This window comes from Delphinapterus leucas, chromosome 17 (assembly GCF_059928025.1).
Source record: "Delphinapterus leucas isolate spDelLeu-1000000601 "Yukka" chromosome 17, BTC_Dleu_Yukka2, whole genome shotgun sequence".
NCBI lineage: Eukaryota > Metazoa > Chordata > Mammalia > Artiodactyla > Monodontidae > Delphinapterus > Delphinapterus leucas.
In genome coordinates this window covers 19482348-19554436 of record NC_143145.1, presented here as the reverse complement: position 1 = coordinate 19554436, position 72089 = coordinate 19482348, and the positions used below count along the sequence as shown (strand labels likewise).

At 38.7% G+C, this 72089-nt stretch overlaps 1 protein-coding gene across 1 annotated transcript; it reads left to right on the top strand.

Annotated features, from left to right (window-relative positions):
- The first annotated feature begins 16364 nt into the window (after nucleotides 1–16364).
- On the top strand, nucleotides 16365–66308 carry COLEC10 (collectin subfamily member 10). Its single transcript, XM_022555621.2, has 6 exons — nucleotides 16365–30066; nucleotides 52882–52953; nucleotides 54310–54381; nucleotides 58778–58831; nucleotides 60435–60530; nucleotides 62401–66308. The coding sequence occupies exons 1-6, from the start codon at nucleotides 29919–29921 to the stop codon at nucleotides 62790–62792; spliced, it is 834 nt and encodes a 277-aa protein (XP_022411329.1). The 5' UTR covers nucleotides 16365–29918; the 3' UTR covers nucleotides 62793–66308.
- Nucleotides 66309–72089: the final 5781 nt, after the last annotated feature.

The window sequence follows — 72089 nt, the reverse complement described above, 5'->3', positions numbered from 1 at the left end:
AGAGATGGTAAATTAGATGAAGGGCCAGACCATACAGAGGGCCTCCCCATTCCCCTGTGTCTTACTGAAAACACTTATCCTCTTATTCAGAGTTCTTTCTCTTGATCACGTTAGAAGTTAATCCAGAAGAAGGGTAAATAGGAGGAAGAATTACGTATTATGTATATATTATGCTACACTTGACCTTAATTCAACTTACAATGACAATTGAGCATTCATAGAGGGTAAATGTAATTTTAAAATCTGTTTATCTATTTATTTATGGCTGTGTTGGGTCTTCGTTTCTGTGCGAGGGCTTTCTCTAGTTGTGGCAAGCGGGGGCCACTCTTCATCGCGGTGCGCGGACCTCTCACTGTCGCGGCCTCTCTTGTTGCGGAGCACAGGCTCCAGACGCGCAGGCTCAGTAATTGTGGCTCACGGGCCCAGTTGCTCCGCGGCACATGGGATCTTCCCAGACCAGGGCTCGAACCCGTGTCCCCTGCATAGGCAGGCAGATTCTCAACCTCTGCGCCACCAAGGAAGCTCTAAATGTAATTTTTAAAGCCCATATATATGACGTCTTAGGGAATAAGACTTTGATTTGGAAAACACTGTATTAATAATGATGATGATGATGGTGATAACATATTAACTTGGCACTTACTGTGTATCAAGCACAGCATTAACCTGCAAGTACCATTAATCTTCCCATTTTACAGATGGGGAAATTTGAGACTTAGAGAGTTTGGTCACCCACTGTTAAGAAGTTAACGAGGATTCAAAGTGAAGTCCTCCCATGTTGTGGAATGAGCAGAGTGTTGGAAATTCAGAAATTTGGTTTAGACTCCTAGTTTAGCTATCTATTGGCAAGGCAACCATCATGTCACCCTTCGTCTGTAAAATATGCGTTGAGGCATGGGTTGCTAGGGTAGGGAGGAATTGGAAAAGTTGACATTTTTGAAGGCTCTGTAGCCCCCTTCAACCTTTGCATTCTGTGGTTTTGACTGTATAACGGAGTATTCACTCTGATGGTGACTCTGAGCTCAAAGGGATATGGTGACTGAGCCACACAATCTACTGAGAGGACAGGCACATCACCAAAAGGAAGGCATGCCATTGTCCAGTCGGTGTGGCTGTTGGTTTAGTTCATGCATTTTTTCAAGCTCTTCTCCAAGATCCTCATGGCTATGGATTTTTTTGTTTGTTTTTTGCGGTACGCGGGCCTCTCACTGTTGTGGCCCGTCCTGCCGCGGAGCACAGGCTCCGGACGCGCAGGCTCAGCGGCCATGGCTCACGGGCCTAGACGCTCCGCGGCATGTGAGGTCTTCCCGGACCGGGGCACGAACCCGCGTCCCCTGCATCGGCAGGCGGACTCTCAACCACTGCGCCACCAGGGAAGCCCATGGCTATGGTTTTGCACTCATCCTAAGTATTGCCCTTTTCTTAATAGAGAAAGTAATAAGAGCGGTTTCTCTGGAAAAGGAAAACCTTGTTCTTTAATAAAAAAGGTCTTCTTGGCCATTGTCTGTGTTTTAAAACAATTCAGAAAGGGACTTTTTGTGATGTGTTCTCTTGAATTTTGTCATCTCTCTTTCACCTTGTAGTTCTGCTGCCCAAATATGGTAGACTAGAAGCCCTTCTAAGTAGAGATTTGGAGAGTCTGAGTATTTCCAGGAAAACCCACAGAAGGGTCTTTTCAGGCTGCAGATGGGGACAGAAAAATATCAGGGGGTAAAAATCTCAGAAATGTCTAACTCTGGTTTTTTACATTGGGATATTACCTGCTGGTTCATTTTGGCTGCAGGGGAGTTATTGGGGCTTTGGGGTAATTCACTCTCTTTAGAGATAAAATAGTGGCCACTCTGGTCATTTAAAGCTCTGTGATGTGAGTCCCACTCTTGGGCTTTAGAAGAAAAGACACGTATATTGAAGACAAACACCGGCTCTGCCATTTATTAGCTGTGTGGAGCCCAGATACTATTCCTGAACTTCCATTTCTCATCTGTAAAACAGGAATCGAATCTTTATTTCAGAGTTTATCGTGCAGCTGAAATGCAATAATACATGGAATATGCTTAGTCCAGGGCCTGCCTGTGGTTCAATAGATGAGAACTAATCACATCATTCAAAAATAGCAGAGACTAATACTTTGAGTTAGCAGAAGCAATACAAATAACATAGTATTCCCTGTTCATTGAGCAAGACCACCTACGAAATGTTTTCTTCCACCTTTTTGCCTATTTAGCCTCTTTATAGCATATGAGTAACAATCACAATAGATGCTGTGTCAATAAGCAAGAAGAATGGAAAATATTTAATGCAATACGCTTGTGTGCATGGAAGTTTCTATCAGAAATTACAATGCTTATGATCTGAATTCTTCTAAAAGGAAATTTAAGCTCAGAATGCTTTGTATGTGCATTAGCTATTATTTGGTACTTCTGGGAATATCCGCTATCTATGGTTGGTTGTGATTATTTGTGAAAAGCAGAAACAGGAAGAAGAGATGTGAAACTGTGCTGGATTAAAAAGAGTGCCTGAGGCATGGACAGAATATTAATATCGTTTGCACAAAAATGGGCTGACCCAGTTGAGCTCAGATATCAAACCTATCTGTATACAGGAGGATGTTAACTTTCAGTGAAAAACCTTGGATAGATGCCAGTAAATTCCAGGAAAAGGAAATAATATTATACAGATTTCTTCCTGCGATCTTTGATGTCCACAGAGAAACGCTTTCCGAAAAGACAACTATTTTCTTCTTTGGCTCATCTTTGAGAATTGCTGCAGCTAGGTCATTTTGTACCCAAAGACCACCACGAAGTTCAGAGAGGGTGGGAGGGGCCTTCCCATTTAATCCTTGGTCAGCCATTTGCATTTTCCAAAAGTTGGTTGACAATTACAAGGTTTGGGGACTTTCAGTTATAATTGCATTGCAAAAATAATAAGAGGAAACAGGCAGAGGTTATGTTCACAGGCCCCCGGTGGCTGTCGAGGACATGTGGTTCAGCCTTTGAAGTCAGTTTCAGTAGATTTTCATGTGATATAAGCGGAGTAAAATGCTCCCATTTCAGGTTTCACAAGTGATATTGTTTAATGTCCTGATATTGTTTCTTGTACATTTGTTTTAGGGAGTTATTTCCTCTATTATTTCAGAACTCCTCTATTAAGCTAAGCAAAACAGGGGGTTGAAATTACATCTCTATTTCTATTTTTATGTTATTTAAAAAAATTAATTGAAGCACATGTTATTTTTTTTAAAAAAAGTAAAACAGACACAGAAAGCTAAAAGAATGTGAAGTAACAATCTCCCTTCCCTAGTCTCTCGTCATATCCCTTTCAAAATCTCTTTTTTTTAATATGTCCAAAAAATACGAAAACAAACACAAATTTTATGTGTAGACCCAGTCATATAGCAGACCCACTATATTGTATATTTTACCCAAATAGGTATATAAAATACTATTGAGTACTTTGATTTCTCACTTAACATATCTTGGAGACTTTTCAATATTATTGCATACAGATCTATTGTATTCTTTTTAACATCTGCACATCATCCTGTTGTTTGGATATACCATAATGTATACAACCAGTGATTTCTGTATCTTGTTACTACAAATAACACTGTAATGAACAGGATAAATTCCTTACATGGTATTTCTGGGTCAGAAGATAAGTGCATTTAAAATTTTGACATATATATAAATTAAGTTCCTACTAAGAGTATGTGCGAGTGCTTATTTTAGGCAGGTATTCTATTGTCGCTATCTGAGTGTTGTCCTCTACACCAGGTTGAAGGTGTGGTGTCAGTCGATGTAAGCAGAATAAGTAAATAAAGGATAGAAACTTGGGTACAACAAAGGTGTTAGTCAGGGTCCCAAAGGGGAACAGAAGACACACTCAAATTGAAATAATTTAAGGATGAGTCATTTACAAAGAGACTATTTACAATGATGCAAGTGGATAGAGGGGAAACCCATGGAATCATGCAATAATCTGCAGGTGGTAAATAGCAGCTGAGCTGTTACCACCTCTGAGCCATAATGGAGAGAGGAAGGAGAAGATATTGGACCTCAAGGGGAGTCACGTGGAGAAGTTCACTTTGAGAGGAGCAGTAGCCTTACATTGAAGGTCAAGGTATCATGAGAGTTCCCATCCCTGCAGTGTCACGGGGGCTTCCCATTGACTTAGCCAAGCAGAAGCCAAAATATATTCCCCTTCAATGGGGTCCATATGGGTCAACTTCACACAGCAAATAGGGCAGTTGAAAAGGGTGAAGAGTAGATCTGAAGGGGAAAAAAAATTCACATCACCCCAACACAAAGATGATTTCTATCATTATTGATTTCCAGAATCACCCATTCCAAACCAGATAAGGACCCATACAACCTTTATACCTATCTAGGAGAAAAGTCTGTATTTTTTTCTGGTAAAGTGTATCTTTTCCATTATCTAATTATTTTATTTTGTGAGTTGTCTGAGGGGAGGGACCATATCTAACTTATTCATCACACTTTTAGCAGAACCCAGAACAGTGCCTGAGACAGATGAAGCACTTAATAACTAGTTGTTGGATAAATAAATGCCAGAAAAAATTTCTTGTTTCTGAATTTGACATTTTATAATGTTACTTAAGCCAAGTTCTTCATTATTAATGAATTATTCACTGCTGGTTGTGGGAAATTATCTTCTGGAGGATGGCTGGGCTCTAGTGCTTTCGTGAGACCCCAGCCCTAGAGGTGAAATCATACTTAACTTGGTTCTTCCCAGGTGTATGGGATTTTACTCATATACAAAGCATAGTTGATGGGAATAATTACAGACATATAAATGGCATTCGAGGTGATGGGATGTTTCCATTCCCGCTCTCTCCAAAATGTTTTTTTTTTCCCCTTCAGGTTTATTGAGATTAAACTGACAAATAAAATTGTATGTATTTAAAGTGTACAATGTGACGATTTGATACATCATTACCACAAATTAATTAACACTTAATTCATCGCCTCCCATGGTTACTATAATTACCATGCTCTACATTAGATCCTCAGTCCCCAAAGTTTTCTGAATCCTAAATTGATCATCTCAAGCATCTATACACAGTATGAACTTCCTTGGTAGAAAGTTCTCTTCTTTTGCCCGTGTACACCTAGATTATCATTCTTGGAAGCCTTCTCTGATTGATACTCATTCCAAAAAAGCAATGATCACATTGGACTGTATTTTTTTTCTCTCAAGTGACTGTATTAAATACAAAATTTTGTTGTCTAGCTGTCTGAAGGTTTGGGCCCTGTCTTTTTCATCATGAAATCCGCAACATGAATCTCGGCACTTAACAGAAGCTCAATAAATAGAAGCTGAATTTATTCAGGAGTTCAACATTCTTCTTCCCTTTTCTAGGCTCTTCTGGACATCCCTAGACTTTGGAGATGCAGCAAGAAAGCTGATTCTCACTCTCTTCTGCTGCTGAATAGAGAGCCTGAAAACGAACACGGTAATGCAGAATAAACTTGGGTTTTAATATGAGACCAAGCGGGGCTCACATCTCAGTTTTGCCATTTCTAGATTGATATCCTTGAGTATTGTTCAGTTTCTCTAAAGTTACTGAGAGAATGTAATAGGATTACGTACACAGTAAATTCACTGACATGATAAAATACCAGCTTTCCTTCTTCTATCACCTTCTTTCCCCTTAAGGGTATCAAAAATTGTGCTCTGGTTAAAGTCAAAGGATGGGGCAGTGGACTTAAATGGGGGATTTAAGAAGCTTCTTGTAATTTTAGAAAATGGGCATGGCATAATGGGAATCAACATTCTTCCATTAAACTTCCCTTTCCAGGAGATGTGAAGACTTAATCTTAGTACTACTTTAACTAAATGAACAACTGAACAAAATACCACAGGGGTTTATGTACATTCACTCCCCCTTTTTCTATGCAACCTGGTATTTAGACTTGTTTTAAGAACGTATTTCAATGAATGGATGTTGGTGTTGAAATGGTAACGTTATACCCTCATTCTCATTCATTCGTGAATCTTGTGATCCACCTTTGTGAATCTTTAGATCAATCATGGATATCTTATTCTTGAGCTAACCTGTCCACACGACTTAATAAACATGCCTGAATTGTTTCCCAACCTTACCAGACCCTGCCCCTCAAATGCTGCTCTCCCTCTCTTGCTTATCTCCAGCCACATTAGCTTTCTTTGAGTTCTTTGCAATTTTGCACGACCGTCTAAGTATTATACATAAAAGTACAATACATATAAAATTATAATATACATTAAACTTATATAGAAAATTACAATATACATAAAATTAAATATACTCAAGAGTAGCCGTCTTACTAATAGCATTAAATTTTATCACCCAAATTCTGTTTCTGAAGGCTCGGGATTCACAGTCTGTGGCACGTATAGCATTGTCCCTTTGCCCCTGCTGACGTCAGCAGCCCCCTCTCCCACCATGCTGTCTCTTAAGCCTTTATGCCAGTCAGGCAGAACCTTCTCTTGGCTTCACCAAGACCTTCTTTTTTATTCTGGAACACGCTCTTACTTCTGTTTATATCTATTGTGCCCCAGCTCAACGCCCAATTCCACTTACATCCCCAGGGTCAGTTGCCTCTGCTCACCCTTCAGTTTTCAACTTGAAACAGCCGCTTCTACAGAAGGCTTTCCTGACCCCTCCTAGGGTCACACCCCCTTCTGGGTCATCCATAGCACACTGCCCTTCTCTGGATAGCACTTCCCCTATGTCAATGTTAAAGCTGATTTTAATTTCTTTTTTTAATTTAATTTTTATTTTATACTGAAGTACAGTTGATTTACAATGTTGTGCTGGTTTCAGGTGTACAGCAAAGTGATTCAGTTATACATATACATGTGATTTAACTTTCTGACTCTTTCTCCAGTCTATAAGACCTAAGAGGAGAGAACCTATGGCTGTCTTATTTCTTGTTATATATCCAGTGTCTGGCATAGTGCATGATCCATAGAAGATGCTAAGTAAATAATTACCAATTAAAACTCTAAGCTAAAGACTTAAGGGAATTTGGTTTAGAATGATATTAGTTTCCTTCTGCTGCTATAACAAATTGCCATAAATTTAATAGTTTAAGATGATGTAAATTTATTATCTCACAGTTCTGGAGGTCAGAAGCCCCAAAATGGGTCTCACCACACTAAAATCAAGGTGTTGGTGGAGTTATTTAACTTTGGACACTCTGAGGGAGATTTTGTTTTCTTGCCTTTTCCACCTCCTAGAAGCTTTGGCTTGTGGCCCTTTCCTCCATCTTCAAATCCAGCAACATTGGACCAAGTCCTCTCATGCTGCCATTTCTTTACCTCTCTCTTCTTCCTCTCTCCTCTACTTTTAATGACCCTTGCGATTACATCTGAACTATCCAGATAATCCAAGATGAAGTCTTTATTTTAAGTTCAGCTAACCTAAACTCCATCTGCCACCTTCATTCCCCTTTGCCGTGTAACCTAAAGTATTCATAGATTCTAAAAGATTAGAGCATGGGCATCTTTGGGGGCCGACATTCTGCCTATCGTAAGAATGGTACTATTTTATTCACCTTCGTATCTTTAAAATGAGAGGTGAGGTTAGTGGACCTCAAAGGAATTATCTATCTCTGGCCCAAGCAGTAGAGATAATATTAAATTATTAAATGGATGTATTCTACTCCTTTCTTCCTGTAAATTATGTTTGGCTATAACAACTCCAAGTCATGAGACATAAAACACCAGAAAGAAGAAAGTAGATGCCAACCAACCAACAATGGCATCATTAGTTGGGCTTGACTCTTAAATGAGTTATTATTTTGTTTTTCTTTTGGGGGGGCCTAGCATGGCTATAGTCTTAAAAGCAGACATTCTTTTTTTTTTTTTTTAAACATCTTTACTGGAGTATAATTGCTCTACAATGGTGTGTTAGTTTCTGCTTTATAACAAGTGAATCAGCTATACATATACATATATCCCCATATCTCCTCCCTCTTGAGTCTCCCTCCCACCCTCCCTATCCCACCCCTCTAGGTGGTCACAAAGCACCGAGCTGATCTCCCTGTGCTATGCGGCTGCTTCCCACTAGCTATCTATTTTACATTTGGTAGAGTATATATGTCCATGCCTCTCTCACTTCTCCCAGCTTACCCTTACCGCTCCCCGTATCCTCAAGTCCATTCTCTAGTAGGTCTGTGTCTTTATTTCTGTCTTACCCCTAGGTTCTTCATGACATTTTTTTTTTCTTACATCCCATATATATGTGTTAGCATACGGTATTTGCCTTTCTCTAAAAGCAGACATCCTTTAAAGAGAAAAAGTTGTTCTCAATTCTTTAATATCTCATTGGCACATCAAGGTGGAAGGTTGAAAATTGTGCTTTATTCTAAACCATTTGAAATGAAATTCAGGATATGATGTAAGGGATGTAGTTATCACAAAGAGAAGAGCAAAAGCCCATCCCTCCTAGTCCAGTGGCATGTAGGGAGAAAGAGGAAGGTCAATGGGAAACATGTAGTAAAACAGGTATTCTGTGACTTTCTGCTTTGTTTAAATCCATAACGAGAATACCCATACAGATATGAGATTGACTAGTCAAGTCCTTAGTGGCAAGATGTATATTCAAGGCTTTGAGCAAAGAAAATTTGATGAAAGGACCACTTACAGGGAGGTGTGGGCAGGATTAAAGGAACCAGTAATAGATGGAGAATCACCAAGAACTATCAACAGAGGCGGAGGACCAGAAGGGGGAGATGGGTTTTGGGATCCACAAGAGTAAGAGTTTTAACTGTACACAAGAGGGTCATTCAACATGAGTTGTGGCCATTGATAGAAGAAAGAGCCACTGTCAAACCATGCCCCTGCAGGGGGAGTGTGGAGGGAACACCTCCACTTTTCTCTCTCCCCACCTCCTGATCTCCGCTCTCTAATTTGGCAAATTCAAACCTGGAAGCCATAAGGCAAGTGAGACTGTGATCTGGTCTATAAAGGACAGTCCCCCAGGAAAAAATAACAGGAGCAAATGGAGAATAACTCACATAGAATAGAACTAACATCTGAACATATGGGGTTATGCCTGGGCATAACCCGGGTGAAACTTCACCTTTAGTTTGGCACCATGCCAAAGGGGTACACAAATCCTTGTCTAAGAGTGGACTTCTGGGGAACTTAGCCCCAAACACGGATGGAGCTGGGTTTCAAACCTATTTGCCTTCCTCCAAAACCCATGTTATTATCTACCACCACCTAATGCTGGCTCTTGTTGTCAGATCCTCAGGAGAGAACCTGCTGAAGCAGCATTTCTTTTTTCCAGTCTGATCTCCAAATGATGGAGTACCATTTAATTCTTGCAGGAGAATCTGAAGGTTTTTTTTTTTTTAATTGCATTTCCTCCATACATCAATTCAGTAGAAAAACACTATAGGAATGCAGTTTCAATATTTTTATGAAATGGATCCAAGACTAAAAGAATACCACCTAACAGAATTGCTGAGTGCTAATGAGTTTGAAATCTTAATTTTCCTAAACTGTACTAACTGGGTTCAAATTTTTACCTTGCCTCTTACTGTATTATGACTCTGGAAAACTGTTTGAATTGATTGTACCTCATTTTCTGTACCTGTGAGATTGAGGTAAAATAAGATAGTTTTTAGGATTAAATATTTTAATACAGCTAAAGTCTTTACAAGAGTGGTTGGTATGTATTAAACAAGACTCAGTAAATGTTATTATTACATGTCTTAACAACAACACCTTCTGCTTTTATTCAAGAAACTTTTAGTGAGCAACCACTCTATGGGAAGACCTATAAGAAATGGTTTCTATACTTAACGTCAGAATTTGGCAGGAAAAACAGACTGTCAATATAAGGTGGTTCATGACAAGACAGAGGGAGTCATAGAGGTCTGGGTTCTATTAACTACCATCATTTATTAGTGTTGTCACAAATTCAGACTGGCCAGACATTGGTTGAGATAGGCAAGAAGGAAAAACCAAATTTTGTTAAATGTTACCTGTAGCATTTATGATTAATAAGGCAGTGTTCCTTATTTATGATTGATTAATTCTGCTTTTGAATTTTTGTTTCTTTAAGGTTTTATCTTACTTTTTAAAAAGTCTTTCAAGAAATAACTCTGGTTTTATGGACTTTTCTCTAGGGCAGCAGCCCAAAGACACAGGTTCATTTGCTGGCACTACAAATTACTAGCTTTGTGATGCTGGACCATCCTCTCTGAGCATCCTCATCTATAAAATGAACCTAACATCCACCCTTTCTGCTGCCCTAGTAGAACATTATGAGGACCAATAAGCTAAATGGATGTGCTAGTAAGAGTGTTAAAAACATAAGACTTTGTGCAAATGTAGAGAAGGAAGTTGTCAACCCATGATATACCCTGAGATAAGACTATAGTTGTTCAGGACACAGGGTTTGGATTTCAGATATACTTGGGTTTGAATCCTGGCTTTGCCACTTATCAGCTGTGCAAACTTGGTTGAGTAAATGATCTTTTTGAACCTTATTTTATGTAATGGATCATTTTGAGGATTGGTTGAGGTTGTATGTAGAAAATGCTTAGCACATTGTTAAGCTCATAGCTCAATAAGCTGTTGTTTTTTTAGTTTTTTTAAACTATTCCTTATACTGCAGCTTGGGTAGGAACATATTGTAGTAATCAAATGAAGAAGCAATCTTGCACCTAAAATTTACAACCAAGAGTCATATCAGAGGAGAGAAACCACCCATATTTGTATTTGTCTCCCTGGCTCAGCAAGATGACTTAAGGAAGTTTTGAAATGTTAGAATTCAGACAAGCATTATGGAAAGACAAAACACTGTCCCAAATTGTGCCTGTAGTATATGCAGAAAGTAGATAAGGCTTATCACTTATAATTTAAATGGGGGATTTATTAAACTAGATAAGGATCTAGAATTTCTGATAAATTCTGTTTCTGCTTCTTATCCAACCACTTTTATGCTTTTAATCATTAACACCTCTGAAGTTACACGGGGCATGTAACACTTTTATCACCCAGACTTTCCTCTCAAAAGGCACATAAAAGATTGCAAGGACTTGCAGACACCAGAAACAATAGCAGGAAGCCAGAGAATTTGCCTAAAAATTGAAGGTGAGTCAAATAGGAAAAGTCTTCGTAACCAGGAGCAACCAGACAGCGTCTAATGTGACTTTGCCACATAAAAGACTCTGTTATAACAAAAAAACCCACCAGTACCCTAAGCTGTAGAGTTTTGCCAAAAACACACATGAAAAAACATTTCCTGTCTGTACTGAACTACCAAGTTGCTGTGACATTATGTGTCTGGGTGTGACTTTCAATATAGGTAAACAATTTTGCTTTTTTTTTCAAAGATAACATTACCAACAGTGTATTCCAGACTCAAATTCTGGTTGTTTTCTTATTCAATTGTTTATTGAAACTTCATATTCTTTTCATAACTGACCTCTATTTTTATATATGTATATAGACATATATATATATGTGTGTATACACACACACACACACACACACACACATTAAATGGAAATCTGGGGGGCAAAGAAATCCTAGACCATTAGGGCTAGAAGAAAACTTAATAGTGACTTAGCCCAACTCTATCTTTTAATAGATGCAAATACTAAATCCAAGAAAGGACAATGATTTTTTTGTCTCACAGAAGTAGGACTCAGACCCCCAGATGTTCTTCTTTGTATTTTTTTCTACCTTTCCACTATATAATGCTGCCTTTCAAAGTAAGAAAACAAAAACAAACCTTAAAAAAAAACTGCACAATAGAACAAATACCTGTGCAGGGGAATTTTTACTATTGTGGATATTGGAAACACTAAAGCTAGGGAGATCCCATATCCTAGTTTGCCAAGAGTAGTTCAGTGTGCACCTGTTGTCCTGTTGTAATAATCAGTACTACCCCATCTGCTCTCACAATTGTGTGATTTGGAAGATAATTTATACGGTCACCTTAATGAAAGCACAAGTTTCTTGTTGAAGGTAAAGAGCCACATTTTACTTGCAAAGAATCTGAAGGTCCATTCTAAAACTTGGCCTCCCATAAGGAAATCCACACAACCTATTACAAGAGCTTGGGATTAAAAAGGTGGCGTGGGTGGGAGATGCTGTGTACTTGAAAATGATCAAGGTCACACACCATGGCCATAGTAGAGCTAACCGTTGCCACAAAGACCCAAGCACGTATGTGTGGCTTTGCAAGATGTCTTCAATGAGAATTTTCGTTCTGCTTTTATTTTTGTTTGTTTTTAACAAACAACATGAAAGTACATGAAAGAGTAGTCAGGCTATGCTGTGACTGTAAAAACTCAGCTGGGAGTTGAAACCCATATTCATGTCTCAGCAAAGTGTGACTTGAGGCTGGTTGCTCTAAATCTCTGGATCTTATTATCTATAAGATAAAAGGATTGAATGAGACTATCTCTGTTTCTTTCCAGCTCCAGTTTTAGACTCCCATGGATTTGTTAATTAACTTCCATGATTTTATCCTTTCCCAGGAAAATGTATTACCCTTACCCACACCCTCACCTCCACCATCACCAATTTGTCCCAAGCTCTCAATGAAATGTCCTCAGAAATTTCAGAAAGCGGGGTGAATGAGAACCACAAAGAATTTCTCCTCCTGGAATTTGCCTTAGACTTTAATACAATTTAACGCAACCTAACAACATAAAGTTGAAACAATGAGAGCCCATCTCTCCATCCCAGGGTCCTGACTGGGACAGATGTCACTTGCATGTCTCATGTTTTTATTTTATTAGCTCAGTGGCAAACTAAGGCTCTGCCTGTACGTGTGGAATGGATAAAATATGCCATGGCCAATCGGCTCAACTCTGCTTTTACCCCCAATTGGTTCAGACCACAGCCCAGCAACTCATGATGACGATAGACAAAACTGAAACGATGGGATTAGATATGCTATAACCTCATTTGATGGCATGAATAGACCTAGCCTCATTTTTTCCAGACTCCATTGCTGAGTTTTAATGAGAAGTCCAAAAGGTCAATTACTTTTTGACTGACTGTATGAAGAGAAAATTGATAGCTGGGGAAAGTTGATTGTATTATTCACTCTGCATACACAGCAAATTGGTTTTCTATTTATGGAGAATGTTTTTAATTAGTGCTTGAATTGTGCATTAAAATTGGGCAACTATAAATAGTTAACAGCTGTGATATTTTATACCTTAAAATTCAAAACTTTTTCCCCCCTCATTTGATGAATTCTAACCCATAGCTCTCTGTTTACATGTTTGCTATTTTGGTTCTGTGTAATTCTAGAAATAACTAGTTTCAGACAGTTATGGTTTAGTGAACGCAGGGAATTGCTTTTGCTAAAATTATTGTTGCTTGTTTCTAAAACTCCTACAGAATAAATCTACGGTCTTCAGAAAAGCAGAAGTTATTTCCAATGACACACACTATTTGCTGAAAATTTACGGTAGATTGACTCATGCATCTTTGCATTGTACTTAAATTAAAATACTATAGCTTTGGTTGAAGGGTAGATGTGTCAGTGGCCTCTCTGCGGCTTAACGGTTTGTTTTGATAGGACAGAGAAAGTTTACCTAATTATAGGAGGCTCATTATTGGTTCTGAAGGAGGAAAAAAGTCATCTCAACATTGATTTCTTCTGGAAATGAATCATGCAGTCGTATAACTTTTAGCACCACTGTCTGTCTCCATCTATGATCTTTTTTTTTTCTTTTAGTTAATGTGAAGTTTGTCATTTCAAATAATGTCTGATGTCTGGCCCCAGGCTATTTGTAGATTTATCCTAGCCAACATGTGTCACTCATCTTTGTTTAGAATCTGCAACCTTCATCCTAGCAACCTCTTTTTATTTTATCCTTGCTTTTGCTTCCTTGGTGGCTCTGTACAGATTATAATGGGCTCTCTCAGAAAAAGTATGATTAACGGTGGGTATCATAAGTCCATAGATGTATAGTAAATTGGAATTCTTGACATGAATTTATCATTCAGGTAAATATTAGCTGCATCTTATTTCAACAGTTGCTTTGCCCATATTTTATAGTGGCCGACCCGTCCGTTTAATGGTGCCACTTAAAGAAACAATAGACAGTTCAAACTATTCACTCAACACATCCAATCTCTAAACTGAAGCTGGAGATGTCAGAATTCTCCAAATATGAAAAAAAGATGCCTTGATTTTCAAACAATTGTAATTTTTAAATTAGACTTTCATGATTTTTATGTGGTATTTGCTTTGTTTACCTGCTTACTAAACACACAAATAAAAAATGGATTCCAGCATGTTGTTGCCTATTTAGGAATCAATTTCTTTTCATTTAACCCTGATCCTGAGCCATTGACTGTCTTCCTATGGCCTTATGGGTTAGTCAATGACTTCGCCACACATTGAACCATAGAATTTTCTACCTCACCTTTAGCTTGTGTATGAAGTAACCAACATGAACTTGCATGTCAAGAATTCAGCTAAGAACATGATGAGGTCTTGGGAAGAGCATTCCCTTAGGAAACTCCTAAATGCTGATTTAGCTCTCCTAAGTAATCTGGCTCTCCTACTTTGGACTCTATTCCAAAATGTTTTTTTTTGGGGGGGGGAATATATACCAACATGTATTAATGGGTGCTTTCTCAAAAGAGACAGTACGTCATTATCACAAAGGAGCAGCCACTTTCAAATAAAAGAGTATATGGATTAGTGTACAAGGTAAACATTTTGGGTACATCCGAGCCTTGGTGAAACTGGTTTACCACTTTGGCTCTGTTGCCACATGGGTAGCGGATCAGGCAGCCAGAAAAGCATGGACTCATTTCAGCTGTGGAAGTTCAGGGCGTGACTCCAAGCCAGAAGCGTGGCCATGGCCAGCTGTCTCAAGCCTCTGTGTGTACTCAGTAATCAAGAGTATGTTACAGCATATGCTGTGTCAGATCCAGCCATTAGCCTTCCAGATCAGGTTAGGGGAGTCTTTCTTGCATTTGGTGCACTAGCAAGAAAGCTTCAGTTGAATTATAGGGATCAGCAAGCAGAAAGGTAGAGAGACTAAAGCTCAAAATACAATTTGGACTTTCACTAGCCAGCTCTTAATAGTAGCGTATCTACTTTTGTCTCCTTATAGAACTAACATATACATAATATGTAGATGCAGGTTTTTCAACACTCCACACATCAGCTGGAATGGAGAAGTTTCCTCTCTGAAAAATGTGCAATAAAGGATATATTTACTCTTTTAAACATAAACCCCCAAGTGGTGGTGTTTTTTCTGTACTAAGCCTTTCCAGTTTTCTACATTTTTTTCTATAGGAATGTGATTACGTAGTATAAAGAAAAACAAAAAACTAATAGGAGAAAACAAATGACTTTGAGAGTCTAATGTCAAAGGTGTCATGCCAATTACTGTAAAAATTCAATTAATAAAAACACAGCTCTCAGCAATCATGCAAATAAGTAGAAAGTCTGAATTGCCCTCTTTTATGTAAAAAACAAAAAATGTCAGAAAAACAAGCTTATCTCGTAGATGTTAGGAAAGTATGATTTTCAAGGTAAATTCTAGAGTTTGAACAAATTAAATCTATCTCCTTACATAAACCCATCTACTATAGAATGAGTCATCATTCCACATGGTAGCTCCAAATCCTTGATGCTCAATCATCAAAGAAAGAGATGATTTTTTTAACGTCCTTATTTACTAAGCCACAAGAATAGCATAATAGAATTTTTAAAGTTTGGTTTCTTTTTTTTTTAATTGGCTTTTTAACAAAGAGGAATTCTCAAGTTCAAAGACTAAGTTGTATTCATTGTACTGCCTCCACCTTAGGCAAGTACATGGTACAGAGTTGGTACTCATAAATTCTTGATGAATCAAAGGAATTTTAACACCAATTGTAGGAGCTGTATAATTGCCCTGAAGAAGAAACAAAAAGTCATCTCAGCATTGATTGCATCTGGAAAAGAACCACGCTATAACTTCTATCACTACTGTGTCTCCATCAATGATCCGAGAAGTCAATTATCTAAAAATTCAGTTTCCCCCATTTTTCAGGAATACATTGTTGGTATGGTTGAATTAGCTTTTGCTAGGAGAGACAGACTGGCTTTCGGGCTGAAGTTGCGACCCTGAAGCTGATTGCCCGTACCCATGGTCCAGATGGTCATTACTAGCCGTGAAACCTTGGGCAAGCCACTTCACTTCTAAATACCTGTTTCCTAGTAAGAATAGTGCCTACCTACTCGGCTTTTTGTGAGAATCTAGTTCATAGATGTAAAACACTTGTAAAACGAATGTTCCCTAGCACTTCATAAGTCTTACTATTTTATTTTTTAATGAGATTCATAAAAGGAAAGCATTATATCTCAAATGTCTTATCACTTATAATTTCTAAGAATTTCTAGAGTAACCAGAGAATAACTGATTTGCTTTTTAATATATTCCTGGCTGTCAAAAAAAAAATAATTAAGAAAGTTCATTTGGCCTCTAAAGTTTTGGTTTAAATATAAACCCACGATTATCTCTTGAAATCATCTTATGGCAGCCTTAAAGTGATACGATTTATTCAGAAGTTAGTAAAGAGATTTTCTATCCAAGAGAAGCTTATAAATCATTAGCCAGAGGCTGCAAGAAACATTATATACGCATTGAGAGTCTGATTAAATGTCTGGTTGGCTATTTTTTCTGAGGAAAAAATTTTTCTATTTTTTGGCTTGGTAATTTATTTTACTTTAATAAAGCCAGTACTTTTTAAGACAATGAAAAATTCAATAAAATGACTATGATTCTAAGACCCACATGAAAAACATTCTTTTTTTTTTTGGAGATAAAAATATGAAAAAAATTCTGATAAATCATTTCACATCTAGGTCACTGATATACCAAGCAATTCTCTGCTACTATGGAAGCATGTCTGAGTGGTTCTGTCCTGAGATTACTGACTTGTTTATAGAAAGGGAACAACAGGACCAAAGTTATATTCTTGCTGCCTCTGTTGGTCAGGCAGCCGTGATCTTTCCATCACTCTTACAGTGCTCCTTATTCAGTAAAGCAAATTAATTTTTCACACATCTAGATATTCTAAGAGTCTCACCACCAACAAGAAAGGTTAAAGTATCAATAAATACTTGGATTAAGGGTGAAATAGAGAAAAGTGAAAGCTATTTGCTTTTTAAAAATGAATAAATCCTTACTTCAATCCTTTTCCCAAAGCTAAGTGCTTAAGAGAAACATACGTGTCTTTCAGAGCTATGGACTGAAACCAGTTTCCAAGTTGGAGGGATAAGAGCTGCAAAATTCAAAAAAATGCTTTCATTTACTTATGGATAATAAGAGTCTGTAACAAAATCTAAAACGTAATTAATCAATTATAAAAATTCAAATAGAAATACACTGTAAGAGCACGAATTATAAGTAATGTACCCATTTGTTGCTCTTTCCAGATTACTATTTTAGGTGGCTCTTGGATTACTGAAACGTCTTCCTTTTTAGTGATGCAGTGAGAAAAGCATCAAGATAGCAAATCAGAAGATCTGAATTCAAATCCCTGTTATTTCCCATCCATCTGGCAGAAGGCAAGTCTCTTGACCTTCCTGAGCCTTAGTTAATATACCGATAAAATCAGAATTTTATGAGGAAGATAGAGATCATGAACCTAATGGAAATGTTATCAGTGTTTTAAAACAGCAACAAAAGTACCTGACTCAGGAAGTCTGGGCCTTGATCACAAACAAGAGTGCCTGGCACAGAGATGGAGTGAAATATATGTTCATTTGAATGTTCGTCAATGCATGAATAAACAGATGAATGTATAGAAGATAAAAGACTGTGACATTTATTTCCCAGCCTGAGCAGAAAAAAAAAAAAATAATAATAATAGAAGCAGGAACATCACCCTCATTTGAGATAGCGATTATACTATTTAAGTTGTCAGTTTCTCCGATGCATAAGATGCACATTGCTCAATATATGGCAAGCTACAAAGGTAAAGATTCTGAATCCAGGGGCAGAGAGTGGAGATGCTTAGGCTCAGCCTAAGTATAGCTTTTGGAGCTTGAATCCTACCTCTGCACCTCAACTGCTGTGTTTCTAAAGCTCCAAGGCTATCACTACTGACCTTAATTTCTGAGATCTGGACTTTAGTTCTGGTTGTGACACTTCTTAGTTAGACAAATTTATTATGTCACTTAAAGTCTCTGAGTTTCTGTTTCCTCGCGGAGTTAATGAGATTCTCAGATTAATATAATATCTGTGGAACAAATTACAAATAGCAAACCAAGCCAGTGCTGTCTCCCAAGGTCAGTTGATGATGTCGTTTTCGTGCCCATTCCATTTTCAGAGGAGAGAAAACTAAGTATTTTTACATTTTAATTTAATTGAAAGAAATGTTGCTGGTGACGGTATGTTATCTTAAAGAAAAAAGGGTGTTTTGTCTTAGAGGTTATTGGGCAAATTTAGTGGAAGGCACACAGTGAGAAAGCAAAATTATCTGCAAAACGCCACAAAAAAAGATTTTGGAGCAATCTTGGCAACCCAACAAGGAGGAAGAGTGAGGTTACATGAAACCAAGAAGAGAGGATTGGAGGTAAAGTCCTAGAGAAAAATGTTGAGAAGGAAAGGCCTGAGAGAAGATGGCAAAGGGGAAATTCCTAGTGTATTATTGGCTAGGGAATTTTGAAGAAGAGGAATGCCGAATACTCAATTTTAAGTTGTTTGATCTGCTCTTGAAATAATCATCCTCTGTTTATCCTCAGCACTTCGGTAGAAAGACACCGCGTATAACTGTCTTGCACCGGTGATGCTTCAGGCTCAGGAAATAAAGTTCCCTTGTGTGATGGATTGCACACACTTGAACTTACAAAATGGGATTTAGTCTCTCCTTCAGTCTTAATTTAGTTGATCAACTTGAAATAATTTACCTTAAGGCTACAACTTGTGAATGTGATTATTCATCAGGGAAATTCTCCCATAGCAACAGATTGCCGACAGGTCATGTGACCAATGTTTGTATCCTAAAATACATGTATGAAACATATTCATAGAGGAAGCATGTGACAGACAAGGAGCCACTTAACAGAGACACCATGGACCTGGGGTTGAAGAATAGAACACAAAGCCAAGATTGAGTTGAGCTCAATGGTGTGGCCAAGATATCCTAAAACATTAACCCTGTACATATCCCCATGGTGCCCCAGAACACACACAGCATTACTTCTAGGAGTCCCTAAATTCTGGCTTCCGTTTTCCGTGATGTATTCTTGCCTCTGAAATTAATGTGTTTAAAAAATATTTTTTAGCAACTAAATGCTCATTTTTAAGCAAAATTGTTCCCCCATGTTGTATCCATTGTGACATGTCCTTGTAAGCTTTTGGATCCTTTGAGAGAAAGAGAAATAGGAGTAAAAGACTTCAGTATCTATGCCTGTTATGAAGGAGGAGTTTTGGAGTCGTTTATCAGAACTTAGAAAATATATTTGCTTGACAAGTTTAGATCTTCTCAGAAGTATTTCATGAAAAGATGTGCTGAAAATTATATAAGTAAGCAGCCAAATTTCATAATATGAAATCTCTGAAATATAAACAGACCATTAAAAAACGAACATATCATTTATTAGGCACATGCTTCCCAGCAGAGCTGAAATAAATATTTATCTCTATAATGCAGGAAATATTTTCCCAGAAATGGGTTATATTCTGTGTTTCATCAGCTCAACAAATGCCTGATGATCTCTTTTAACTTCTCTGTGTTGAATGTCAACCAAATACATCGGGTCAAAAGTCAACCACACACTCTTCAATCTTTATGGAGACCTTGTTGCTAAGGATTCTCAGAAGCAAGGGGTAAAAGAAGTGGTCAACAGCAATTGTTCTGAAGAACGTTCATTCCTGACCTCCGTATACAGTGAGGAGAGAGGCAAAGATGCCCTTTAGTAATTCAACCTGTACCTGTTTAGTGCCTATCTCCAGGGAACTCAGGTACCACGAAAATTTGTTTGACCCATTCCATAAGCAGAGCATGGATCTGGTCTCCACACTTGCAAAAATAGAGAACTAAGATGTAGCAGAAGTAAATAGTCTTCCCCAAGGCAAAAATCTGTAATGGTATTGAAAGTTGGGCCCAGGCTTCTTAAATGTCGAGTCACCGCTATTGTTTAGCATAGTTTCTATTAAAAATATTCAGTTTAGTCATCTTTTTTTCCTAGAGAGCATAAAGCAATTTAAAAGAGATCATGTATTTGAGCTGACTACAAAGAATAAAGATGCCTTGTCAAAAAGGAAAAAAAAGTGCATAAAGTATTAATTTCCCTTTCACACTGCCGAAAGCATTAAAGAATCTCTCAGTTATAAAATGGGAACTTTCTTCCTCTATATGGATTTGGCAAGTTACCAAACTCTATTGACTCTTCCTTTATAATACATTGGCTATCTTTTCGTCTCACTTTCTATTCTTTCAAGATCTCATCCACTCTGATGGCTTTAATTACAACCTATATGTGGATGACTCTCTAATCTGTACCTCTGGCTGAGATTTTGTTGGAGCCATCGGATGCCTCCCCTTGAATATTCCAGAAGGATGTTGAACTCAACATACCCCAAATTTAATTTATCATCTTTTCTCTGAAATTTGCATTTCTTGTCTCAGTAAATGGCATCACATCCAATTGTTCAAGCCAGGAACCTGGGAATTTCCCTGACCCCTTCCTCTCCCTGACCCTCCATTTCCAAGCAATCAGTAAGTCTTGTTACTTCCACATTCTTTTTTTAATCCATTTGCTTCACTTGATACTCACCCTTGCTTCCAAAGCCCTGATTTACCTAATTGAACTATTTGATCTTTCAGCCTCCCTTGCTGCTAGCATAATTCTAGCCAATGAGATGTAAATGGATTTCACCCCATAAGTTTTCCAGGATGGTTCTTTGAAAAGATGACTAACTAGCTGTCCCGTTGTCTCGGCCCTTGGTCTACAATTTTCCCCTTCATCCTGCGTAGAATGTAGGTACAATGTTTGAAGTTATAGCAGCCCTTTTGTGGCTATGAGGAGAAAAGCCACATGTAAAATATGGTAAAGGCAGAAAATAGAAGTCTTGGTGCCTGATGACAACATAGTACTACTGTGTTAGGATTCTCTGCCTTCAGATTTCTTATTATTTGAAAAAACAAACCAATAAACCACAAAATCCATCTCTTATCTCACTGAGCAAGTTACTTGCTGCGTTTCTATTACATGAAGCCAAGAAGGCCTACCTCTGACACACCTCTCATATTCTGATTTTCAGATCCAGCAGCAACATTCCCTTTTTTTTTTTTTTGGCCACACCCGCATTGCTTACGGGATCTTAGTTCCCTGACCAGGGATTGAACCCATGTTCCCTGCAGTGGAAGCGCTGTCTTAACCACTGGACCGTCAGGGAAGTCCCAACATGCCCTCTCTTAAAATCTTTCATGCGCTCCCACTGCCCTTGGTATCTTTTTCAAACTCCTAAGCAGCACCTACAGTGTCCTTCAGAGCTACTCCTTACCTTCAGCTGAGCCTTATCTGCCCCATCAAGTTCCAAACGCTAGCCTCAATGAACTACTTTCAGTTCCCCACACATATCATTCTATCTCTCAACCAAGACTTTGCATATGGTACTCCTTCTATGCAGAATGTCTTCCTTTTATAACTTCTCAACTTTATTTGGCTAATTCCAATAGTTTTCCAAAACCTGCTTAGGAAACATCCCCTAAAGGAAACCCTTCCTAATCCGCCAAGCCTAAATCAAGTTCCTCTCATCTAGGTCTCCATGACAACTGGATGCCCGGTATTTATCCCTATCAGAATGGGAAAAAGATTTAAAAAGTAATGGCAACTGTTTTTAAACTTCTCTCTCTTCCCCAAAAGACAATAAATTCCCTAAGAAAAAGACTGTGTCTTAAGGACTATTGTAACTCCAGATATTGTACTGCAGTATCTGATAAATCATTCATAGTTGTTGAATGAGTAGATGAATGAATGCATTTACATCACACATATCTATCATTCAAACTCAAACCCCTCTCATTATGTGCCCATGTAATTATTCATTCTAATTCATCCACTATTATTCAAGAAATTGCTGTGTATAAGTAAACACAGAACAAAAATAATGAAAGTCAGGAGCTTGCCTTGAGCCACATTTTAACCAGAAGAAGGTATTGATCCCTGAGTACGTAAATGGGGATACCCGTGCTCTTTAGTGTAATTAAGCTTATACTTAGATGTATTTAAATAATAGAATTTAGTAATTTATATATATTAATATCTTTTCTTTTCTCTGGTTTTTTTTTTTTTATTGATTGCTTTGATTGAAAAAGCCTCACATAAAGACACTCTTTAGGTGCACTGAATCAGTACTACATACTGACCTGGAAACAATCTTAAGATTGATGACTTACTGAATCTATAAGAACTGATTTCCAAAGTGGAGGCAAAACCAAATTTTTCTAATTGATGATTTCCAGGCTTACAAACACTTCTTGAGAATTAAAACATTCCAAGAGTTTGGAATGTAATGTTGATGTTATTTTTTTTGTACAGTTTTATGAAGGTATAAATTATATACCATACAATTAACCAGTTGTAAGTGAAGAGTTGGAATTTTTAGTGTATTTATATAGCCGTGCAGCCATCACTGTAAAACAAATTTATAACACAGCTATCACTTCCCGGAGTTCCACTGTGCCCATATGAAGTCAATTCCTGCTTCCGCCCCCAGCCTCAGGCAGCTACTCATCTGCTTTCTATCTTGAGAGTCTTGCCTATCCCAGAAATTTCATATGAAAGGAATAATATAATACTTAGTCGTTTTTGTCTGGTTTCCTCTACTTTGAATAATTTGGAGAGAAGCCATCATCTATATTGTTCCATTGTATCAGTAGTTTGTTCCTTACAGTATTGATCCATTGTGTGGACACAGTACTTGATGGACAAAATCCATCCACTGCTTGATGGACATTTGTGTTGTTTCCAGTTTTTGACTATTATGAATAATACTGTTATGAAAATTCATGTACAAGAATTTGTGTGGACATATGTTGTAATTTCTCTTGGATAGCTCTCAAAGAGTTGAATTGATGGCTTATATTTTAAGTTTATATTTAACCTTTAAAGGCAGTGCCAAACTATTTTCCAAAGTGACTGTTTACATCCTTACCAATAAAGAATGAGGGAGCCAGTTTATCACATCCTAGCCAACACTTAGTACTATCACTTTAAAAAAATTATTATGGCTAGTCTAATCTGTGTATAATGGTATCTCATTGGAATTTAGTGAGTAATGGCATTGGGCTTCTTTCCATACATATATTAGCTATTTGTTGTCTTTGTAGAAATGTCTGTTCAGTTATTTAGCTCATGTTTTTTTATTTAGTCAGTTGCATTTTATTACTCAGTTTTTTACAAGTCCTTTATGGAATATATGATTTGCACATATTTTCTTCCAATCTGTGACTTGTCTATTTATTCTTAATGAGGTGTATGTGTGCTTAAGCACAAATGTTTTAAATTTGGAAGTAGTATAATTTATCAATTTCTTTTATGGACCGTGGTTTTGGTGTAATATCTAAGAAATTTTTGCCTAACTCAAGGTCACAAAGTTCTTCTTCTATGTTTTCTTCTGTAAGTTTTATAGTTTTGTCTCTTATATTTCAGTTTTTTATCCATTTTGAGTTAATTTTTGAGTACGGTGTGAGATGTGGTTCTAAGTTCATTTCTTTTCATGTTGCAATTCAATTTTCCATGTGGCATCATTTGTTAAAAAGACTATCATTTTCCCCACTGAATTGCCTTGGTACCTTGGCCAACAATCAGTGTGAGGATTTATTTCCATTTGATTTTTTTTAAATGTGTTTTTATAAATATGAGGTTTAAAATGTAAAAATAAAATAATTTTGAGTGTTAGCATGTTGCTTTCTAAATATGTGTCATTTTAAAAGCCATTCTATTAATTTCCATTTTTTACAAACTGCATGCAATTAAATTAACTTAAGAGAGAGAACTTTAATTGAATAAGATGCTTACATGTGAATGGACAAAGATAAAACCAAGTCCAGAGTTGAGTTATATCACCTTGCTAGGAAATCCCTTCAGGAGATGAGGTTGTCATTTTGCTGTTATCCTGTTTTAACTAGTAGAACACTTCAGCCTTGGGATATGCTTGTTTCATATTCTGTTCGTCATTTCCCTCCAGATACCACCTAAGCTGGATGAATAATAATTAAAATGCACAAGAACAGATGTTATTTGGTCTCTGTCAGGCACTGAATAAATGTCTGATGTGTCATTCCTTCCCATTAACTGTGGATGAATATCACAAGAATGGTATCTTAGTTTCCTAGGGCTGCCATAAAAGAATACCACAAATTCGGTGGCTTAAAATAACAGAAACTTATTATCTCACAGTTCTGAAGGCCAGAAGTACGAAATCGAGGTGTTGGCAGGGGTGGGTGATTCCTTGCTTCTTCTAGTTTCTGGTTGCTCCAGGTGTGCCTTAGCTAAAGGCTGCATAACCTCGACCTCAGCCTGTGTCCTCGCATGGCCTTCTCATTTTGTCCCTGTGTCTCTTTTGAGTGTCTCATATAAGGACACTTGTCATTGGATTTAAGGACCACCCAGATAACCCAGATAATTCATCTTGAGATCCTTAGCTTAATTACATCTGCAAAGACCCTTTAGCTGAATAAGATCACATTCACAGGTTCCAGGCATTGGAATATGGACGTATCTCTTATGGGGCCACCATTCAACCTATGAAAAAATGGGCAGAAGACTGGGGAAGGAGGCAGAATATCACTTGTTATTCATTTCAGTGGCATGTCATTTTTGGACAAGCACAAATCTCAAACCTGGGATTTCAATGCCTTGGGAAGTGGAAGATGAAAAATTCAGGAAAATGTGGAATCACAGAGACAATTTCATAAATGAGCCACTAATTCTTATCTTTTTAGATTTACTTTTTTTTTTGAGGTTTTTTTTTTAACATCTTTATTGGAGTATAATTGCTTTACAGTGTTGTGTTAGTTTCTGCTGTATAACAAAGTGAATCAGCTATACGTATACGTATGTCCCTGTATCTCCTCCCTCTTGCGTCTCCCTCCCACCCTCCCTATCCCACCCCTCTAGGTGGTCACAAAGCACTGAGCTGATCTCCCTGTGCTTTGCGGCTGCTTCCCACTAGCTATCTATTTTACATTAACCTCTTCTAATCTTATACCAGCTAAAAACTTGATTGGTTTATTGTTTATGTCAGAATTATGTTTTAAAGAGAAAGCATAGTTGACTTGTATTTCAACATCTGACTTAATTTTCTAGATAACTGAGAGTTAAGTCTTTAAAGTTTCAGTAGAAATCTTTCTAGTGGGCATTAGATATTTTTCACACACTAAAAAGGATACATTTAACATCATTTGACAACTTCCTTTCATTTACTCAATCCTCTCTTCCCTTTTAAAATTTATGTCATTCATTTATTCCGTATTTACTGGGTTAACAAGGAACTTGTACAAAGTTTTTAAACAATAGCAACAGTCTCACAACTTTCAACATTTCACAGACCAGGTTCCATTAATACTTTCTTTACAACATTTTTTTTCTTCATCAACAAATTTCATAGTAAATTATGCTAGATTCCACTGTCTCGTTTACCACACCATTCAGTTTTAACTGCACTCTGGTTTGAACACTGTTTAGAACCCTTAAGAAGAAATACAGTATATTCTTAGATGCTGAGAGCAAGTAAGCAGGAGAGATATGGGTCAATAAAGGTAAGTGATATTATTAGTTTTCATAGTATTGTGACTGTTCAATAATGACTTTTCCAGTGGTTATGAGACTCCTTGTCACTCCTTTCCTCTCATCTTGATGAAATCTCTTCACTGAGTGATCTCTTTCATTCATAAGGTGGTATTTATAAATTATTGACTTCTAAATCCCATGGCTTATTCTCAACCTTCATCTTATGCTTCCATGCATTAATTGGAACCAATTATACATTTAGACTTTCTTGTTCTTTGGCTTCCATGACATTTTGCTCCCTCTGTGATCTGTTTGCTAGCCCTTCTTTTGCCTTTTGGCTCCTGAATATAGACTGTCTTGGTATTCATACTCTTGAACTTCTTTTCTCACTCAAAATTCCACTTTTATCTCTAATCTCCATACTTATGACTCTCAGATTGAAATCTCAAATTCTAGATTTCCCCCTAGAATCAAAACCCGCATTCCAAAATGCCTGCCTGTAATCTCCACCCAGCCTCATTATTTTCCCTTCAAAATTATTTTTTTCCACAACCAGCGTTTCTTAGTGGCAATAGTGTTTTTCCTGTCACCCAGATTGAAACTGAAAAGTGTTTTTTAAGATCACATTTCTTGGTAAATCCTAGCTAAAAGTAGAGCAGTCCTCTCTAGTCTATGAAAGTCCTCTACTTTGAATATCCACCTACTTAAAATCTCCCATATTTATCAGTGAGGGAAAAAGGGAACTATATTTCCAAGCCAGATGAGAAAAAAATTAATCCTGGAGACCATAGTCTCCATGAGAAAGGACAGCACTATATGATTACAATATATGAGTTGTTTTTTTTTTTAATTTCTGTTTAGCTGTTGCTCTCAACATTCAGTGACTTACCAAGCCATATACATTTGTCTTCTTCAAGATCAAAAGGACTGGGAACACAGATTGAGCTCTAAAGATGTTTATCACAGAGTTATAATATTAGAAATTTTAAATTCCCAACACTAGAGCATTGATTGACTACATCATGTTTTACATATAAAACCTGTGATGCATAATCTGCACTAATTTAAATTTAGCTGTAACAGTCTATTCATTAATAGAGAAAGATATTATATGCATCACTGAGTTTAAAAAAAATGTTGGAAAGAACAGGCATAGGACATCCAAGGAAAAATACTAAGGACTATTGCTTCAAACTGTTACCAGTGGATTTCTGCATATAAATGTAAAGAATGTATGTTCATTGTGTGCCAGGCAATGCTTAGAAAAGAAATGAAAGAACTAAAATAGATTTAGAATAGTCTAAATAGTTTAAAGAACACCTATTTTCGAAGAATCATAGAATTCAGGAAGTACATTAAATATCAAGTCCAAACTCACTTTCTATGCCTTGTGGCAATTGAAGTTGAGTGATTTGCTCTATGTCATACAGTTGGTTATGACAAATGTGGAATTTGAGGCCTCTAACACCATTCTATTAATTCCCACCATTTTCTGATCACTGTTAACATGACAAATGCATCCACTTTTGACATTTTAAGCGTGTGTGAAAATGAATGCACCTTCAAAGCTGGAGAATATTCAGCTTTATGGAATCCAAAGAGCATTTTAAAGCAGGAATTTTTAGACATAATTTGTATTTGAATTTCTTTTGTCCCCTTTTCAATGGGGGACTATTAGTCAGGGTTCTCCAGAGAAACAGAACCAACAGGATATATCTCTTTCTCTATCACTATCTCTATCTATCTGTATATATCTATTTCAGAAAGAGAAAGATTTATTATAAGGAACTGGCTTACATAATTATGGAGGATGAGAAGTTCCACAGTCTGCAAGCTGAAGGCCCAGGAAAGCTAGTGGCATAGCTTCAGTCCAATCCCAAAGACCTTGAGAATCAGGGGAGACAATGGTGTAAATCCCAGTCCTAGTACAAAGGCCTGAGAACGAGGATAGATGATGCTGTAAGTTCCGGTCCAAGTGCAGGAAAAAGCCAGTCCCAGTTCAAGTGCTCAGGCAGAGAGCAAGTTCTTTCTCTCTCTGTCTTTTTGTTGTACTCAGGCCCTCAAAGGATTGGATGAGGCCCATTCACTTTGGGGAGGCCAACCTGCTTTACTCAGTTTACCAGTCCAAATGCTAATCTCATCTGGAAACATCCTCACAGACGTGCCCAGAAATAATGTATAGCCAAGTATCTGGCACCCACGATCCAGTCAAGTTGACTAGTAAAATCAACCATCACAGTGACCTTGGCAAAACTGCTTAACTTTTCTGAGCCTCAGGTACTTTGCCTGCAAAATGAGGGAATTACTAACTATTCCACAGGGCTATTTTAAGGTTTAAATAAGATAAACAAGTTAAGAGACCTATCCTTGCACATAATGACTGTTCAGTCAATGCCAGTTCCTTTCCCTCCCTTTCCCTGTATTGCTTATGAAAAGATCAGTTTAGTTATACTACAAGCCTGTTGTTATGGGTTGAATTGAGTCTCCCCAGGCAAAAATAATTACATGTTGAAGTTCTAACCCCCAGTACCTCATAATGTAACTCTGTTTAGACACAGGGTTATTAAACAGGTAATCGAGTTAAAATGAGATCATTAAGGTGAGTCCTAATCCATTGTAAATGGTATGTCTGTAAAAAGGGAAACATTTGGACACAGAGACACACACACAGGGAGAACTCTACTTGAAGATTGGAGTTATGCTTTCACAAGCCAAGGCACTCAGAGGCTATGAGATGGGCCTGGAACAAATCCTTTCCTGGTGTCTTCAGAAGAGGCATGGCCTTGCCAATACCTTGATCTCAGATTTCTAGTCTCCAGAATAGTGAGACAACAAATTTTTGTTGTTTAAGCCACTTAGTTTGTGATACTTTGTTACAGTAGCCATAAGAAACAAATCTACCTGTATTTCTTAGATTGACCATAATTTGAAATGACATCTCTTAGGGATAATTCCTTATTAGTTCTTATCAGAATATGTAAGGTTCTTTTCCAATTTCAAAGAAACTAGGTCCAAAACCCCTTCTGGCCCAACTCTTAGTTAACATGCCTCTTCAAGAACGGAGAAGGTAAGAAATCTCCCTGCTATATGACCTGGTTCTAGTTTTTCAGAATCTTACTAAGTCTAGGCTACTCATACAGGTCATGGGGTTGATGGAACAGATAGATAAGCTGACAGTTAGATGGATAGATAGATAGATAGATAGATAGGTAGATAGATAGGCAGATAACAGATAAATGTAGAAAGAGAGAGAAGGAGATCTCTATTTCTATCTCTGTATATATGGCTATATTTGTAGTTACATCATCTGTATCTATATCTGGTCTGCTTTTTAACAAATGTGATACCACAAGGTTTTTTCTCACCATTTTAGTAAAATTGTCATGCCGTACTCTCATGCATTTGTCCTTAACGATGACTTGCCAACCATTAACATATCATTAAGCAACTGATGTCCTTTCGCCTTTTGGCCACATCTTTTAAATAAAGCTTTGCCCACATTTCAGAATATTTTTTTCAGACAGTGTACCAGAAGGCCAATTACTAGGGCAAAGGCCATAAACATTTTTAATATTCTTGATACTTTTTGTGAAATTGCTTTGCAGTGAAGTGGTGTTCCTTCCTTTGGGGTTCAATCCCAAGACAATTCTTTGTAGCAAGAGAAGAAAGAAATAAGGTCATGGAGATCAGTTGGGAGTATTAGTGTTCAACTGCTACCAGCAGCAAGTAATGAATATTTCCTTGTGAAAAAGCTCAATGCCATGCATAACGATTACATAATATGTAGGTAATTCAAGAAATCTCTGGCTCCATCTTTCTGGAACCCCAACATTTAAGTGCAATTTGGGTATTAAATTATCCATTCATGCACTGAGTTGAAGGTATCTCTGTCCCCTCTATTCTCTGAGATGTTTCTGCTGACCCGCACACTTGAGTGTTTAGTTCAGAGATAACTTTCAATAAACTGTTGTCACTTGAAAATAAACAGTCTGGACAATGTATGGTTCATTTGGAACATTGAGAAAATAAACAACCTAGGATATGCTTCCTTCCTGTTTTTACAGCCCTTTTTGGAATGTGTGTTCCAGATATTTCCCCTTCTTCCCCAAAGAAGAAGGTTTTATTTAAAATAAAGCTGTTGATTTGGCACTTCTGGGCGGCCCTTTTTTGAAGAGCCACAGCAATGGGTGGCTTCGGAGCCCATCTTCGAAGGAATCAGTTCATCCTTCTGTTGCTCTTTCTTTTGCAAATTCAGAGTCTGGGTCTGGACATTGATAGTCGTCCTACGACTGAAGTCTGTGCCACACACATAGTTTCACCAGGACCCAAAGGTGAGGAAAGAAAAATGAAACGCTTATATCTAGTAAGTAAGCTCTCTTACTTCATCTCTCAACCCCACTCTAGCCCCCAATGACTTTCTCTGCTCCCTTCCTTAGAGTTCTCTCACTTTCCTTCTATTTTAGAAAAATCAATGTCTTGTTACTTATTTTAAGATCTCCCTTGGTGTTAGGTAAGAGAACGTGGGGAGACGCTGGAAGGCTGGGGCAGGGCTGTGTTGGAATTCACCCAGGGCAGGGGGAAGTTCCATCTTCCGTGCTGCTCCAGGGGAGATACACAAGCAAGACATCAACCTTCCGGAATCCTTTCCTTAAAAGCATCTCTGTTCATGGGCTGTTTTTACTCCAACTGCTTCCTCAGACTGATTTTGGTAAAGCTACTAGACCAAAGCTCAGTAAAGTAAAAATGAATTCTTTCATGTATTTCATAAATTAAGGGGCTTCTGAAGAGGAAAATATTCATCAAGGATTGGAGGTAGCATAGAAATGAACATTTCTTTATTTGAAAGTGGAGTTTTAGGGCCAAGTGCCTTCAGCTGAAGGATGATAGAATATTGCAAACATTGTTTTTCAAGTAGAGCCAAGGTCCAAATGCGCTTCCAGCAACTGGTTGGTAAAAAAATGCTGTTGTTTTCCTGGTTTCAGCTCTGACCCTTTGGTTCTGAAAGTGGTCACTGCAGCACAAATTGGTGCTCCCTCGTTAGTAATTCATGCTGTGTTTCTCCAGGCTAGATGGTGGAAGAATTGCATCTGCTTAAAATTTTAAGTAGAAAAAAAGGGTCTTTAAAAAAAAAAAGAAAAACATTGCCCCGTGCTTGTCAGTTATTTAAATGTGTATTGCTTAAAGTGCATTTTTCTTAATCAGTGAATTAATTTCCTCCTAAGATTGCAATCCAAGTTTTAACCTTTGATACCATAAAATAAATGCAGGGAAGAACAATGAAGCCTTGGGGCTTCCAAATAATTTCTTGGGTGAATAAATGAATAATGCGAGGGTAAATGTTCAGAAAACAAAGTTTCAATTAGAAATAAAGTACTTACTTAAAACCATTACTGGACTTTTCATAGAATAGAGGAAACTTTGTATTATTCCTGGGGTTTCATGGGAAATGCTAAAAATTAAAATTGAAACTTTGTCCCTTCAAATGGGAGAATCCATTTTAGAATAGAACTGTTAAGCAGTTTTCCTTGCAGAGAAACTGCAACTTTCAAACTGGAAGAAGAATGGACAAAGAATTGTTAAAATAATGTCCAAAATATCGTCCATTTCAACAATTCTATTCATTCCAACTCAGCCAGCATATATTGAAAACCTATTAAGTGCTAAGCACTATTTTAGGCACAAGCGATGCATTAAATGATATATATTAGTGTCATGAGCAATGGGGACGTAAATAATTTAGGAGGGAGAGCAGAGGGCAATTAATATTTGCTGGATACCAGTGTGGGGTCCACCATGAGTCTTCCAACCCTCATTTTTTAACGTAACACAAAACTTCTCCCTTCCCATTAGAAACTCTAAGGTTTCAAACAATGGAAACCTCTTTAACTCTCTTCCTGAGCCTGTGTAGAAATTATGAGATGATTACAGGCAGAAATGTGACAGAATGAAGAAGCAAGTGCTCCTGGGGAAGAAAGACTTGGGAAGAAGCCCCCTAGAACTCTGGGTTTCAGAGCTAAGTTATGGACTTGGTATGATTTCTTCTTCCCCTAGAACCTGGGGACTTGGCATCAAATGGGTTCTCAGTGGCTTTTTTATTAAAAAGCTTCCAAGATTCTGGAACGTACTGAATACCAGCTAAGTCCCAGGCATCATGTGGGATTCTAAAGGTTTCAAGCTAAGGAAGAACTTGTCTTAGAACTTGTACCTACATTGAAAGCTGGTGTTAGAGTGCAAACTCTTGGGGTCAGTTAACTCGTTTTTAATTTGCAAATTGCCTGTATGTATACCACATGCATAACATCAAAAGCCTATTCCTCACTGCCCTTCCTCTGCTCTATGTCCTGTGCTAGACATTGTGGATACACCAAAACACAAGGCATGTTTTTTTTGTCTTCTCTCAAGATATAAACTGCCATCTGCTCTACTTCATCCTGTCATGAACACGGTGACAGTCCTCCCCACCCGTGAATAAGGCGGATTTGTATATTTATCTCTACAAAATGACAAAAAAAAAAAAAAAAAAAGCTTGATGGCTAAGCAAACATTTTAACGAACTGGATTATTGCTTTTGTTTAATATATTTTTCTAAGAGCAAGCTGGTCTATATTTTTCTCCCTGGCTAATCATCTCAATACCATAGTCATCAGCACTGTGCGCAGAAATTTCCAGATACTCTGAGAAACAAACAATAAAAGGAGTTTTCCCTAAATCCATTTGGGAGACTTGGAATTTAATAAAAATATATAGAGTTGCAAATGGAGAACCATTAATGCTACTCTGTCATATAATATATTGTCTAAGACAGACACACCATTTTTTATTGCACTACTTCCCAAGCTTGACTTAGTGGGGACAAAAAGACATTGGATTGAATCTGCTTGATCTTCAGGATGGTATTACATCTGTTTATGCTTCAGTTTCCTTGCAAAATGAGCTTCATCACAGACCTCTTTTAAGAATAACATCGGATAATCAAAGTGAACTTTAAGCTGCGTAGACATTACGAATAGATACTTAACAGATTCTATTTATCTTTCCTCTTCTTCCTATTGGTCTAAGTCTGTTGAGTAGTCATTTTGAGAATGAGTATTGCTCTAGTTATAAAAAATCCTTCGTTGAAAGCCATTTTTATTTTTCTTTCTCTGCCTTAAACTTATTATTTTATGCTGCTTAGTAGGAAAATGTTCCCTTCTTTTTTCCCCCACGTTGGTGGTTTCCTTAAACAATTTGTGTGAAATTCTGACCTCTAGTGGTCTTACTTGAAAACTGCAATGACAAGAAATTTTAACAAGAACTGTTAAAAAGAAATGTAAAACCAATAAGAAATATTTGGGTGATGCTTCACAATTTCCAAGGAACTTTCGAATACATTATCTTGTTTAAGTTTCACAATTTTTCAACGTGGTAGCAATTACTTTAACCTTAAAAATAAGGAAACAGTCTCTATGAGGCCAAGTGGAGGTCCCAAGGTCTTCCGTATAGATGTTGCACAGGCATGCAATTTGAACTTGACCCCTGGCCTTCTGCCTCTGTGTCCACCATCATTCCATGACATCTACTAGAGTCTATTAGAATCATGTTTGAAAATACAGCCCACTGACCCCTTTTGGATAAATGGGTAGGACTCTGCCTCAGAACATGGAATTTATGCAAGCTCACAGCCCAACATTGTACTGGACCCTAAAACATGCTGAAAGTGATGACGTGCCTCCTCTTTGATAATGAACTCCATCACTTCATTCGTTTGTTTGGAAATTAATGATATTTCACCCTATTGCTTATTTTGGGTTTTGGTTTAGGAGGTTTTTCTTTCAATGAAATTTGGGTGTATGCGGTCTTAAAGCTCCTTTGCGATCCATCTGGATTCTCCCAACTTCTCCCACCTCAAACTACTTGTCCACTTGTAGTTTGCTTCAGGCATCCTTGTTTTGTCTCCCATTCCCCCGTTCCCGACCCAGGATTTTTGCATTTGATGTTCCCTCTGTCTGACCCAAACTTGCCCCAGATCTTCCCAAGGAGAGTTCCTTCTTCTCATTCTGGTTTTAGCTCAAATGCCATTTGCACAGTGGGGCCCTGCCTGACAACCCCCTTCACTCTCTGTCATAGTTCCCAAGACATTTTGTTGTTATTTTCACAGACTTACTACTAAATGAAAATCCCTTGTGTTTTTATATATCTACAGTCAGTCCTAGAATACAAGCTTCATGAAAGCAGGGACCCTGTTCATCTTGCTGAGTGTGTTTTCCTGCTGTCTAGAAGAGTTCCTGACACATAGCGATTGCTCAATAAATACCTTTGATGAAATAAACAAACCCAAATTTTCCAAGATCCCCTGACCTTTCCTTGAAAATACTTTCCAAGGATGTCTTGCAGTTCCCCAAAATGTGTTGCAATGCTTCCAAGAAAACAACTGGTCTTGGGAGACACTGTCATTGTACCACTTCAGTGGTCAAAGAACTTTCCCACCAGTGGCCACTGGTTTTCTGTAAGCACAGCCATACCACCACTTCCCTGGTACCCCTGTCTCAACCTGGCCTGGCCACTAACTCAGTGCCACTTCACTCAGTAAGGAAGGCTTTCCTTTGCTTCTGAGGGCACTGCAACTCCTACGAGTAACCATCTTGACTCCACGCAACTGGCCTGTGATGAACTCATGGGGCCAAGAAAGGCTCTCTCCCCTTCAGCATGACTCTAATGACAACCTCAATCATGGTGGTGGCAGCAGTAATACTAACACATTGAATAGATGCCACTGACCCGGTACTGCGTGAGTGCTATCCAGCCATTTTTAAGTTGAACTATCTCAATAGACTTTGAGAAAGAAGACATTTTAATTCTCATCTGACAGATGAGGAAACCGAGGTTCAGAACTATTAAGTCACTAGCCTAAGGCCACACAGCTGGAAGGTGGCGGGTTGGAACCTGATTCAATTCTAGTTGGACTTCATGCTCCATTCAGAATGTAAACCGTCTCATCAGCTGGAGGGGCCCCTAAGCAGTGTTGACTGCATCACAGGATTTTACAGGGCAGGATGAAACAGCTACTTTAGTTTTTGCTTAAAGCTCCTATTGGTCCCTATGGCCCACATCTGAGTGCCAGACACTACGAGGTACATGTGGCTTTGCCAGGACGTAAACCTCTGTCTTATGGGATAGTTTCTTTCCCAGAAAACCCCTTACCTCTAGGAAATGGACTTCAATCTGGCCAGTATTTTTGCTGAACATGGCTCTGGATCCCAACAATTGACACACTTGAGTTATTTCCCAGAAGTGTTCTCAAGCCTCCAAACAGATGGCAAGTATGCCCAGCAATATCTGGGTCATTTTCACACTCCAATCAGAAGTCTCACTATGTATAAAGTAACTTCAGAGTTTATTTGGTTTAACACCAGTTATCTTTACATTTGTGAAAACTGAAGCCCAGAGAGGTAAAATCACTTGTTCTAGTTCACACAGCTGTTCTTTGGTGGCAGAGCTAAAACTCCTCTTCCAGATTCCCAAGCCAGTCATTGTTCCATCCCGCCGCCGTGTTCTACCATTGTCCTCGGGTTTTATCATCCTCATTAGGCATGAAATGATCCTTCCTTAGGTTTTATAAATTAACATTAGAAAAGGAGGTCAATGTATAAACATGGTACAGAACTGTTTTAGCTGGGTCACCTTGGTACAAATTAAGTTGCTGATTTCTTTCTGGTGACTTTATCAGAGAGGTTAAGCAAGTAGGTATTTTCCCAAAACCTTTTTTTTAAATTGTATTAATTCACCAGATTCTTTCATTAAGAGTTTTAATATGTATGTTATGCATAAGGTCAGACCAAAATTTTAAGAGACTTGGCTTTTTCAACTTTATATTCCAATGGATGGATGTTCTGAACCAATTTTTCTCCTCTTTTTCCCTTTGAATAGATGCCAAGAAAACATTTCAAGGTTAGGTCAGGAGGGGAGGAATAAAAGTCCAGGCAATCAAAGTGTGGGCAAAGATGAGTGAGGATGTAATAACCAAAAAAAAAAAAAAAAAAATTAGCTTGTTTCATTTAAGAAAGTTGTATCCTTTACCTATCCCATCTCTCCCCCCAACTCACTTACATAATAATTTGGCTATATATCAGTCGTTACTAGGGACTGTAGTAATAGGTGCTTGCATGTTGGTAAAGATCATGGGCTTTGGAGACAGAATATATGGTTTTGAATTTGAGCTCTGCCACTTACCTACCGATGTGATCTTAAGTCTCAGTGTCCTCATTTTTTAAATGGAGACAATTTTATGGCCAACCTCAAAAGCTTAATTTGAAAATTAAGACACGTTTAGCGTATAGCTCAGCTATCATTTTCTTTCATTAGCTTCCATTGCTGTTACTAGTCACCATAAGTCTTCTCTCCCACATCCCTAAACAAAGGCTCATAGGTTGTAACCTTGGTTCTACAAACAGAAATCTACCAGGGAAATGCACCACCTTCTGCTCCTTGCTGCCATTTCCTACCTAGTTTAGTCTCACTGCAAAGTCAACTTTTATTCATCAAACGCTCACAAACTTGAGGCCACCCTTCCTCTTCACTAATGGTGCTTTCTTTCTGTAGTTCTCCGGTTGAGCCTGGGGCTTCTTATCAATTAAATAGAATAATAATAGTGTAAATACACCCAGTAGGATTAAATGAATTAAGACAGAAAAAACCAAGCCTCAGTCCTTTTATCTGTAACATGGGTTAGTAATGGTATGACTACTTCATAGGACTGTGGTGAGGAAAAATCAGCTAAGCCGCATAAAGCATTTAGCACCATCTCTGACACATTGTTAAGGACTCTTTAAATATTAGAAAACCACAGGTTAGCAAAACCCAAGGGAGAATGAGAATTATTTTTCCATGTTTCCTTCTTCTCTTTTTCCTTTAAGGAATATTTTCCTTTAGCCACTGTCTGTACCCTAGGTAGGCAGTTCTGTTGGTCTTAGGTCATTAGCCATATGTGTAGGCCAGATGCAGCTTAGGTGTCTCTTTCTATTTGTGTTTATGAAATACTACTTCTGGAAACTTTCTAATTCTGTTAGAAATGGTTTTATTTGGCCTCTCCACATCTTTTCAGGGTATTCCAACTGATAACCAGTCTGTCGGGTTTTCACACTACTATATGATCTGCAATATTCTATAATTTTCCAAAATTCTTTCAGTTATATTTTACAGCTTCCTCTGCTCTTTGATAAAAGAATTATAAATATATCCAGTTACAATCTGACACTCAGAGACTCAAGTCAAGTAGCATCTGAATAATTTAATTGTTTTCAAATTGTTTATCGTGATTGTTCTTGCTTTGAAAACTCTGGAAGAATCCTTTCAGGTCTCTTGACCATACTTGTATCTGTGAAATCGATCATATAAATATGAGTCTTTAAAATTTACAAAGGGTTTATCCATTATTTCGCTTTAGCTCCACTGACGTATTATAGGAATCATTATCCCTATTTAAAGAGAAGGAAACTAAAGCACAGTACTCTTGTTTGTGACCCCTCTGAAGGTCATTTATGTAACATATCACCCAGGGATGTGTGTATGTGTAAGACATTACAATACTGGTTGCAGTCAAAAATACTTTACATGGTGTTGTTCTGCCTGGCCTGAGATGAACAAATATTTAGAAAAAGATTTTGATATTCAGAGCCAGTAGCTATGACAATGTCATCTCTCTCTCATCAGACCACATGCTGAGTGACCAAATGACAGGACAACCAAAAGGAAGAGGCCCATATGTCCAATGGGAAGTTGGCAGCAAGTGTGACAATGTGCTCCAGACCAAAATGAAAGTCCCCAAAGAGACTGGGAGACTTCGATATACCACAAGGGAGCGTCTCTGGAACTGTTTTATCAGTGTTGCCCTAGCACTTGCAGAGCAAGGCTGGACAATGCCACCAATGATCTTGGGGAAAAGCCAGTACTGGCCCATAGGCACAGACCAAATACACTGAAATAAAGCTCACCTAGAGTGTACAAAGGCAAGGGCTATGACCTGCCTTCCTAGATTAGAGTACTCCTAAGGGGACATTATATTTTTATTAAAATGGGCAATTTTTGATTAACATATACATAGGTATCTATATCTATACTGAGAAATAAAATATTGCCTGTCATGTCAGTAAACAAAGAATGTCACAGTTATCAGCGATTACAGATTGCAGCCACCTCCAAAGGCCAGCTGGTGAGCCCTGAGGGAACACAGGAAGGAAAGAATACCTGCCATTCAGCAACCATCAGACTGCAGCCACTCCCATCGGTGAGCCCTGAGGAAACTCAAGTGTGAAAACACAGGATACTGGCCCCAGAGAGCTGAGGTGCATATCAAAGGAATGATTTCTGTGAGCCCAGACTCTTGCATCTTCCCATACATAGAAAAGCACTAAATTCCTAAACTTGAGATATCTAGTTTTCTTTCATAAATAGTAATCTTTTGTTCCGACTACCTGCCCTTTGTTGCAAAACTCCTCTATATCCTAGCTCCCCCTTCCCCTCCCGGGAACAGTTTTCTCAGGGTTACCTGAGATGCTGCCTCCAGGGCTTGAAGTCCTCAGTTTGTCTGCCAAATAAAACCTAACTCTCAACTTTTAGGTTGTACATATTTTTTAATCAACAATATCTGTATCTATATCTATATCTATCATCTCCTGATGATCAAGGAAAGCAATACCACGTTGGTATTATTTTAATGTTGCCCAACGATACTAACATGGAACTTTTTCCTGCTCCCTCTTTCTGATTGACTAACATTGTAACTCTGAACAAATGAGCGTATGCAAAACTAAAACATCCAGCATTCACAGCTCCCAAGGTGTTCCTGTGCCTTCCTAAAAAGTTTTATTACTGGGAACTGAAACTACCAAAATGCATCATTCCACTGCCTGTCCTCCTGTATCCCTCTCTGTCTTACCTTTTGGAATGAGGTTAGGGCGCAGTACTCTGCCATGTCAAAAAACATCACTCATGTAGCAAAGTTACTGACTCAACTTTCTTGTCAGTAGAGACCTCGTCTTGGAGCAGGGGTGTCCAGTGGAAGAGGAATCGTTCTACCTCCTTTTAGCTAAATAGGATGGATCTTTTAATAAGGTAGAAGACAGAATTATTTTCCCTATCCCAGCTCCAGTGGCTTCTATGTAAATATTCATATGCTTCATTATGCTTTGTTAACCTAATCTTCATTGTACCTTGGGTTTTCTTTTTTCTTCTTTCTGTCTTTCTTTCTTTCTTTCTTTTTTGTTTTTCCAGGTTTCATAGCTATTCTGTAGAAGTTGTATTTATCAGGTCTGAGCAGCCAAATGATTGTTTAAACCAGAGTAGCCAATGGAAGTTTTTGAGTAGGAGAATGATGTAATTAAATTTGTTTTTCAGGCAGATAAATCTCTTGGAAGGGGTGATGATAGACTGAAGGGTGTGAGAAGCTCCTGGTGGAACATGAATTAAAAACAAGGGATGCATTAAGGCTGTCGGGAGAGGGTGTATTAGAGAGATTTCAGAAGCAAAATGGCAGATTATAATGAGTTCCAAACTGTGTTTGAGCCACCTATGAACATCCAGATGGAAAAGTCCAATAGGCAGTTGAAAATAGACACATCATAAATACTTTTTAGGCATTTTTCCTTAATAAAAGCTAATCACATGACCTGTAGCCTCGCCTCTTAGTTTTTATATTTTGTCTTATTTAGTGATAGCAGGGAGGACTGCCTTTCTCACAGATAGTTGGGATATACATGGACCAGGATATTCGTTTATATAATAGCAGTTACGACTTACACTTAATAACAACACTACTCTTTTTCTTTAAATTTGTTTCTGCCCCACTTTGTACTGAAAGAAAATTTAGACAGAATATTGTATGTCACATCTATAGAGTATTGTGAACATTTCAATGCCAGAAGCACAAATCTCTGGAAGCAAAAATATATATCAGCCAGGGCGTGGGAGAGCCGCACAGCCAAGGTGTGAGCTAAAAGATGCATCGCTTCCCCTTGGCCTCTTCTTTTTATCCCTCTAATTTCTTTTTTTTTTTTTTTTGAGGGGGGTTTCTCATTCTCTTTATTTTATTGTTTTTTTAATTGAAGTATAGTTCATTTACAATGTTGTGTTAGTTTCAGGTATACATATATATGCATATATATGTGTGTATATATATATATCCAAGATATACATATTTTTTTCAGATTCTTTTCCCTTATAGGTTATTACAAAATATGTATCCCTCTAATTTCTAGTGGCTAGAAACTCTGGGGGCTGATTGGGTGATACTGTCATAATGTAATATTTGCTGAGTGCTTACTGCATTCCAGGCACTGTTCGGCCCTTCACATGTATCATCACATTTACTCCTCCCCACGGCACCCTGGGGAAGATATTTCACTCTTCTGATCTACTAATGAGGAAACTGAGGCTGAAAGAATTGAAGTAGTTGCAAAATCTCACAGCCAGTGAGTGCCTGATCCCAGATGCCCTGTTCTTAACCACTGCATTGCATTGCAGAAACACAGCACTCAGTCCTAGATGGATGGGATACCTCCTTCTTGCATTTGTTTCTGCTGACTTGGCTGTGAATGCATTTGAATAATGAATGATATGTTCAGGCAGAAGAAAACCTGCCCCACAAAACTTAATGTTGTATTTTTCATTAAGGATAATGTTAGTTGTGTTTTATTTTTTGTTTTTTTCCTCCCTGTTACTCGGACATGCAGTGACTGCAAAAGACTTGCAGGTTCCAAGTAGGAATTCTTTTTAAATAAAACAAGCCTGAAAACAAAGAGTGGGTCCTTTGTAATTCAAGTAGGAAGGATTGCAGGATTCTTGAAATTCTCACTTTTCTTTGCTAGGTTACACAGGAGTGAGGTGAAGGGGGAATGAAGTTTATGGGTCCCTGGAATGGATGAGGCACAGTAAATGGACTGGCTGACAACATGCCATGCATATTAACAGCCCAGCTAGGGCCATATTAAGCACCCAATAAACATTAGATGTTATCATTATTGACGTTGATATTATTATTATTGTGACAAATTAGTCACAATATACATATCTCCTTACATTTTGTATTTCCTTGCATTTGTTTAGCATATTAATATTGAAAAAGCACTTCCATTTTATTTTCTTATTTGATATGTAATCTTGTCATCTGAGGAGACAGCAGTAGAGATGAGTAAAAGCCTAGTCTCCTTACTCCTACATCATTGATCTTTCCAAAGGCTCACCTTGTTAGAAGCCAACAAAACAGGCAGTAATTTCCCTTTCAGAACATTCATGACATTTACAAGACCTTGCTTGGTGCCTCCTTCCCACCAAACTTTTCAGCTTAGGTCATGTCTTGTCCAAGCTAATGTTGTATCCCTAGGATCCAGCACAGAACTTGGTAGGTGGTAGAAATTCAGTAAATATTTGTCCAAGGAATGAATGAGTGAGCACATTGTGAAGTTTGAACAGCTCTTGAGAACAAAGTGTAGAATGTCTGCCCTTATCACAAGGAACTTACGGTCTGAAGTTAAGTAACAATGCATTTTTAAATAATACTTCAAGGCAGCAATTAGAAAGTAGTAACAAGGAGCCAGATGGTGAATTACCAAGGAAATAATTCTACCAGTAAATTCAGATAATTTAGAATTTAATTTGAGACACGACTCATTGGTACGATTTATAAAAGGAGAAAAGGGCCACAGTTCTTTTATATTATTTATGATTTATTTTTTAAATCATAAGAGTAATTCAGGCTTGTCGTAATGCATAGCGTGTATAAATGTGTACAAAATAAGGATATATAAAGAAAAAGCTAATGATCTCTCTTTTCACTGTGACGCTGCCCTTTACAGATCCAAATCTCTCCTGTAACCATCATTAATAGCTTGTTATTAACACTTTTCTCTATATTTGTTCTGTTCATTTGTTCTTTCTTCTAAATGGGATCATATGCATATGACTCTAAGAGGCATTCTTTACATAATATAACCTGGAGCTCACTCCTTATTCAGAGATCTTCCTCATTATTTTTAGTAGTTGCACAATATTCCTCATATTTTCATCAGTCTCATGATGAAAAACTTTCAGATTGTTTATGTTTTGTTTTTTTTTTGCCACTACAAGCAAACATTCTCATGTATACATTTGTTCTTACAGTTAAGTCCCATAAAATAGGTTTGCTAAGGTAAAGTAGAGTATGTGGATTTTTTATTTTAATCATGATTGACAGATTATTTTGCAGAAATGTAGCAGTTTATGTTGCCAAAAGCAATGACTGAGTGCTTTCTGTAGCTATGGCAACTTCAGATGCCATTAATCTTTTATAATTATTACTAAATATGATGGAAAAATATGACATTGACATTTACACATATATCTTTTTGTGACTAATAGTGAGTCTGGGCATCTTATCCATCATTTACTGTTTATATTTTTAGATTACCTTTTAATTTCATTTGTTGTCTTTTTTAGCAAAGCAGTTTGCAAAAACTTTTTGTACATTAAAAATATTAATCATTTTTTTTAAGTCAGTGTTTGACTTCTTCCTTGTCTCTCATATTTTTGTTGATAAACTATATATTTATGTGGCATCTTTTGTCATATAAAGACTTTTAATTTCTCATATGATCATATATGTCTTTTATTTTATAAGTTTTTCCCCCGAGGAGATGAATTTCAAACAGAGAGAAAACCATGTGCCTTTCAATGGGAGCAAACATTGAAAGACATTTTAATGAACAATGAATAGACAAGTCGGGCAGGAATAGAAAGTTATGCAGGTCAATGTCAGAAAATAATGCCAGAAAGTTCCATTGATACCAGTCTGTGAAAGTCCAAACACTAGACTAATTAGTTTGGACTTGGCCTAGAAACACAGAGGAACTGCTGAAATGTTTTGAATGGGGCAGTTTTATAATGAAAATGTGATTTTATACAGATTAGTTTGCAAGGTGGTTTGAAAAAGTGAAGTTCAGATCCAAAGAAACCAGGATTTCAACAACTATGTATACAACAGACACGATTCTAGGCCCTTGGAACCACCAGTGAATAAAAACACCATGAAGACCATTTAGGGCTCACCTGCAAGGAACACGGGTTAGTGTACAAGGACAGGAAGAGGTAAAACAATGGCAGTAGAGATGGAAGGAAAAAGAAAGGATGGACGTGAGAAAAAATAAGAATCAAGGTGGGAGTTAGGAAGGAGGAAAGGGTCAAAGCCAGTTTGGGTGTTGAGCCTGGGGGATTGGAGCCTGGGGCATTGGAGCCTGGGGGATTGGAGCCTGGGGCATTGGAGCCTGGGTCGGAGCCTGGGGGATTGGAGCCTGGGGAGCATGGGGCATTGGAGCCTGGGGGATTGGAGCCTGAGGGATTGGAGCCTGGGGGATTGGAGCATGGCAGTGATACTGGAAGATGGGTAAATCAGAAGAGGAAACAAAAATATGAAGTGGAGGGAACAGTAGAGACAGATATTGGTGTGCAGATCTTACTCAACTTACAATGCAGTTGCATCCTGATAAACGCTTCCTAAGTGGAAAATATCATAGTTGAAAGTGCATTTAATACACCTAACCTAGGGAACACCATAGCTTAGCCTAGCCTGCCTTAGACATGCTCAGAACACTTACATTAGCCTACAGTTGGGCAAAATTATCTTTTTAAAAATAAAGTGTTGGATATCTCATGTAATTTATTAACTACTGTACTGAAAGTGAAAAACAGAACGGTTGTCTGGGTACAGATGGTTGTCAGTGTATTGGTTGTTTACCCGCATGATTACATGACTGACTGGGAACTGCAGCTCACTGCCACCACCCAGCATCAAGAGAAAGTATCATATTGCATATCGCTAGCCTAGGAAAAGAGCAAAATTCAAAAGTTGAAGTACAGTTTCTACTGAATGCATATCACTTTTGCATCACTGTAAAGTCAAAAAATTGGTACGTCAAACCATCGTAAATCAGGGACTGTCTGTATTTGCCTGGGCTGCCTTACTAGATTATAAGCCTTTCCCATAGACCCCCCAGCAGGCTGAAGTCAATTCATTAATCAGCCATTATTAAGAATGACATTTCAATCAATTAGTAATTAATTTGACTGTATTTTCATTAACCTCACATTCATCCATCTTGTTTTTAAGAATGTTATTCCTTTTACTTTGAAACCTTTATTGAGAAAGCACCTATTGCATCTGAGACCCTGTGCCAAGTACTAGGCATACAAAGAAAATAATATATCATCCCCAACGCGTCCCATCATCTGTGACACAATGTGGTGGATGCTACGAGGTCTGAGGGGAATTACCTTCAGAGAATGAGATTAACCCAGACTGCTAAAGAGGGAGATGGGGGCAGATGCTGTGAAGACTTTTGGGTAGAGGAGGTGACACATTAGCTGGACCTCCAGGGTGCATGGAATTGGACAAAAGATAAAAATCCACATGAATTTTATTGATGAGAACGTTTTAGTATCAACCTGCCCTAATATATTGACAAATTTGTATTTTAGGTTATTTTCTTCTGCACTTGCCTTGAGATATAGTTTATTCTGGTGGAGCCTAATGAAAGGGATCTCGTTTACTTCTTCTGGAGAAAGAATAGAGGAGAGTTTTAGGTGTGAGCAGGCAGAGTTAGATGTTTTCTCCTTTATGTTCCCATAACTGCTACTCTTCCCTCTTCCAGCATCTATCACAGTAATTATGTTTACTTGCCCATTCTCTCCTGAAGTTTTGATCTCCTCGTGAGAAGATCCTGATCAGTGTCTAGTAGTTATAATAGTAAGGAAACTTGTGTTTGCAAGTGAAAGAAACAAAACCAAATCCAACTAAAACTGGTTAATCATACAAACAAACAAAAGAGAGAAGAGGAATGTATAGACTCATGTAACAGGGAGGGTTTCAGGCAGAGCTATATCCAGGCTCAAGTGATGTGTTCAGAATCAAAAACACCTTGGTTCTCTTTTCCCCTATAATGACTTCATTTTAAAGAAGGGTCTTATTTTGTGGTGCTAAAATAGATTCAGATACTTCAGTAATAGTCTATCCTCTCTGCAACCCCTGCAGAAAGAGCAAGTCTCTGTCTTGAAATTCATAACTGTCTGAGTTATTCAGGAGACTTATCTACCAATTGAAATTTGTTGGCTCTCATTGGGCCACATGTCCACTGCTGAACCAGTTACTGTGGAGAAGGTTCAAACTACGTGGATTGAGAATAAGCTAGTATTGTTTCCTATGGCAAGTTGTGGGGCCGTTACCAGAAGCACAGGTAGAAGCTCCCTGGTAGGAGGTAGGTGAAAGTTACAGATTTTGTGGATTAATGAGTCCCCTCAGTGCAAGGGACTCTTCTATAAATTTTGCCATCCATAGTATTATTTAATATTACAGTAACTCCATGAGACACCTGTAACTATCTTAATTTTCCAGGGTAGAAAATTGAAGCAGAGGGGATAATTATTTAGGATAAGATTAAAGAGCTGTTAAGTGGAGATTTAGGATTTGCACCTAGATCTCTGTGACTATGATTCCATTTGCTAGGGCTGCCATAACAAAATATCACAAACTGGGGGGCTTAAACAACAGAAGTTTATTGTCTTACAGTTCTGGAGACTGGAAGTCCAAGGTCAAAGAGTTGGCAGATTTGGTCTCTCTTAGCCAAGACCTCTCTCCTTGGCTTGCAGTTGGCTGTCTTCTCACTGTGTCCTTACATGGCCTTTTCAGGGATGTGTGCACGCATCCCTCATGTTCCTTTGTGTGTCCAAACTTCCTCTTCACGTAAGGACACCAGTCAGATTGGATTACAACTGCCCTAAAAGCCACAATTTAACTTAACAACCTATTTAAAGGCCTTATCTCCAAATATAGTTCCGTTCTGAAGTGCTGGGGTAGGGCTTCAACATATGGATTTTGGGGAGAAGATACAATTCAGCCCATAACAGACTATAAAACTCCAGTTCATTGCACCAAGCTTCTGGAGGAAACTTGAATGACAGTCCTGTCACTCATTCAGTTTGAATAGACTTAATGGTTCTGAAGGCTGAGCCCCTTGAAAATTTCACCTTGGTTAAAAGCTGTCACCTTCCATGTAAGATTCTCCCTGGAACAGCTTTCCTCCTTAAAGACATGAAGTTTCCTATGGACTAAGATGAACGTGGTTCTTTGGTAAACATATCCCTACTGTGAACAGGAATAAACAGTGTTTTGCGAACATGTTAAATGCGGAAAAGGTAGGAAAAGCGTTAACTGTTTAGAATGGTCTTATTTCACGCACATTCATCATAACCAGGTGAGGTAATGTTAGGGAAGAATCTCAGAAAAATCTCTTAGAGGACCTATGTGCTACCACCATATTTTTACTAATCATGGAGAAACATACTGTTGTTTATTTATTTATTTATTTTTGCGGTACGTGGGCCTCTCATTGTTGTGGCCTCTCCCATTGCGGAGCACAGGCTCTGGATGCACAGGCTCAGCGGCCATGGCTCATGGGCGCAGCCGCTCCGCGGCATGTGGGATCTTCCCGGACCGGGGCACGAACCCATGTCCCCTGCATCGGCAGGCGGACTCTCAACCACTGCGCCACCAGGGAAGCCCTACTGTTGTTTATTGTTCTTAAGCAAGGTTGACCAAGGTCAGGGTCTCCCCTATCAACAGATAAGCTACCTCACGGCCATGAAGATGCCAAACACAATGTTTACAAGTGATTTTTCACTTAGAAATCATGCTTGCTTGCTCAATTTTTATGTTTTCATTAAAAGAAATATGAAGAAAATTGCCCCTCAGAGTCTCAAAGAAAGAAAGATGCTGTGATAAAATGTCACTATGGATCTGTAGTCTCTCGACACTGTATACCCAGTGCTATCTTTGGGGGATCAGTAAGCCATACCTGGTTTTAAATTAAAGATAATCTTCTCCTTTAAAAAATTTAAAATATATATCTAAATATAATATTTTCCTATTGGCTCCCATTAGTGATGGGTGCCAGTTCTAGGGTATAGGACTATTTAGACAGTTAAAGAATCCCACTTTCAGGCAATGAACAGGAGCTGTACAAGTTAAGACTAGACAGGGAATAAAGGAAGTGAGAAACCTTATTAGTGGTATTTTCCTCTGCCCGCAATTACCATCCCAAAGCTATTAAAATGAATCAAAGTACCATGTGTCTCAGAGTAAGGAAACAGCCCTCAGTATGGGAGACTAAACATGTAGGTACTCTAGTCATTTCCAATTACAGATAAAACAGAAACTTTGGAAGGTTAAATACTACCCCTAAGTTCACAAAGCTGGAAAGTGATATAATTAGGACTTGAACTCAGGATATGTAAGAGTGGAACCTGTGGGCTTCATCAATATATCACCCCAGCTTCCCAAGAACTGCTGTCTTCTGTGAAAGACCAGTGGAAATTGTCTTCTTCCAATCACTCTGGCCATGGCAGTTTCTTAGTAGTCCTTTCAGAAGAGAAAATGAAATTATTTGTCATGATTTGTCTTCAAAGAACTTCGGTTTACTCCTCTGAATGTCTTCTCCTCTTTCTAAGTGCTTGCCTGTTTTTCATTAGATTATATGTAGCACAGCAGTATGGGCTCCAGATAAACGAAATCACAAAACACAAACCCCCGCAGCCCACTAAAAAGTAAGATTGATATAATGATATTTTGTTTACATAGGAGAATGTTCTTACCTTTTAGAGACACTTGCTGAAGTCTTTGAGAAATATTGGTTATAATTTACTTTAAAAAAATCAGTAAAAATAAAGAGATGAAGCAATGACAACTTGTTAATTGTTAAAGATACCTCAGTATCTTTAATGGGTGTATATTTACTTAGCTATCTTTGCGTGAAAATCTTCATAGTAATGAGTAAAAGAAATGCCTAGTCAAATAGAAAAGTAAGTAATGATTTTAAAATAAGGATTGAGATAGGTTCAAAAGAGATGACCTTTCATCGTAATCGTGATCATCATCATTTTTGTACCTCCATTCTGTTCTCATTAAAACAAGAATAGATGAGCTTACCAAGCACCAGACACTGTGCTGAACACCTCTCATGCGTTGTCTCCTTTAGTCCCTGACAATCCCTTGACGTAAGGAATTTTTCCTACATTTTACGGATGAAACTGAGACTCAGAGAAATGAAATGACTTTCTCCAGAGCTCTTTTCTCCAGTGCAGTGCACTCCTTTTTCCTTAGGGTGAGCCTTGTGAATGTGACTGAGTTGAAGGGATCCAGGACATATGGGGAGGTAGGTAGAGGCACAGAGGGACTGGTAAGCTGGGTGAATAGAGGAAAGGCAAACAATAGCAGGTCCCAGTAAGGCCTTAAAAGTTTTCTTTTTCTTTTTTAAAACAAATTTGTATTGGAGTAGAGTTGATTTACAATGTTGTGTTACTTTCAGGTGTACAGCAAAGTGAATCAGTTATACATATATATCCTCTCTTTTTTAAGATTCTTTTCCCATATAGGCCATTACAGAGTATTGAGTAGAGTTCCCTGTGCTCTACAGTAGGTCCTTATTAGTTATCTATTTTATATACAGTAGTGTGTACCTGTCAATCCCATCTCCCAATTTATCCCTCCCCCTCTTCTCCCCCGGTAACCATAAGTTTGTTTTCTACATCTGTGACTCTATTTCTGTTTTGTAAATAAGTTCATTTGTACCATTTTCTTTTAGATTTCACATATAAGCGATATCATAAGATATTTGTCTTTGTCTGACTTACTTCACTCAGTGTAACAATTTCTAGGTCCATCCATCTTGCTGCAAATAGCATTATTTTGTTCTTTTTTATGTTTCTGGGGAATAATGAGGTCGTGATTGCGGAAGGAAAAGTACTGGGATGTGGTCCACTTTATGACCTTACTAGTGTATCTCATATATATGAGAGGTCCAGACGATAATTGATACAACTATGAAAATTTCCAAAAATGAAGATGCAATCAGCATACGTGGAAAAAGGGCATAAGTAGGGTTGGGGAGGATATATTTTAGGTAGGAATCTGGCCTCATTGATAAAGCACACCATAACACCTGTATCACTCAATTCCAAGGCTGACCAGGAGAAGGATTGTTAACAACTTGCCCTCAGTCCATAAGATTATTCTGGCAGTGGGAAAAGTACAGCTTCCAGTGAATTTTTTTTAGCATTTCCAAAACCAATTCACTAAGTTTTAATAATTACTTCCTTTGAGCAGGGATAATGACCTAGGTTCGGCTATTTCATTTCAAACTAGAATTTCATTTTAAAAGAGTTTTTGCTTTTTGGGGAAAAAAATTGTACCTAAGAAAAATTGGTCAGCTGTGTGCTCTGCTGGAATTCTGCTGGAGAGATTATCACAACAAGCTGGTGGCCTGGCAGGGGCTGAAACAAATAATTTTGTAAAACTGAAACTAGTTCATCACAGTTTATAGTTTTTCATTGCATTTTAAAATGTAAGTGGCTATTTTTAAAGGAAGGAAAGTAAGTCTAAATTGCCCTACTAATCCAATGAAATATCGCCAAGAGGGTAAAAGCAAACAACTGTGCTCCATGTGGGAGATCCTTTCCAAAGCCTGCTTTTACGCCTCTCTTCTGTTCTCATTGAAACAAGTCCCAAAGAGCAAATGAAGCTGGGACCCAAGCTGAAGGCAAGGGTACACGTTGTTTACTTCATCGCTGCCAGCAGCCCTCTCACCACCAGGCTGGGATTCAGGCACACAGGTCAGAAGAAGAAGAATCCTGCTTTCACCCTCCCAGGTCTCCATCAGGAACCACCGGGGAGCAGCAGATGACTAAGTCACTCACCTGGCTGCCTCCAGTTAGATACTTGCTTGAAAATGAATGGGAAAGCTCCTAAGAAGGGGAAGAGAAGAAATAATAATGGCACCAACAATTCGCATTAGTGTGGTTTTATGATTCACCGAACCACGTACATGCCTGTGTTTGATTTTGCCTTTTGGTGAGCAGAACACGCATCTTTGGTCCCGTTGTGCAGAATAGCAATCCCCAAACCCAGAAATGTTAAAACAGAAATTTGTTCCCAATCATACACCTTGTTCAGAACAAAAGCTTTGAAGGCATTTTCCCTGGTTTGAATTCTGGCTTTATTACTTACGAGCTGTGTGACCTTGGGAAGCTATTGAACCTCTCTTTGACCTCATTTTCTCATCTGTAAAGTGGAGCTAAGGGGCTTCCCTGGTGGCGCAGTGGTTGAGGGTCCGCCTGCCGATGCAGGGGACACGGGTTCCCCACATGCCGGGGAGCGGCTGGGCCCGTGAGCCATGGCCGCTGAGCCTGCGCGTCCGGAGCCTGTGCTCCGCAACGGGAGAGGTCACTGCAGTGAGAGGCCCGCGTACCGCAAAAAAAACAAAAACAAAAACAAAAAAACTCTCTGAAAAAAGTATTATTTTGTCCATTCTACAAACGGGTGAAACAAGGCCCAAGGTCAAGGACCTCCCAAGGTCCCTCAGCTCATGAGTGGCAAAGCCAGGTCTGACTTATACTAAATTACCGCAAGGATACATTCCCTATGAATTAAGTCACTGAGACCTTGAGCTGGTTTCATCCTCCCCACTATCCATCTTATTTAAAAAGGAACAAGACTCACTTTCTGTATCTCCACTTTTCTCCCTGAAGAATGTGGCACAGTGCCAAGTTCTGTAAAATCCACAGTCTGCTGACAGTCACAGAATCCTAGACTAGAAGGGACAATTACCTGCTAGTAGGGATCTGGAGAGGCAGAGACACACATATTGTTGAATCCTAGTTGTATCACTCACAAGCTCTATGACGACAGGGTAACAACTTAACCTCGGTGGGTCTCAGTTTTTCCATTCAGAAAATGGAGCAGTAATTGTTTCCACCTCCTAGAATTGCTGTGATGATCACATTAGCACAGTGCTGGCACCCAGGATAACTGCTCGATAAACATGTACTGATAACTTTAGCTAGAGAAACACCATCTAGTTCATCCACTTCACCCCACTGGTTTGATCCCACAAATCATCTGTGCATCTTTTTTGAAATCCTTCCCCAGAAGGAGATACTAGAGCTTCGTGTGTGAAGGGTTCCAATGCCTGACCAATCTCACAACCTGGAAATCTAACTGCTCCATTTAAAATATTAACATTCTAAAAAAAATTAAAAATTAACATTCATTCTCCAAAAAAAGTAGAGAATGACTTGTTATGCTTTTTCTGGATAAATGAATGAACATCTCAACATTCTCTCTCCCAAGCTAATCTAATCTAACCCCAGGAATTTCATTTTTGTCTTATGAAGTCTGTTATCTACCACTTTCCACTGGTGATGACGAGGATGGCTTCCTGTCCTGAGATTGCTGTGGTGATAAGGCAGGTAGCTCATCTTAATAATATTGTGTGTTGTGCTCTTTATTTTCAAAGCACATTCACATGCTTATCTTTTTTTTTTTTTTTTTTTTGCGGTACGTGGGCCTCTCACTGCTGTGGCCTCTCCCGTTGCGGACCACAGGCTCCAGACGCGCAGGCTCAGTGGCCATGGCTCACGGGCCCAGCCGCTCCGCGGCATGTGGGATCTTCCCGGACCGGGGCGTGAACCCGTGTCCGCTGCATCGGCAGGTGGACTCTCAACCACTGCGCCACCAGGGAAGCCCCACATGCTTATCTTGTTGATTGTAATACAACTGGGAGAGTTAGGGAGGGTGGGGGTTATCTCTACATTAAGGATGAGGAAACTGAAGTATAAAGGAAAGAACAACGATAGCCACCATGGCTAAGCACTTATATTTCAGGTCTTTTTTTGTTAATTTTTATTTTATATTGGAATATAGTTGATTAACAATATTGTGTAAGTTTCAGGTGTACAGCAACGTTCCAGGTCTTTCACACATAATATCTCATTTAAACTTCTCAAGAGCCTTCTTTAGTAGGTGTTATTAGCTCAGTTTAGAGGAAAGGAAAATGAGGCTCATAAAGGGAGGTGACATAGCCAATTTTCTGCAGATACTGAACGGTAGAGCTGAGAAACTCCAGATCTACCTCACTCCAAACCCAATAAGCTCAGTCACTGACTTTTGAAAATTTGCTTAACCCATCAGTGACTAAAATGGCATTAAGATCCAGGATTCCTGATTCACAGTTTGGGACACCTTTCATCAAACCACTAATTCAGTTCTTCCTGACTGGGTATGTTGCTAGAGCTAGACCCACCTATGACTAGAATAGCCACTGCTCACACAGAACTGCTTTACAGCTGTTCCCCATTCCTAGCTAGTCTTCTGCTCTTATCTTCCAGGTCCATGCCTATGATTTGGGGGTTCTCAAGCATGCAGTCAGAGGGTTATAAATTTATATACATGGTTACATATCTGTCTATCTGTTATATGTATAAAATGTATATATATTTACATAATATGTAAATATATATTTGTATTATATATTTATACATATTGTGCATAGATATTCATGTATATGGATATATATATATATACATGCACAGGCTTCCAGAATTTGCCAGATTCTCCAGCAAGAATAAAGATTTGCCAGGCCAAACAAACTTCTCAGGGATTTGCCAATAAGTGTAATTCTTTAAATACAGATTTGGATGTGTGTTGGTTCGCAATTTTGGGAATTTCCTCGGTGAAATCTGAAACTGGCCCCATACACAGAGGGCAAGGGGAGGTGAAGAAAGAGGCAGGCCACTCCAGATTGGTAGGTGAGAGGTTTAATAAGCAAGGGGAGTTACAAGGCTCGTCTTGAGTGGCCTTAAGACTAGTCGATCTCTGCACTCACCCACCAGAATCTTAAAGGTTTATATAGATGCCTTAACTGGGTTCAGGCATGTATTCAGTCCAGGTGATCTCAAGGCTGCATCCTTGAACTGGCTTGGGCTATGGGAACTGGGTGGAACATACATTCCAAGGACAGGGGAGAGGGTAAGGAGCCTCTGATTGCCAGAGTCTAGCTTGCTGGTCAATCAATAGTCACATCCTCTTGATTACCTCTTCCAACAACATGGGAGAAGTGAAAGAAAAATGTTAATGGGAGTTTCTTCTCTTTCCCTGAGTGTCCCCTTCACATGGGCCTATAGACATAATCAAATCGAAGTTGTAAGGCCAGCACTGAGCTGAGGGATGGATTCTAACCATGTTCAGCTTTTCCTGGGGAGTCTGTGCTTATGTTACTATTTGAGCTGCTCCACTCATTCATTTTCCATTTCTAAAGGAGATGAGGGTGAAAAAGGAGATCCAGGAGAGGAGGGAAAGCATGGCAAAGTGGGACGCATGGGGCCGAAAGGTAGGTAACATGATATGACTTTGACACTTTGCTCTCTCTCTGCTGGACTTGCCTTGGAAGTTAGCAGCTTTCATAACACCCTCCTCTCCAGAGATTCATGAGATGTGTTTCCTAGATGAATTTACTTGCCACCAGAGAGTTCCTATGAGATTGCCTGTTGACAAGACTCGGACACATTTCTCAAGCTTCATCCTTAGGGCTGGTGGGAGAGGAACACCCTGGGAGCCCTGGGGAATTGCAGTCCCTGGGAATATCTAAGGAACTCTGAGTTTTAGAAACACAGCCATGTTCACCGCTGTGTCTCCCCTCAGATGCCGTGCTAAGCATCTCTGGCTGGCTGGCTTAGAGTGTGAGGGGGAAGAAAAGCAAGAGCAGAAACAGCTGTCTGATCCATTGATTTACTCACTTTTCTCCAAGAGCTCTTGGCAAATGGTGGGGTATATATGGGAAGAACAGGAGAAAATAAAATGAGAATATAACACACAGGCTATTAGGGAATGGTTTTACTCACAAGCCAAGACTCAGCCTCACCAGAATACAGCTTCTGGATTGTGACGTGTCAGCGCGTGTCTTCCAAGCACTAGAACTATTCCTTGCCATCTGCTACAAGGTAGTGGCCCTAGACCACTGATTTTAAAATCTTCAGTAAGTTAAAGAGAGAAAAAGACTCATAGGATTTTGAGACTTCAATTTGAGAAATGCTGATTTAAACTCTTCTTATTGTATAAATATGTACAATCAACTGCAAAATTATTCTCACAACTAGATAGCTTTACAACTGGTAAATATTTTTTAGATAATCATGGATTAAAAATGCAAATTAGTAACAATTTTGTAGGCACTCAGGAACCCCTGATTATATTTTTTTGGAGGAAAACTTGGTGGGACAATCTCTGATGTCTCTTTAATGACTAGGTTTTATGATTGTATGTTCCCTCCCCTTTGAAAAAAAATGGCTAAGCTAGTCCAATTTGTTTTAAAGTAGCAAGGAAATAGAATCCCAGAGTGAAGCCAAAATGGATCTCAGGAGGAACAGAATTAGAAAAAACTGCAAGAATTTTTTCACTCAGCTCCTTACCTGACCTTTAGGTTAAACATCCTCTGTTGTAGTTCTTTAGAAATTTTGCATTTTAATATCATCAGGCCCAGGACTGTCACACTCACCCACATTTTAATTTTAATACGTACATTATAATGCTATTAAAATAGTTAATATAGCACTGGATGTTTATTATATACCACAGATAGAAGAATGCACTTTTCAGTATTTCCTTCAAGTGAATATCATATACTAGGCACATCATTAAAGGGGAGATAAAACCTTAGGATATAAAGATGACTTGCTTTACTTTTCAGGAATTAAAGGAGAACTGGGTGATGTAGGAGACCAAGGCAATATTGGCAAGACTGGGCCCATTGGCAAGAAGGGTAAGCTATATTTTACTATTCTCCAGTAGCAATTTAAAGCCAATTGAACCTACCCTCGATATATGTCGAAATGTTCTGTACCATGAAAAATGAGCCCTTTCCTTTCTTTTAAAACACGAGTTTTCTCTTTCCTCCTATCTTGGCAGTTTCTTCCCTACATAAGCAACGTGTCTTTGAAAAAAGGCCTTGAGCAAAATTCAGCTGAAATTCAGGGACAGATTCAAACATAAAGTTCAGTTAGTCTCTACCCAGAACTCTCTCCTGGGATCTACTGGTTATAATCCTTTATGCAATTAAAATGGGTGTCATGACCATGAGGCGCACTCAGGTGCAGAAAACAATTATGCATAAAACTCAGTGTAGCTGAGGACAGTATAATATTCCTTTTTAATCTGAGTGGAATGATAATAAGTCTGTGTCTGAGATCTACTAACAGGATAGGAATTTGAGGTGCGTGTATATACATCCTTTTGTTTTCAGTCATATCCTGATCCTGCATGTTCCTGCTTCCATATTATAAAACACAGGTAGCCTCCCCTTTATTATCTAAGCACCCTATCCCATCATCTTCTCCAAAAGCACCACAACGGTAGCAGGTTGTTTTTTTTAATAGATCTTTACTGGAGTATAACTGCTTCACAGTACTGTGTTAGTTTCTGTTGTACAACAAAGTGAATCAGCCATATGCATACGTATGTCCCCATATCCCCTCCCTTTTGAGCCTCCCTCCCACCCTCCCTTATTGCTTCTGATATTCAGCAATTCATACAGACATCGTTCTGTTGGTTTGAAGTTACAAAGCGATCCCCTTTAACCCGGATACACAATTTATTTGAGCATAGGAGAACGGGCTCATGATTTGCATAACAGGGACATTTTAAGCAGATACTTGCTACGCTGGAGCTCACCACAGTAGTAGTGGGAGGTGGCTACGAAATTATGACCTAAGTACAGTATTTACTCCAGTTAATTTTATGCAGTTATGATTTAATACTACATCTTTACATTTGCTTACATTTCTTGCAACTGGGAATGGCACCATGTATGGTCTGTAGTCGTGTCTGTAAGTTTTGATGAATTTTAACTTTTTATATTCAGTTTGTGTATATTTTATGGTATACATGATAAAATAGACTAGTATCTACATCTATTTTATACATTCATGACATACCTAAATTTTTCTTAATTTTTTTTCAGTATTTCTAGGCTACGTGGTTTATCTGTGAGTTTTTTCAAATTGTTGAAAATCTCCCAAAACTTCCCCAATATATTTATTTTAAAACTTTGCACATAAGTGAACCCGCACATTTCAAACCCGTGTTGTTCAAGGGTCAACTGTATAATGCTGAATAACCACAGGACTACTATAGGAACCATGTCAGAGAGTAAAGCCAGATTGGTATGAAAAAGAACTGACCGGGCTTCCCTGGTGGCGCAGTGGCTGAGAGTCCGCCTGCCGATGCAGGGGACACGGGTTCGCGCCCTGGTCCGGGAAGAACCCACATGCAGCAGAGCGGCTGGGCCCGTGAGCCATGGCCGCTGAGCCTGCGCGTCCGGAGCCTGTGCTCCGCAACGGGAGAGGCCACAACAGTGAGAGGCCCGCGTACCGCAAAAAAAAAAAAAAAAATACTGGAAAGTAGTCACAGTGCTTACATCTTCTCAGAAAAAAAAAAAAAAGTCCATGCATCAATTCAAGTATCTATTTCCCACATTAAGATCCAGTTAAAGGCTACTGCTTCAATGAATCTTTCCCTACTCTGATCCACAGCCGTCTTTACCTTCTCTGAAAACCTACCAGGCAATTCCTTTATTTCATTCTGTTTGTAGACAATGGTGCTAATGTCTCATCTCCTTGGTCTCTTATGTGCACTTTGTTTTCCTTAAAAACCTATTTTTTTGGCCGTGCTGCGCGGCTTGCAGGATCTTCGTTCCCTGACAAGGGATTGAACCCGTACCCTCGGCAGTGAAAGAGTCCCAGCCACTGGACGGCCAGGGAAGTCCCCCAAAACCTATCATTTTCTAAAGCAAATACTCTATGTATGCTTTTTTTTTTAATATTCATTATTGGGCTTAGACCAGAACTAGGGTCATAGCAGAACTAGAATCAATTTTCAACCTATGTTGAATTGAAAGGATTCACATATAAAGAAAATAAACGATTTTTAATTAAAATATTAAGCCATATTCATATGAACTTTCAAGTCCATATTGCTTTTGGTGATGATGGGACTGATATTCCTTTCCACTTTTTATAACATGTTTTGAAGACTTGGCTTCCCTTCATTAAGTCATTGGTTAAGTTATTTGAAAAGCACCATGAATTGGGGAGTCAGAAGTGGTTGGGTTTCAATACCAGCACTGCTATTGAATTGCTGGATGTCCTTGAGCTATTTACTTTGCCTCTCTGATCTTCAATATCTTCAGTTGTAGAATAAATATAATGATAGTACCTAGCTCATTGGATTTAGTATGATAATACCTATAAAGTATCTAACTTGACAAATGATTGGCACTCAGCAAGTATATATTCCTTTTCTTCCATTAACATACTCTCAAAATCTAGTCTTATCTTTTCCAATTTACATATAAGGGAAATGAGGAGTTTGCAGGACACAGCTTAGGTGTGTCCAGATCAATCTTCCTCATGAGGGTGCTCGGCATATTTTTATGCTTCTTTCCCAGCTGTACCTCTGCTGTACATTGTTTCCTATGTTGCTCCCACCTTCACCTGCTGAAGCTCCAATGCCATCTCCTCAGGAGAGCCTTCCTTCATTCTTCCAGCTGGGGCACTACCTCTTCCAACTGCCTTCTGCATTGGACAGGGTATGTTATCTCTGTTCATGGTCTTTCTTATAATATTTATCACATTCCATTGTCATAGATTTCACCATTGTTTCATTTCATCCAAGTACAAGTTCTGAGGCATTCCCCAGCATACTTAAACTACATTTGGGGTTTCAAGGACTCCCCTCCTTTTGTCTGGGGAGCTCTGGCATCACTGTAAAGAAAAGTGTCCACGTAGGTCAATTTGGAAAGGCTCAGCAAATCCTGGGGGCCCTGGCAGGCATGCCTTTCTGCATGGTCAGTGGCCAATATGTACGGGACTCAATGAAAAGCAGTCAGCAGACAGTGATGAAAGAATAGCTAGTGGGCAGGCAACATGGGGAACCCTTTGGGTTTTAGAGTGGCTCCCAGGTTTTCCCTTTTGCTGGGAAAGGAAGGGGTTAGGCAGAACCTCAATGCTGACCCCATTGCCCCTTACATTGCCCCCTCGGTCATATACCCAATTCCTGGCCACATCATTATCCTACAAGAGTAAGCCTCATACTCTTCTCTAGCCTGGATGACCTTCATCCTGTATTCATCCCCCTCAATTCTTTCTTATGCTTTTTCCAGATCACCGTTGAAGCATAAACTCTGTTTTACTTCTATCAGGGTCTTCTCTTTGGAGAAGAGTACTTCAGGGCCCAAAGCTTCAGGCAAACATTTCCTCTTATAAATCAAAAGTTTTGCTTTCAATTATTGTGCCTGATGTGGGCTTCAGGAGCTTATTTTGAAGTTGAAAAAATTCAACATTTTTTTCCTCTCTGCTTTAATAATTCTGACTCTCTGAAAACTGTTTTGTGGATGTCTCTGACTGAATAAGAAAAGGGTCAAATACAAAAAAGAGCAGAGAGGAAAATTATCAAGGTTGATATGTCAGTATAATATTTTTGACACAACTTTAAATTATGGATATTTGCATATATCACATCTCTTCCAAAAAGCATAAACTCTTTCAAGCCAGATGTTTAATCTTGTCTCTCTTTATACCCTTTCAAAGTACCAAGCAAGTCTTTTGTCTTGCATAGAGTAAGTAAATAGTAAGTATTTGTTGAATTAAATTGAAAAAGCACGATACATGTTTTTGAAAATCCAAGGGCAGAGCCACATGGAAGAACTTGGGGGCATAATAAATACACAGACACTGTGTAGTGCTAATCAGTTGATCCAGATGTGTAAAACAATTGTACTTTTTAAATTAAAAACATGCAGAATATTGTCTTAGCTTTGCCCAGAAGGCCACATTATAAAAACATGTTAGTAAGATCAGTGACACAAACTTAAACGTTTATACATCCAACTGGAATTCTGCATTCCATCTAATTAAATTATGACTTGTTTGATTTGTTGTACCTGTACAGCCAACTCAAAATCAAATTATTTTTATAAAACCAAGGAATATTTGTTGGAGATATTGCAATGAATTTTAAAACCTCTTTCCTGTTATTTTAGGTGTATAAGATATTGTCTGCCTGAAATAATTCTATTTCATTAGATTTTATGCGTTCTGTTCTATTCATCAGTAACACTATTTTATTTAGTTGTTCTTTTCATGGCTACTGTTTTTCTTCAGGTGACAAAGGGGAAAAGGGTTTGCCTGGGATACCTGGAGGAAAAGGCAAAGCAGGTATAATATACTTAGTTTTTCTTCTTAATTTTTAACATCATTCCAAATCTATTCATCTTAAAAATGAATATAGTTTATAGAAAAACAATAGTCTTTTCAGTGGGATTAACCTCATTTTCCTTGGGCCAGAAGAAAGGGAAGAATGAAAATTTCCTCTCTATCTGCTGGTGACTTTCCAAGCCTCTGGGGAAGGGGAGGATGGTGCATTCCACCCCTCCCATTCTTACCATGAGGTAGCAAACCCAGCACATCAGGAAGCAGCCCTCATTCTCCGAGACCAGGAGGAAAATCCACGAGGGCCACAACAATTGGACCAGCACGTCTTACATTCCACCAACATCTCAGCCAAATACTGGCCAAGCAGTTTGCCAGCAGCAAACTGGCCTGATCCAGTGAGGCCCTGTGGTTACAGAACATGCCTCAGTGGCTGGGGAGTTTCTCCCTGATACTGAAAGAGAGGTCTATTTCCAGCGCTCGATGCAAGGAAAAAAGTAGCTTGTTCTTGGTGAGCTTCAATTATTTCTATCCGTAAAGGTGTAGTGCGGACTAATTCTAAGAGCTCTTTTAACTTCCTTATATTTAACTGTGAATGTGGATAAATAAAGCCACAGATATTTTTTTTTTCCTTTGGCTAATAGAATTCATTTTGCTTTTCAACAACCAAAGAAACAAAGCAAATGGAAATGTTGACATGAAGCAGCCATTAAATAGGAAAAGGGAATCATTTGAATTTTTTTTAACTTTTTATTTTATATTGGAGTATAGTTGATTAACAATGCGTTAGTTTCAGGTGTGCAGCAAAGTGATTCAGTTATACATATACACGTGTCTATTCTTTTTCACATTCTTTTCCCATTTAGTTGTTACATAATATTGAGCAGAGTTCCCTGTGCTATACAGCAGGCCCTTGTTGGTTATCTGGGAATCATTTGAATTTTACATCATTTTCCTTACAATTCTTTCTCTGCCACATTACCAGTAGGTAATTGAAAAGGTAAATGAGCAAAGGGGAATTAATGGCAGAAGTTAAAATCATAGTTAATCCACAGATGGATCAACTGACTCTTGAAATTGTAAGATAGATCTATTCACAAGATTTAAACTTAGTCCTTGAAACATTAAGCTATACTCCAAATGGATAATCAGAATTAACATTTATTTCATCGTGAAAGTTTTCTCCTGTCTTGGCAGAGTTGTGTGAGCCAGTGAACAATGCAGTAACAGAAGAGAAGACTGGCTAGAAATATGGTTTTTTAAAAGCTGTAAAGATTTTATTCTGAGACTGGTATGTTCTGTGTTCAACAGAATGCCAAATGGTCCACAATATGTGTACAGTGGTTAGTCATATTTACTGTTCTTTTAAAAAACCTGGTTTAGAACTGTGTTTTAACTAATTTAAAATATTTAAAAAGATATTTTCTGAATTCCTAAAGACAAGGTATATCAGAAACCCTGTATTAAATAAAAGACGAAAAGCATAGCCGTTCACAGAGAGACGTAGCCAGACTAGAAGAAGACAGTAAATATTGGGAAGAGAGCAATTGCTCTTTTCAACCAGTCTGCTTGTGCTTCAACATGAATTCACAGCTTTGTCATTTAAAAGGGACTGTCTGTGATTGCGGAAGATACCGAAAAGTTGTTGGACAACTGGATATCAGTGTGGCTCGCCTCAAGACATCGATGAGGTTTGTCAAGAATGGTGAGTCTCTTCTATTGCTTTGTACTATTTATCCGTGGATTTATCTCTTTCAACACTGCAATTCCAACATCCCTAGCAGGAAATAACTTTGGGCAAAGGCCTACTGAATAGTGTCAACAGTTTAAAGTCTCTCAAAATCCTAATTATCCACTCAGTCTAGGACGCTTTAGGTCCACTTCCTGTGGACATACATATGTGCGTTCCTATGGGTAGAAAAGGGCGCTTTAGTGAGAGAGGGGAATGAAGAAGAGGCAGAGTCTGGCTAGCTGGGCCTTAAGAAAAAAAGGGCCCAGCTTTCAAACAGACAGCCAGCATCTCAGAAGATAAAAGTAATAATAAAAACAACAGCTACTTTCTTGAGTACTTGGAATAATAATAATTTTTATGATTAGACCGAAGCTTAGAGAGATTATCTTACCCATAGATACAAGCTAATGAACAGTGGAGCATGGATCTGAACACAGGTTTCATGACTCCTCTACCCTCAGTGCAAATCAATAGGAACATTATGCATTTCTCTAAATTGTGCAATTTTCCATATCAGTCATTTTTGTTTTCCCTTGTATCTCCCTATTAAAGTTCTCAACAAAGCCCTTAAAGTGGGGCTTATGTGCCCTCTCCTGGGACAGTATGAATGAGGGAACTGTTTTAGTTACTGTTACGGTTGGTTTCACTTTGTTGTACTTTTATTTATTATAATCCAGCCATATTTATTGTACAATACTGGAGGCACACAGTTGCCATCTTGTGTCCATCCTCGTCTTGTAATACTAAAGGCATAGGAAATGTTTGATATGAACTAACCCTCAGTTATAACTCTGGTTATAACCTATACAGAAGATGCCGCATCTGACATGACTTGGACCTTAATGAATAAACCAGACCCCAGAGGTTCAACATAGTGCAATAGTCCTTAACATTAGAGTGCTCATAGATTTATTTGTAAATTTTAACTTATAGACCCTAAAAAGATGTATGTAGATGCCCCCATAGGCCAAAACGTACATAGCATATTATGAGCTCAGGATGATTCTGAGTCCCCAATTCTGTCCTGAGTCTTACTCAGAAGCTCAGTCTACTTCATGTACCTGGAGTGAAGTATAGACCATCTATCTCAATTGATGTATATGTTCACAATCTAGGAATCTGGCCCATAGGGACAAACTTCTGTATTATTTCCATATCAGTCCAATAAGCCTTTACCACCCACTAACGCTGTTCCAGGCACTGAGGCTACAGAGTGGCAAAGACATGGTCACTGGCCTCAAGATGCTCACAGTTCAGTAGAAGAGACACACAAACAATTAGACTAGAATGTGTCAAGTGCTGTGAAGTGAAAGGGACAATGGAAACATAGGGGAGAATGCACAGGAGTGCTCATGTCTGTCCAGGAGCATTGAAAAGGCTCTTATAGGAGAGAACACTTCCACTAAGATCTAAAGGATGGGTAGGAATTTGCCGGATAAAGCAGTAAGAAGACCTTCCAGGCATGAAAGGTACGGAAGTGGAAGAGAGAAGGTCATGCTCATGGAACTGTAAGTGTGGCAGAAGCATAAACTAGGAGGGGAAAAATTGTCTGAGATGAGCTGAGTGACAGTTCATACAACACATCTTTGTCAAAATAGCTCTCTGCTTCACATTGTGAGGGAAGTGAAGGAGAGAAAGACAAGGGAGGACCAATGACAGGAGTTTGTTCCCCATTTGACAGCTAGAAAGGTGGAGAAAATATTGAACCAGTGCCAACCTCATGATAGGGTCTTGGAAAAGAATTTTAAACGTTGAATAAATGAATTTAAATTAGCAATATTTTATACTTAGCGTTTCTCTTTTTGACATATATAATCACATTCTTCTTTTCCTTGCTGCAAAGTCATAGCAGGGATTAGGGAAACTGAAGAGAAATTCTACTACATCGTTCAGGAGGAGAAGAACTACAGGGAATCCCTGACCCACTGCCGGATCCGGGGTGGAATGCTAGCGATGCCAAAGGATGAAGCTGCCAACATGCTCCTGGCAGACTACGTCTCCAAGAGTGGCTTCTTCCGGGTGTTCATCGGGGTGAATGACCTTGAGAGAGAAGGCCAGTATGTGTTCACCGACAACACTCCACTGCAGAACTACAGCAACTGGAAGGAGGGTGAGCCCAGCGACCCCTACGGCCACGAGGACTGCGTGGAAATGCTGAGTTCAGGCAGGTGGAATGACACAGAGTGCCATCTTACCATGTACTTTGTCTGTGAGTTTGTCAAGAAGAAAAAGTAACTTCCCTCTTGCTGCACATTTGTCATTTCCCTGTGACTACCATGGCAGTTATTTTTATCCATCTTTTTCTGTCTAATTACACTAAATTCATTCTGACTCAAGGCAAGTGAGAAATGCTAGACTGAGGTTTGGAATCTCCATCGCCATGTTCGTCCATGGCGATTTTGAACATTTTCATACACGGTATGTTACTGAGCCATAAGCTCACCAGGTTACGGGTCCCAAGAGAGGGCTCGAATTACTAGTTGTGCAGGAGGTGGTTGTCTATGTCTCAAATGAAGTTCTCACTTGGCATTTGCTCTGCCACCTCTCCCTAGAGCCGTAAACCACTGTCTATCCAGCCCAGTGGATAATTGGATAGTTGGTTGGGGATGATTAGGCTCCAAGCCAGACATATGAGAGGCTCTTCTCTTAGGAATGTCAAGGTATTATCTGTCTTTGAACCCAAGATCCCCAATTCTTTGACCAGTCACCCACCATGGCCATAGCCACACATGCAAGGCCCTCTTCTTTGCATACACTCAGAAATACTTCAACTCTAAGCCTCTATATGAGGAACTTCTAGCCTAGTGCCCTGTTCCAGACCATATGGAATCACACAGATAACTTCTGTTCTTCTGGTTGACGGCCTTCACTAAAGTATACCAAGCCTTGGCCCCCTTTCTGTAGGCCCACAGGTAAATTCCAGGCCTCCAGATATTAACCCTGTGATCTGAGGAAAAGGGAGCTCTAGAAATTGAAAAGAAAAAAAAGAAAAAGTTAGCTCCCACACAATATTATTTATAATCCTCCTGCTAAATTGCCCCCTTTATTAATATGGCTCCATTTTTCCTCATCTTAAGTTTATCCATAGCAACTTTTCTCCCCTTGGGCATGGAGAATGAAGGAAAGGGTTTGTGAAGCCTTCAGAAAACTCTAGAAGCTTCAGGGTGCTACCAACACCAAGTCTCTAAGACTCTTGTCTGCCTCTAATATATCATGCATGGTGACATTTTGTGGGAGGCCCTTTATTCTCTGCAGCTGTATGTTGTAAAAATCTCACATCAGTGATGCCTTCAAGTACTTTCAAGTATATCACAAGAATGTGTCAAGTGTGGAGTTTGGAACATGCCTGAGACTCACATTTACTAAGCTGGTAAAATTCTACTTTGAACTGCAGATCAAACCTCAAAGCAGCTCTAAATTGAAATTTTAAAATAAAAGTTCAACAAAACCCTAGATTATCCCCTTATAAACTGACGCTCCAGCTATAGTTTGTGACATATAATTAGACATTTAAAATGCTGGCAGAACAGTTAATGAGGGGCTTCCCTGGTGGCGCAGTGGTTGAGAATCTGCCTGCTAATGCAGGGGACACGGGTTCGAGCCCTGGTCTGGGAAGATCCCACATGCCGCGGAGTGGCTGGGCCCGTGAGCCATGGCCGCTGAGCCTGCGCGTCCGGAGCCTGTGCTCCGCAACGGGAGAGGCCACAACAGTCAGAGGCCCACGTACCGCAAAAAAAAATAAAATAAAATAAATTACAAAGCAGGACACCATATCAAATCCAGTATCCTGGGGTAGAATGCCAGCCAAGAGCTTGAGGAACAAGAATCTAGAAGCACTTAGAGGAAAAGAAGGGGATTAGAAAAGAGGAGAGAGGGAACAGACAGTAAACATTGCCTATGGGCAGCTCACACTGGGATCCATATTCTGATTTGTTCTAAGCCCCCCAAGTATGAATATTAATTGTGTGTACCATCCATGCTATTCTAATTTCTATTATGATTATTATAATAATAACATTTCTCTCAATGACTCATCGTTGCTGCCAGTGCTTCCAAGAGAAGATGACAGAGTTTCAAAGATAGGATTCATCCTGAGACCTTGCCTGGGAGAAATTTTGAAGGCACCACACACTTAATTAGATTTGCTATAAAACTTACTTTGTGCTTTACAAAATAAATGTCTTCACATAACATTTTCCATGTGATCCTGATAAACTCTGTGAAGTACGAAGGGCAGACGTTTTTATTGCCATCTTTCCAATGAGAATACTGAGGTCCAAGGAAGCTAAGCAGTTTACCAAAATCAACTCATTTGAAAGAAAAGCAGGATTTCACTCTGCTGATTGAAACTGTCAATCCAGTGTCCTCTCCAGCCTATGTTTTTTGCTCTTATATTGAATGGAATTTCATCCACGATTTTCTTGTGATAACAGGGGCTCAAATAATCTCTCTTGATTACTTTCCAAAGTTAAAGATTAGGGTTAATTAATAGAAATGCTGGGGATTCAGAAACTTGCCTTACAAATATGGTACTCACTGGTTTCTTTTAAAATTCAGGAATGTCTACACATGTCATTAATGTTGAGGAGGTGATTTAGTACAGTGTCACTACAGTTTTGCAAATAACTACAGATTTAGGGAAAGCAAGGCAGATATATTAAAATTAAGATTTGCCAAAACTAAAAATGAGCAAGTAATTATTTGCCCCATAAGAGAATAAAGTAGATAATTCCCTTAAATAATTAGCATTTAAAATCAATTTCATTCTCAAAAGTTAAATGTATATTCAACTTTTCAGGAACATATCTGGGCACTTCCCAAGGATGACATAAAGGTTCCAGGGGAAGAAAATTAAAAATGTATTCACAATTGCACAGTGCTGCCTTTTCAAAGCAACACACTCTATAGCCAGACAAGAAGAAATATCTTATGTCCAGAGTCATTGTGTAGAAGGGTATATACATCCTGTGTTGAGAGAAATATAACAAACATTGATTACACTTTGGACAACTCACCCATAAAAACTACTGACATTAAAGAAGATGTATTTTTTCCTGCTTAGATGTATGAGCTTCTTTGATTGTTATTGACCAATTAATTTCCAGCTCTCTGGATTGCATACCTGGAGACCATAAGACGTCTCTGGAATAGGAAAGGTTAACTAACTAGCAGCACGCACTGCGTTTCCACAGATGTGGTATACATACATGCATTGTTTTTCAATATAGGACTTTCTTCTACTGCACTCCTAACAGGTGGTCACACAGTCCATATTTGAAGGTTTTGGGTAATTTTCTAACCCCATTAGAAAGTTTTTCCTTACAGTGAAATAAAATATGCTGTCTCTAATTTCCATCTACGACCTTGTTCTCCCTTCTGCTGTTCATAACTCTGAGAGGTCTGACCCTGAGACCAGCTGGATCAGCCTCTAAATGAAAGTACAAGTCAGGGCAGGGAGAACTGTGCTCACTGTGGCACTGGTTACTAAGGTGGATACCCAGTGTTTTTTTGTTTTGTTTTGGGTTCTCAGGGCTCCCACTGTTGTGGTCTCTCCCGTTGCGGAGCACAGGCTCTGGACGCGCAGGCTCAGCAGCCATGGCTCACGGGCCCAGCCGCTCCGCGGCATGTGGGATCTTACTGGACCGGGGCACGAAACCGGGTCCCCTGCATTGGCAGGCGGACTCTCAACCACTGCGCCACCAGGGAAGCCCGATACCCAGTTTTGTACATTTCTCTAACCCTATATGGTATGCCCCACTCCCAGTGAATTCAAATTTTGTTGGTGAGGCATTAGAGGCACAGATACAGAGTAGAACTGGGATTGAAAGTCATATGGGGCATCTCAATTATAAATAATCTATTTATTAGGAGAGGGTATTCAGTGGAGAGGGTTCAACCCTAAGGGAGGAGGCTGTTAAGAGGTTGATGGTTTGGTAAGACCTGACTGAGAGGGTTCAGGGCAGGTGTCCAGTGCCAGTGAGATGAAGTCCAAGGCAGAGACCAGGTTCATGAAACTGACATGGCGAACAATTGGCTTAGGTGCCTAGTAGAGCTCACTAACTCATTAATTCATCAAATGTACTTATGGAGCATTTACCATGTGATGAGGGCTGGAGACACGATGGAAAAGAAGACAGATCAGACTTCTAGCCTCATGAATAGAACTCTCCTTTGGCTCATTGAACATCGAGGTTACCACACTGAAGCCCAAGAGTTAATCCACTGTCATGGATGGAATATATAAACCTATTCTATTTTTACTCCTACTTCCTCTTCAACATAACGCCTCTTCAAAATTATACTGAAATAGGTTGGACAAAGAGAATTTTTTTTTTTGTAAAAGTACAACGTTACCATTTCTTGAAGAGCAACATTGACACATCTCTTCAAATACATTTATAAATTCCTGTAGGCTGGCTAATTTTGATGTGAACAAGAAGTTCTCATGTCGTTGTGTATGCTCACCCACACCACTACCTCACAAGACAGAATATATCCTTGTGATTGTGCATGGATGAGCGTTAACACTTGGTAAATATTCCTCCACATTATTTTTTTCTGGTGACCTACAGCTGACATTCAGTGAAACCCCGATTTCCCACAGACTGTCACTTTCATACTAAAATAAAGACAGGTAGGGGGAAGGGAATCAGAATTTTACAATTTATTAAAATGTGAGCACAGCAGCCTTAAATTAATCACCATGTTGGAATCTGTAGCTGGGAAATAATGCAGATTCATGTGTGTCCACACAATTTTAAAGGTATGTAATGCTTTGGCCTATGTGTTTTTCACTTTAGAACCCTTAAACAGATGAATTTATCAAGAGGTAAGTCTTATCCTTTGGACAAACTGGGTTAGTGGGCTTCTGGGGGAGGTGATAAAGATGAGGATTGTCTACAACCCACCCCTTGATATATTGATAGAACGTCAGTCGGGAAGAATACTCATAAGCTCCACCATGATATGTGAAAAAACAAGGCAGGCACAGAAATTTCCTAAGTCTTGAGAAAATGAGGTAAGTGGAGACATAATTGCAAACACATTCAATTTACATCCAATAAAGTCTAGGTGAATACTTTTACTAAGTGTAGTGCACATAATAGACAACTGCGGAAAACTCTTTCCTAGGAGATCACAATTTCATATGTATATTTCCTGAATCAACTCAGAGAAAATGATTCTGGAGAAAGCTTACCGGGAGAAACATATGTGTTTTACAAATAGATGCTTTTTGGAAATGTTTATGTTTAAAATAATAATGTTTCAAAATATGTTTCCCCAAACTCCCTGGTTTGTCTAACCTTATCTTTGATTCTGCTGATGTTGGTACTTTTCAGGGACTCAGTCTCCGGGAAGGATGAAGGATTTATGTACAGGCACAAAATTACAATCACCACGATTCTCTCTTCCACAGAATAGGGATATTATCTTTGCCCTAAAGGACCTTAGGGCTTAAAGAATAGAGTGAACAAACATAGGAAGCTATTTCCAAGAGTCCAAAATTTTGATCTCTACATTTGAGAAAAAGGAGATCCAAAAATACATTTTGAGACACTGGAATGAAATATCAAAAAGCACAGTTTTTAAAGAAGCTTGAAAATATTTCTTCTGGGGTTTCTAACCTTAAACACCCTTGCATGGAGATATTTTATAAAAAGTGCAGGGCAGGGGGTAAATATATATGTTTGTGTCTCCATCTTTGAAAGTGTAAAAGAAAAAATACCTAAGCTCTTCTTTCCTCAGATAATCTATGTTACTGGGGACGGGATGAACATTACACTACTGCTCCTTTTAAAAAGTTTTGTTGTAAGTTTTCCTCATTCTTACATTTTCAAAAATTCAGTAGCTCAGTATGCACTAATGTCCAGGCCTCATTGATTCATGCCTGTATGGATTATGAAGATAGTATTTGGAGGGTGAAATTACACATGAAAAAAGGATGTGTTCCTTTGATCACCACAAACAATCCCTCAGTTCCATATGGAGAGGAATAACGTGGTATCTGGGCCCTGGTACGTAAACACCTTACACTGGAAATCTTTACTGTCAGACTGTCTGTAATCACTCCAAAGTGAATCAGCTATACGTATACATATATGCCCATATCCCCTCCCTCTTGCATCTCCCTCCCACCCTCCCTATCCCACCCCTCTAGGTGGTCACAAAGCACCAAGCTGATCTTCCTGTGCTATGCAGCTGCTTCCCACTAGCTATCTATTTTACATTTGGTAGTGTATATCCGTCCATGCCACTCTCTCACTTTGTCCCAGCTTACCCTTTCCCCTCCCTGTGTCCTCAAGTCCATTCTCTATGTCTGCGTCCTTATTCCTGTCCTGTCCCTAAGTTCATCAGAACCAATTTTTTTTAGGTTCCATATATATGTGTTAGCATACGGTGTTTGTTTTTCTCTTTCTGACTTACTGCACTCTGTATGACAGACTCTAGGTCCATCCCCCTCACTATAAATAACTCAATTTCGTTTCTTTTTATGGCTGAGTAATATCCATTGCATATATGTGCCACATCTTCTTTATCCATTCATCTGTCGATGGACACTTAGGTTGCTTCCATGTCCTGGCTATTGTAAATAGTGCTGCAATGAACATTGTGGTACATGACTCTTTTTGAAGTATGTTTTTTTCAGGGTATATGCCCAGTAGTGGGATTCCTGGGTCGTATGGTAGCTCTATTTTTAGTGTTTTAAGGAACCTCCATACTGTTCTCCATAGTGGCTGTCTCCATAGTGGCTCCATACTGTTCTCCATAGTGGCTGTATCAATTTACATTCCCACCAGCAGTGCAAGAGGGTTCCCTTTTCTCCACACCCTCTCCACCATTTATTGTTTCTAGATTTTTTGATGATGGCCATTCTGACTGGTGTGAGGTGATACCTCATTGTAGTTTTGATTTGCATTTCTCTAATGATTAGTGATGTTGAGCATCCTTTCATGTGTTTGTTGGCAATCTGTATATCTTCTTTGGAGAAATGTCTATTCAGGTCTTCTGCCCAGTTTTGGATTGGGTTGTTTGTTTTTTTTTAATATTGAGCTGCATGAGCTGCTTGTAAATTTTGGAGATTTAATACTTTGTCAGTTGCTTCAATTGCAAATATTTTCTCCCATTCTGAGGGTTGTCTTTTCATCTTCTTTCTGGTTTCCTTTGCTGTGCAAAACCTTTTAAGCTTCATTAGGTCCCATTTGTTTATTTTTGTTTTTATTTCCATTCCTCTAGGAGGTGGGTCAAAAAGGATCTTGCTGTGATTTATGTCATAGAGTGTTCTGCCTGTATTTTCCTCTAAGAGTTTGATAGTGTCTGGCCTTACATTTAGGTCTTTAACCTATTTTGAGTTTATTTTTGTGTATGGTGTTAGGGAGTGTTCTAATTTCATTCTTTTACATATAGCTGTCCAATTTTCCCAGCACCACTTATTGAAGAGGCTGTCTTTTCTCCATTGTATATTCTTGCCTCCTTTATCAAAAATAAAGGACCATATGTGCGTGGGTTTATCTCTGGGCTTTCTATCCTGTTCCATTGATCTATATTTCTATTTTTGTGCCAGTACCATACTGCTTAGATTACTGTAACTTTGTAGTAGAGTCTGAAGTCAGGGAGCCTGATTCCTCCAGCTCCGTTTTTCTTTCTCAAGATCGCTTTGGCTATTTGGGGTCTTTTGTATTTCCATACAAATTGTGAAATTTTTTGTTCTAGTTCTGTGAAAAATGCCATTGGTAGTTTGATAGGGATTGCATTGAATCTGTAGATTGCTTTGGGTAGTATCATCATTTTCACAATGTTGATCCTTCCAATCCAAGAACATGGTATATCTCTCCACCTGTTTGTATCATCTTTAATTTCTTTCATCAGTGTCTTATAGTTTTCTGCATACAGGTCTTTCCTCTCCTTAGGTAGGTTTATTCCTAGGTATTTTATTCTTTTTGTTGCAGTGGTAAATGGCAGTGTTTCCTTAATTTCCCTTTCAGATTTTTCATCATTAATGTATAGGAATGCAGGAGATTTCTGTGCATTAATTTTGTATCCTGCTACTTTACCAAATTCATTGGTTAGCTCTAGTAGTTTTCTGGTAGCATCTTTAGGATTCTCTGTGTATAGTGTCATGTCATCTGCAAACAGTGACAGTTTTACTTCTTCTTTTCCAATTTGGATTCCTTTTATTTCTTTTTCTTCTCTGATTGCTGTGGCTAAAACTTCCAAAGCTATGTTGTATAATAGCAGTGAGAATGGGCAATGTTGTCTTGTTCCTGATCTTAGTGGAAAATGGTTTCAGGTTTTCCACCATTGAGAACGATGTTGACTGTGGGTTTGTCATATATGGCCTTCATTATGTTGAGGTAAGTTCCCTCTATGCCTGCTCTCTGGAGGGTTTTTTATGATAAATGGGTGTTGAATTTTGTCAAAAGCTTTTTCTGCATGTATTGATATTATCGTATGGTTTTTATCCTTCATTTTGTTAATTTGGTGTATCACATTGGTTGATTTGCATATATTGAAGAATCCTTGCATTCCTGGGATAAATCCCACTTGATCATGGTGTATGATCTTTTTAATGTGCTGTTGGATTCTGTTTGCTAGTATTTTGTTGAGGATTTCTGCATCTATGTTCATCAGTGATATTGGCCTGTAGTTTTCTTTTTTGTGACATCTTTGTCTGGTTAGTTCCTTTACTCTTAACATGACTTCTTCCACTGGCATCCAATGATGAAGAGTAAAATGCAATTCTACTTTATTTTGCGCAAAGATCACTGAAAGTAACCCCACCCTCATTTAGGCTTATGTGCTCAATGCCCATAAAGGACTTTTGGTTAAGCCTTTGATCTAGAGAATATCCTTCCCATCAAGTTCAATAAAGTCCACTTTAACTCACCAAAACCAGTCAAATTGATTATCTAACTGGTATCCCAGCTTCAGGAAATATTTTTCCTAGAAGAATGCCATTTTTACAGTTATACTTCTAGCTTGGGTCTCAAACACTTCTCACCATACTCCTACTAGATTATCTCAGCTGAAGCTGCTGGTTGTGGTAAAGGATAATGTGGAAAATACTCTATTCAGTGGCAAGCAGAAGAAGAACCTGGGATACCCAATGGACTTTAGAAACCTCAAGGAATTAAAGCTTTGAGACTTCGTCATATTTGATCATTTTCTGTACCCCAGCTCTTCCAGGGCTTTCCTCAGAAATCTCATGTTTAATGAATTCCCTCTAACTTAAAGATTCCTGGTTGGCTTTGAGGTTTCTGGCCATGGCCCCATCACCTGCGTGATCAGCAACTCCATGTACTGCCTTTTTGATTACTATGTGATCTGGAGAGGTGGAGGTTTCTGCTTTCTGCTTCCCTGTTCTATTCTCAGCGTCCTACCTCTCTGCTAAACTTGATCTCTCTAGCTATCCTAGAGTTAGTCTCTAATAAAGAAGGGTTAATCTCTAATAAAGAAGAGTTAGTCTCTAGTCTGTCTCCTTTTCAATCCATCAGCATAAATTCCTCTTTTTTCTCATCAAAGGAATGCGCCCAA

Bases quoted from the DNA above. Each gene is read 5' to 3' on its own strand.
- COLEC10 (XM_022555621.2), top strand. From the start codon at position 29,919: ATGGGTGGCTTCGGAGCCCATCTTCGAAGGAATCAGTTCATCCTTCTG. The intron at 52,954-54,309 runs GTAGGTAACATG...TTTACTTTTCAG, and splicing joins GGGACGCATGGGGCCGAAAG to GAATTAAAGGAGAACTGGGT. The intron at 58,832-60,434 runs GTATAATATACT...GTCATTTAAAAG, and splicing joins TGGAGGAAAAGGCAAAGCAG to GGACTGTCTGTGATTGCGGA.